This window comes from Balaenoptera physalus, assembly GCF_965194825.1.
Source record: "Balaenoptera physalus genome assembly, chromosome: 2".
NCBI lineage: Eukaryota > Metazoa > Chordata > Mammalia > Artiodactyla > Balaenopteridae > Balaenoptera > Balaenoptera physalus.
The window spans coordinates 76,338,389-76,393,629 of record NC_138883.1 but is presented as its reverse complement, the minus strand read 5'-3'; the positions used below and the strand labels follow the sequence as shown (position 1 = coordinate 76,393,629).

The 55,241-nt window shown below is 38.4% G+C and overlaps 2 protein-coding genes across 13 annotated transcripts; one reads left to right on the top strand and one right to left on the bottom strand.

The window, feature by feature from the left end:
- Positions 1-572: 572 nt before the first annotated feature.
- On the bottom strand, positions 573-33,942 carry CCNB1IP1 (cyclin B1 interacting protein 1). 11 transcript variants are annotated; one of them, XM_082452384.1, is made up of 8 exons: positions 30,775-33,935; positions 27,228-27,403; positions 23,987-24,064; positions 22,595-22,659; positions 21,171-21,277; positions 8,666-8,986; positions 3,382-3,715; positions 573-1,614 (listed from the first exon to the last, which is right to left on the bottom strand). In XM_082452384.1, the coding sequence occupies exons 6-8, from the start codon at positions 8,960-8,962 to the stop codon at positions 1,412-1,414; spliced, it is 834 nt and encodes a 277-aa protein (XP_082308510.1). In that variant the 5' UTR covers positions 8,963-8,986; positions 21,171-21,277; positions 22,595-22,659; positions 23,987-24,064; positions 27,228-27,403; positions 30,775-33,935; the 3' UTR covers positions 573-1,411. The 11 variants fall into 11 exon arrangements, 10 of the variants coding, with proteins under 10 accessions (XP_082308510.1, XP_082308512.1, XP_082308513.1 ...); XR_014261214.1 differs by lacking the exons at positions 573-1,614; positions 8,666-8,986 and having other exon boundaries at positions 3,698-3,715; positions 30,775-31,374; XM_082452386.1 differs by lacking the exons at positions 21,171-21,277; positions 22,595-22,659; positions 23,987-24,064; positions 27,228-27,403; positions 30,775-33,935 and adding exons at positions 10,291-12,529; positions 12,632-12,647.
- A 93-nt stretch (positions 33,943-34,035) lies between these two features.
- Positions 34,036-47,058, top strand: PARP2 (poly(ADP-ribose) polymerase 2). Of its 2 annotated transcripts, none has more exons than XM_082452402.1 (16): positions 34,036-34,178; positions 35,141-35,275; positions 35,620-35,690; positions 36,290-36,340; positions 41,629-41,725; positions 42,152-42,227; positions 42,843-42,945; positions 43,564-43,726; positions 43,983-44,121; positions 44,928-44,991; positions 45,073-45,207; positions 45,467-45,594; positions 45,759-45,858; positions 46,199-46,297; positions 46,544-46,668; positions 46,789-47,058. In XM_082452402.1, the coding sequence occupies exons 1-16, from the start codon at positions 34,133-34,135 to the stop codon at positions 46,946-46,948; spliced, it is 1,692 nt and encodes a 563-aa protein (XP_082308528.1). In that variant the 5' UTR covers positions 34,036-34,132; the 3' UTR covers positions 46,949-47,058. The 2 variants fall into 2 exon arrangements, with proteins under 2 accessions (XP_082308528.1, XP_082308529.1); XM_082452403.1 differs by having other exon boundaries at positions 34,164-34,294.
- Positions 47,059-55,241: the final 8,183 nt, after the last annotated feature.

The window sequence follows — 55,241 nt, the reverse complement described above, 5'->3', positions numbered from 1 at the left end:
ATACTCTTTCTCACACACCATTTTAACTTTGGGGTTCAGTAAAAAATATTTTTGAAGAGATTTTATATTCTATACCCCTAAAGAAGAAAACATTACTTGCTTGCTATTAAATTATGTAAAGCAAGGGCATTCACTTGCCTTTCTGCAATAACTAAATATAAAATATCCTCAAATGATTTCAGTATGACTTTTATCACCTAAAAAACAATGGAATTTGGAATTTAGGGTAATTCCATTGTAGTTCCTCCCAAACCAGTAACAATAAATCATAAAATCTAAGACGTAGAAAAGGCTGTAAGGATAATTTAATTCAATCCCTCACTTTACAGATGTAGAAACAAAGGCCCAGGAAATTTAAACTCAAACTTGCACAACTAACAGATGGAAAAAAAAAAAACTAGAACCTTGATGTTCTGCCTCCCCAACCAGTATACTTTCAAGTCTTGCCTCTAATAGGATGTAAACTTACTGAAAGTGTCCTTCAAATTTCTTTCTTGGCTCTACATTTTAAATAAGTTTCCTGTGATAGTAGTCAGAAATGATCACTATTTAATAAAGAAAAACAAGGAATAAATCATTAAAAGTATTTTAATTAGTATAACCTCTTGAGATCAACACCACCTTGGTAAGTTTTCTGCAGTAGAAGTGCATTCCTAAATAAGTAGACCCAGGGCAACAGCTAGCAAAAGAGTAAAGAAAGTAATTTTACTCTAAAATAAATGCCAAAAAGTCAACTTTACAAAATAATTTTATCAGTGTGAGTTATTTTTAAATAGAAATAGGAACTAAACACACATGCATCAAATTGTACCTTCATTCACTGACATGAGCACACCTCCAAACAAGTTAATACAAGGGCAAATACATTAAATATATACAAATAAATGTACACACCCAAGTAACAAGCTACAGGCTCACTCACTATTTCCTGAAACCAAAATCTTCACATAAACATACTGTCAAATGCAGCAAAAAAACAATGTAAAGGAACATACATATACATGTATGTATAAATACCAGAACCCAAAGTGACATGTAGCCATATAACATAGGTGCTTATATAGTATGTTTAAAAACATGGCCTAGTCAGAAATAGCCCAGACAGAAACAAATGGTGATCTACAAAACACCCAATCATATTGTAAGCTTTTCACTACCAGTGAAAACTCAACAGTTCACCCTAAAATTGAGTTTAATAAAACGCTTACGCCTTAAAGAATAGAAACAGAAAAGGAAACCTGATTCTAAAGCCACCCACCACTGCCACTGAATCTCTTATAAGTTGAAAATGTGAAAACAACTTCGAAGACTCAATACAAACACAGAGAGGTTGGTAACTCTTATCTAAAACAAAGATTATTTACTAAATGAAATCACTGAAAGTAAACAGAGAAACATTCTGTAAGGTGAACTAAATTCTTTTTACTTTAAAGGCCCTGCTAGAGACTTGCTGCTGCTCTAATTCATTACTTGGGGAGGCAAAATTAAAAAAGCTGTTGGTGGGTTCAGGTGCTGTGGGAGAACCCACAAAAAATGGTCTGAACTGAAAATCTCCATCTCCACCACCCCGATTTCGAACTGGTGTACTGTCCAAAGGAAACTTGGAGTTGTTCCCTAGGAGAAAAATAAGGGAAGAACTTAAGCATCTATTTCCTTACAGATCTTTTGGAACAAAAAGACAAAGTCATTCAATAAATATTGTAACAGAACTCAACTCCTATGAGATGGATAAAACATAAACCTTGGATAAAGAAAAGGGCTATGATCGTCCCCTCCCCTGACCATAGTATATATACCATACCTTTTTCTGTGTGCAGTTTCCAATGATAGCCATTATCTCATCACCAAAAGTAATTTAACACAATGAAATACTTTAGTAGAGCTAGAATTTATAGTACCACAATTTCATTCATTATCTATTAATCTACATCAAAGGAATATCATATGTATTCGTGTGTGTGTGTAAACTTTTAAGAACAAATCTTTTTTTATGATTTCCATAAACACTCTGGAAAATATATGACAACCATGAAAACCTGACACATATTTATGACCCGAGATCAATTAGAATAGCCTTAGAAAAACTCTGCAATAGATCTAATAAAATAAGCATTTAACAACTTCCACTGAACGCATCCTTGGCTTTAGTTACATAACTAAAGGATAATGCTGACTATATCTGCTTCAAGCCAACGATGGTAGCAAGAGGTAAAAGTATTAAAAAGGTAAGTGTGCACAAAAAGAGGAACAGGTAAGAACTGGTGAAAATGAAAGAAATCGAAATAAATGTGGATAGTGACAAGGAAAAAATAAGAACACCTATAATGCCCACAAAAAATAATACTTTGATTGACTATATGATTAACTGAAAGTTAAGAAGAAACTTATTTTTGTTTCGATTCTCATATCTGATACTTTTCATCTCATTACTTCATGCCTTTTCTAGGACATCGTCTCCTCCCCCACAATAAAATTCAAAAAATGAGGTTTTATAAAAATCCAGCTCAAGAATTTTTACTTTTTTGTGTGCCAAAATTTATTAATAGCATAGTAAAAACTATTGGATTCTGTTATATCAAGAGTAGTATAAAGGGGAGAACTCAGGAAGAGATATGAGATTCATTGCATCTGACAAGGCATCTAATAAGCAGAAAAGCTAGACTGTACATTTCCATGGGGCAGGAATCCTACCTGGATAATCCTTATATCCTCATTGCCTAAGATTATGCCGAGCAGCCTGGCACATGAATCATGTTTGATAAATATTTGATGAATGTATGAATGAATAAACAGAAGAACAAACAAACCAAACAACCGACAATAACTTAAGAACTGTACAATCAGTATTGTCATGTGAAAGAAACTAAAACATGGCCTTCTCAGAGGATAGCAAATACTTAAGAGTGTGGGCTCTGAAGATAGCTCTGTGACCTTGACCAATTAAACTTTCTGTTCCTCAGTTTTCTCATCTGTAAAGTAGGGATGATGATAATAACACCTACCTCATAAAGTTTTGAAAATAACACAAATACATGTAAAGTTATAATAGTCTCTAGCACTTAGTAAGGAATCATTAAATGGCAGCTAATATTATTATTATTATTGCAACTAAATAGCTTTTCATTTGAAGTGGCAATTTGCAACTTTAATTTTGGAATTATTTACTCTCTGTTCAAATAAATTGAAGATGTAACTTAAATGTAAGCAAATAAAATAGATAAAAGTAATGATGGGCAGGTTGAGATGCAGATGAAGAACTTAGAGCCTACTACCACTCTAAGTCTCTGGAGTCTCCACTAACTGCCTGGAATTATGCAGGGCACAGTGTGAAAAATCACTGATTTAAAGAACAGATATTGGATATTACATGTCATTTCTTACCTAATGGGAAGCCAAAAACACCAGACTGTGCAATCATAGATGGTTCAAGGGTACCATCTTGGTTAGCAATAGTGATATTTCGTAGCCTAAGGCTATCATAGAGGCCTTGGAGCTTTTGATACTGGCGATTTCTCTCCATAAGTTTCTCAGAGATGTCACTGAACTTTTTCTTGTATTCTTCTAGCACTTTCTTCATGGAGGTGACCTCCCCTTTCATAGAGGTCAATTCTATATCCTTGCTCTGTATTTGCTGCATATATATCTTCTCCAACTGTTTCAGATGGCCCTCAGCCTTGCTGAAATTGTATTCTTGATAGAGACGCTCCTGGTGTACCTGTCCCAAGAGAGAAAAGAAAGATTTAAGGTAATAAATGCAAAGTTGTATATTTTAACTTTATACTGATACAAACACAGAAAGAAAAGAAAGACACACATACTGAGATGTTATTAAAGTTTAGAACCAGGTTAAGAAGCAATTAGGATGTACAATAGGATGGTTATTATAGAAAATAATACGCCATGTCACTAAATGCATAGAAAAAAAATTTGGAGGAATATTCTCAAACCACTACCAGACTACCAAAAAGTATTTGTTTAACCTTAACAAGTGACATGTAGCCCAAAGGTTTCTAATATATAATACTATATTTCAAGTAATCCATAGTGTGGATAACAGATTATAAGATAGCCCCCAATTATCCCTGCCTCCTAGTACTTATATCCTCCCCTTGAGTGTGGTTAGGACCTGTGATTAGAATACAGGAAAAATGACAGGATATGGCTTCATCAGTACATTACATAAGAATATAGGGTTTGTCTTACTAGCACACTCTCTCTCTTGCTGGATTTGTGGAAGCAAGAGGCCAAATTGGAAAGGCCAACAGGCAAGTAACTAAGAGCAGCCTCTGGGCAATAGCCAGCAAAATACTGAGGTCACAGTGACTTTAAGCATAGACTTTACAACCTTCACAAAAATTAACTCGAAACTGATTACATATCTAAATGTAAAACACCAAAACTATAAAATTCCTATAAGTTAACATAGGAGAAAATCTAAATGACCTTGGGTTTAGTGGTGACTTTTTAGATAAAATACCAAAGGCACAATCTATGAAAGAAATAACTGACAAGCTAGACTTCATTAAAATTGAAAATTTCTGTTCTGCAAAAGACAATGTCAAGAGAATAAAGACAAGCCACAGACTAAGAGAAGATATTTGCAAAAGACACATGTGATAAGATATGTACAAAATATTTGCAAAAGACACATCTGATTAAGAACTCTTAAAACTCAACAATAAGAAAACAACCCAATTTTAAAAAATGGGCCAAAGACCTTAATAGACACTTCACCAAAGAAGATATACAGATGACAAAAAAGCGTATGAAAAGATGCTCCACATCATATGTAACCAGGGAAATGTAAATTAAAACAATGAGATACGACTACATACCTATTAGAATGACAAATTCAGAACACTAACAACACCAAATGCTGTCAAGATGTAGAGCAAAAGGAACTCTTTCATTGCTGGTAGGAATGCAAAATGTTATCGCCACTTAGGAAGATAGTTTGGCAGTTTCTTACAAAAGTAAACATACTCTTGCCATACAATCCAGCAATTGTGCTCTTTAGTATTTACTCAGAGGAGCTGAAAATGTATGTCCTGCATACAGATATGTATAGCAGCTTTATTCATAATTACCAAAAGATGGAAGCAATCAAGATGTCCTTTAGCAGGTGAATGGATAAATCTAACAATGGAATACAATTCAACACTAAAAAGAAATGAACACCATCAAGCCATAAAAAAACATGGAGGAAACAAATTCATATTAGTAAGTGAAAGAAGCCAATATGAAAAGGCTACAAACTGTATTATTCCAATTATATGACAGTCTGGAAAAGGCAAAACTATGGAGACAGTAAAAATATCAGTGGTTGCCAGGAGTTGGTGGTAAGGAGAGATGAACAGGTGGTGCACAGAGGATTTTTAGGGCAGTGAAACTACTCTGTATGACACTGTCATAGTGCATACACATCATTATATATTTGTCCAAACTCATGGAATGTACAACCCAAAGAGAGAATCCTAATATAAACAATGGACTTTGGTGGGTGATAGTGATGTGTCAATGTAAGTTCATCATTTGTAACAAATGTACCACTCTGGTGGAGTATGTTGATAACGGGGAGGCTATGCATGTGGGGGGACAAGACATATAGGAAAACTCTGCACCTTCCTCTCAAATTTGCTATGACCCTAAAACTGCTTTAAAAATAAAGTCCATTAAAGAGAATAAAAAGGAGGCCCTCAGTCTGATAGTTCATTAGAAAGTGAATGCTGCCAACAACCACATGAGCTTCGAAGTTGATCCTTCTCCAGTCAAGATTCCAATGAAACTGCAGCCCTTGTCAATACCTTGACTGCAGCCTTGTGAGACCCTGAGCAGAATCCATGCGTAGACTCTTGATCCACAGAAACTGAGATAATAAACGTGTGTTGTTTTTAGGCCACTAAATTTGCTGTTTAAGCCACTAAACTTGTTATACATCAATAGACAACTACTACACACAGAAACCAATTTTGGCTTATCTTTGGATTCACTGTCCTTTAAATATTGACAGAAAGTGAAATATGACCACTCTTTTTTTTAACCATTTTTTAATTTGCCCATTCTATATAGTTTGGTGTAACTCTTCCAAGTCTGGGTTACCAGTCCCTATTATGTGGTCCCATAGCACTTTCTACTTCCTTTATCATTATCGGCATGAAAAATGTATTGTAAATGTCTGGGGTTTTTTCTTTATCTTTATCACCACTAAACTGTAGCCTTCTTGAAGCTCCTTATATATTGTTCATTACTGTATACCCAGCACCTAAGATGGTGCATGAGATATAAGTGTTTCCTGGTATTCAAAAAACTATATGTTGAATATATATATATACACATATACATATATACATATATATAGAGAGAGAATGACTAATAGGAAAAAAGTGAATAAATGAAGTAGAGAAAAATCATTACTGGCTACTAATTCATTCACTGGTTTCCACCACATCTGAAAAGATGAGAACAATACCACATGTTCATGTTCAATCAATACTACCCTCCAAATTGGAATCTACTTTAAGACAGAGTGCCTATTCATTCAGTCAATAAGTATTTACTGAGACTTAAGACCAGTAATGATGGTCACTGAGGACCCAGAGAAATACAGGAATCAAAACTTGACCCAAAGAGCTCTCCTAACTAGAGAAGATGAACAAATATATAAATAATTACAATAGAGGATAAATAATACAACAAAGGTAAGCATAAGAAGATACAGGATCATGTAAGAGGAACACCTTACCTAGAAAAATATAATGATAATATTTATTTGACAGATGACAAATAGAACCTTTAAGAAGCATTATTATAAATGCATATACAAGATATAACAATATACTCAAGGACATGATAAAAGTTCTCCACAAGAAAACCTTTCTAAGAAGGAGCCAAAGGCAGAAATCAAAAAGGGAAAGAAATAAGTATGTGAATTTGAAGATAAGAATGCTCATCACAGCATTTTTTAAAATAACTTACAAATTATGATACAATCCAATCATTAAAATTATGATTACATCAAATACACAAAAATTTTAAACTTCTGTATGTCAAAAAAATCAATGAAGACTAATAAAAGGTAAGTGGAAAAAAATTTTCTAGCAACATCTGAGTTAAGTATATGTATAGAAAGAATTCTTTCAAATCAGTAGGGAAAAGACTACAGCAACTAAAAAAACAAACTGAAACAGGCAATTAATAAAAGAAAAATACATTAAAAATACAAGAAAATGTGTTCATCTAAAAGTCATCCAAGAAATGAATATTCAGAGAGCAATAAGATTCTATTTTACCCATATCTAATTGGTGAGTAGAAAGTATGGCGAACAAGCACCCTCCTACACTTCTTAAGGGAGCACAAACTGACATGATCTAACTGGAGGGCAACTTAAAAATACTACAATTATTAAAACTTTGAAATGTTTAAATCCACTTTCAGGAATTTAAATTTAGCAAAAAATTAACAATATGAATTTAATGATAACTGCTCATCACAGCATTTTTTAATAATGGAAATAAATTATGATATATTATGACCATTAAAATTATGATTATAGAATGGCTAATTTTTAAATATTTAATAAAATGCTCATAACAGGCATAATATATTATCAATTTACCTGGCCACAGAAACAGCGTCTGTGGTATTACCCTATTTTTGTACAGACAAAATATATATATTATTTTGTCTATATACAAAATATATAGACTATATATATATATATATATATATATATATACATATATATATATATTTATACGCAGAAAAAGTCTAGTAGGGACTTACCTGGTGGTCCAGCGGTTAAGACTCCACACTCCCAATGCAGGGAGGCCGGGCCCAGGGAATTAGATCCCGCATGCCACAACTTAAAGAGCCAGCATGCCACAACTAAAGACCCCACATGGGGCTCCCCTGGCGGCACAGTGGTTAAGAATCCGCCTGCCAATGCAGGGGACCCGGGTTCGAGCCCTGGTCCAGGAAGATCCCACATGCCATGGAGCAACTAAGCCCGTGTGCCACAACTACTGAGCCTGCGCTCTAGAGCCCGCGAGCCACAACTACTGAGCCCACGTGCCACAACTACTGAAGCCTGCACACCTACAGCCTGTGCTCCGCAACAAGAGAAGCCACTGCAATGAGAAGCCCGCGCATCGCAACAAAGAGTTGCCCCTGCTTGCCACAACTAGAGAAAGCAGCGCGCAGCAAAGACCCAACGCAGCCAAAAATAAATAAATTAAATAAATAAATTTTTTAAAAATAAATAAATAAAAAATAAAGATCCCGCATGCTGCAATGAAGATCCTGAATGCAGGAATGAAGATCCCGAGTGCCGCAACTAAGACCCAGGGTAGCCAAATAAGTAAATAAATAAATATTTTAAAAAGAGAGAGAGAGAGAACAAAAAAAAAAAGAAAAAGTCTAGCAATACACAAACAAAAATATATCAACATTGGTTATCTCTGAGTGATGGAATTATGGATGGTTTTTTATTCCTTTTGGATTTTCAACAATAAACATATTACTTTTGAAAAAAAGAAAATTTATTAAAAAGAAAGTTTTCCATACATTCATTAAAAAATAAATACAAACACAGCGAAGGAAAAACATTAGAAGCTTTCACACGTGCCTCAAATCATACTCTCCAGGGAAACTAGCCTAAGCACTAACCTGATACGTCCAGAAGGCCAGTGCTCGGGAGCTAATGTCCAACACAATCTCTGGTCGAAGTCCCGCCAATACCATGGCTTTATATTCCTCTGATGGACTGAGTTCTGTGCGGACAATATCTAACTTTCCAGAAAGAGTACTGTTGCAGGCAGGGCAGATAGCTGGTGAACGACTAAACTCACCACTGCCATGCTGATCACAGAATATATGAGAGCAGGCAGTGACCCATGCATAACCAGAGAGCTTGATGCGACACTTACGATAGTTACAAAGCAGCATGTCTTCACACAAAGACATAATAGATAATAAGGTTTCCAGATGCTGAAAAGAATCCAAAAAAGGGGTAAATGAAAAAGTCAAATTGCAGTAAAATTAAATAAATAGATAAGTAAATAAAACATGTTTTTATTCTATTAAGACAAAATAATGTACCTTTTATTAGGCTTTTGTATTTATTATAATAAATATATAATATTGATTTCAGTCACCCAACAATACTGGGTTCCTTCTTTGTGCAAACCACTACCAAGGCCATGAAAAAACTTTTTAAGGAAAAAGTTAAAGACACAGGTGGTGCCACATCTTACTTACAAGTCAAAAATAATATGTTCACGGAAAAAAAAGGCTTAGGAACATTTACAAAGTACAAACAAATAAAAATTAAATTACTGCTTTTTGCCATTCCTCAACACCTAAACAAAAATCCAAATTTATTACCCATTCATAGTTCTCTAGAATATTTTAGTATCACTTCTCACACTTGGCAGATATAAAAGTCCAGGCACTGATTTCAGGCATTCTTTAATGCAAAGTATTTTAAGTTATGTTTTTAGGTTTTCATATATGCTGATTCCTCAGATTCTTTACCTGTGCTGCCTTGACTAAAAAAGAGTAGTAATCTGATAGTATTAAATGGAAACTAACCTAATTCATCCAAGTAGTTGACATTATGAAGCCTGAAAATCTATATAAAAGCAGGTTTTAACACCAATTAAACAACTCACCTATTAATATAAATACTATTCAATGCTGCACTTCTATTTCAAACATTTGAAAAACCATATAAATACACAAGTTATTTTTCAATATAGTGTTCACTGTTACTGGAGTTTTACTAATCCAAACTAGGCAGCAGTATTCTGACTATACCGAAGTTAGTCATATATTGTATAAAATAATAGTAACACACCAATTATACACCAAGGGAAAATGGTCACATTTATGAACTGATAAATTCCGTCAAGAATGTTGCCTTGGTCATGGGGTGAACAAGGATGCTCTGACACCTTTACCCCAAATGCCCCAGCTGAGGGTGTCTCCACAGGTACAGGCACCTGGCGGCCGGAGTTAGGAGGCCTATTTTCCCTCCGGCAGGGCAATATGCCGAGGGGAAGCAGAAGAGATGGAAACAGTTTGGAACCTGAGCCCCTTCTCAGGCAGAGCGAGAAGCGCAGCTAATTCCAAATTTTCCGCAAGGTGGGAGAAAGAGCCAATTCAGTGAGCTGTCCAAGTCAGCGAGGACCAAGTTTTGAGGGTTAGACTCACGGAAACTTCAAATTCGCAGCCCGCTTTCCGCGCTCGAAAGAGAAAATACTAACAACACTAATACCAATAAAATATCTAACCGGAGGCGCCCAGAAAAAACGCGGGAAAACGCCGTTGCCTCCTCAACTCCACGACGAGCGAGGACTCGCCGCGGGCGTCGCCACTACGTCTGAGGGCGCATGCGCAGAGTCGCCCGGGAGCCTGCAGGGGGCTGAGCGCCCGGGTCACCGCCGCTCAGGATTCTGGGACCCGCCGGGCTGTGGCACCTGCACTGTGGGCGGTGCACCCCCAGGTACGTGCATCTCAGAGAGCGAATCTGACTGGGCCTGGCCTAGGTTTCCCACTTGGGAGCCCCGTAGATACTGTCATCGTGTGCTCTTTTCAGCCCTCGACTGGCACAAGAGTGACATCCTAGCTGTCATGGGCCTAACATTTGAGGTCAGAGCAGAGTGGGTACAGTTGAGAAGCTAACAGCCTCTGAGTACCCGCAGGTGTTTGTCCTGGGAAAATTTGGGGAGTACCGACTGGGCAACACTTTCTAAGTATTTAAGGGAAAAAGCCCCCAAAATTGTGTGATACCTATAACTTGACGGCTAACACCTCTGTGTTGAGGTAGATTCTGCCATTTTTTAAATCCATCTTGAAATAGACATCTTTCCAGCTTTTCCACATCCTCTATATAATATTAAAGAACTTTTCTTGATTCAGAGTCTGCATTATGAACATTCATTACAGCTCTAGGAACGAAGCGATAGGATCGGGTGTCACAGCTTTTTTGAGGTCATCTGCCTGTGTGCTTTCCTGGACCTGCTTGTAATTGTTTAAATATCTGTACTGGCTTTATCCTAATGCTGTTACTTGTCACTTTTTCTGTTCTGTGCTTACTGTATGACTTTCTGCTCAATCTATGAGTCTATTAGAATTCATATTAGAAATTAAGCCGAGAGCTTGAGGGGTCCTCAGGATACATGCCTTAATGCTGTCTTTTGTCGCCACCTTTCCATATTATATGAAACCAGTATGAATTAGTAACAGAAACAACCCAATAAATCAGTAACACAATGGACACTAAGCCCTGCAAACCCCTTTATGGGTTGTGAATCTGTATACTAAACCTTTCTCCTTCAAACAGAAACCTATCCTGATTAAACAACTTTCTGCTCATTTTTTGTCTATTTGCAACTAGTTCATAGTAATCAGGGTCATCTTGGCCTTTGTATACTTTTCCTAAAACATCTTCTGACAGTTTAGAATAGAAACTCAATTCTAGTGGTACAAAATAGGTTTGAAGAAAATTAGGGGTTCATGTGTAAACCATGTAATCCTTAACATATTCTGGTTATCTGAGCCTTTTGTGCATTTTCTGGTTTTAACTATGCCAAATGTAGAAATATTACTTAAAGTACAATAAAAGGGTATAATCTCATTTCAAGTTATAAACACAAAGCATTCAAATTCTACCAGTACCTAACTTTATGATTCTAGCCAAGTTACCTTTGTGCTGCAGTATGATCCCTTCCTGCTTCTTCATCAATATCGATTCCCCAATGATACTGATTCCCCAGACCTTAGTGTTACCCACACCATTTTCTCTCTAAATCAGTTTCCAATTTCCAACCCATTTAGCTAAAAGCCTGTATGAATTAAAACACACATACACACACACACACACCCCACACACAGATTTTGGGACGGGGGGAGAGAACCTGTTTTGCCAGATAGGAGAAAAGGGGGGTGGCTACAAAGTCTTAATATCCCAGTAGACTGGAACACCAGGAATTGACCTGTTTCTTGGTGGCATGTTGTTGGGAAAACTAGTAAAGTAGTCTTGTTCAGGCTTGAGGCAGAAGCAGGCCTCTGCTTGACCTGTGACCCTGCCTGGACTGCGCGCCTGCTTGCACACCTAACAATTGCTGCTAGCAAGTCAAGCGGCGCTTACAAGAACGAAGGGAGTGGGTCTTGGAACTTCTTGAGTCCTGGGGACCTGGCCAGTCCCCCATGTTCTGGAAAATCTTGTGACTCATATGGTGAAGCCAACAGCATTGTTGTTAAAGTGAATCCAGAGCTGCATTTTTGCACACAAACTGATGATATCAGTTTGCAGCCTGGAATTATAAACGGAAGCCCCCAGAACTCCAATCTGAAGTCTCGCCTGTGGGGTGGATGCACCATCTGGGACCCTTCCCAATTGGGGCTCCAGATTGCTGTCACTCGGGACTTTCCAGCTGCTGTTTGGATCTGGAAGTAGGTGTCGGCCCAATTCGGTGATGTATATCCTGTTATGTTTCTCTAATATTCTTATTCCTTTCCTTCTAATGACTGTATATTAAAATTAAGTTGAATCACCTTTCATTAAAGAATTGATTAAAGCTGTTTACTTATGTGAAACAAGTGGTTATTTTGCCAACGAATCCAACAAACCTTAAAACTGAAAGCAGGCTTTCGGCAAAACACGTGTCCTGTTCTCTCATGACATAGACAAAACCTTCAATGGCTCATTTCTAAGATGCTCCTGGGGATGAGACCACTGAAATCAATCAAGGCTGGGATACAGAGACCCATCCACCAAAATGAGATCTTTAAAATATTGGTTTTTATTATTAAATATCAAGCTTATCAAAAATGTATGGAGAGTGACCACCACTCAGCTTTAATAAACCCAAAGCTTTCTCACATTTGATATTTTTAATGAGGTAACAAATTACAGATACAGTTGAAGCTTCCCCTGTGTACACCTCAATCCACTTTCCTCTTAACCTCTTCAGAGGTAAACAAGCCAGATTTTGGTGTTTATCATTCTCATGCATGCTTTTCTACTTTTAATATATGTATGTACATCAAACTTTGTTGTGCATATTCTTTTTTTCTTTTAGTCAGCTTGTGTATTCAGAGCCCAATGGAGAGTGGCTCTTTCTCACATGGGTAAACTTACATCTCAGAATCTCCAGTGAATACCATAACTGCCTTGTAGACTGAGTATTTATTTCAAGCTGACCAGTCTATTGTCTCCCTATCACATTTTAATAAGAAGCACAGAATTGTGAAAGGTTGTGGGAGGCATGTAGGGAATTATTAAACTGTTCAGTGACAAAAGGCACTGATGATACCCTGATGCCATCACACTAATCATAGGAATAACACAGCTAGTGGATTGATGATACTTAAAATCGAACAGACAAAGTGCCCCACTTGAAGAGTGCCAGACTGGGCACAGGTGCCATTTGCTTGTGACACTCCTTTTCCTGTATTTTCGGGACTGACCCACCCTCTTTATGATGGGCAATTCCCTCTTCACCTCTTTATTATTTTTTTGAATTTTTGAATTTTATTTTATTTTTTATACAGCAGGTTCTTATTAGTCATCCATTTTATACACATCAGTGTACACGTCAATCCAAATGGCCCAATTCATCATACCACCACTCCCACCCCCCACTTTCCCCCCTTGGTGTCCGTACGTTTCTTCTCTGCATCTCTGTCTCTATTTCTGCCCTGCAAACCGGTTCATCTGAACCATTTTTCTAGGTTCCACATATATGCGTTAATATACGATATTTCTTTTTCTCTTTCTGACTTACTTCACTCTGTATGACAGTCTCTAGATCCATCCGCGTCTCTACAAATGACCCAATTTCGTTCCTTTTTACGGCTGAGTAATATTCCATTGTGTATATGTACAACATCTTCTTTCTCCATTCGTCTGTCGATGGGCATTTAGGTTGCTTCCATGAACTGGCTATTATAAATAGTGCTGCAATGAACATTGGGGTGCATGTGTCTTTTTGAATTATGGTTTTCTCTGGGTATATGCCCAGTAGTGGGATTGCTGGGTCATATGGTAATTCTATTTTTAGCTTTTTTTGTTTGTTTGTTTTTTTAAATTTATTTATTTATTTATTTTTGGGTGTGTTGAGTCTTCGTTTCTGCACGAGGACTTTCTCTAGTTGCGGCAAGCAGGGGCCACTCTTCATCGCGGTGCACGGGCCTCTCACTATCGCGGCCTCTTGTTGCGGAGCACAGGCTCCAGATGCGCAGGCTCAGTAGCTGTGGCTCACGGGCTCATTTGCTCCGCGGCATGTGGGATCTTCCCAGACCAGGGCTCGAACCCATGTCCCCTGCATTGGCAGGCAGATTCTCAACCACTGCGCCACCAGGGAAGCCCTACTTCAAATATTTTTTGAGTATCTATTCTGGGCCAGGCGTTACAGATAAGCAAGTTATCCTGCTTTCATGGAGTTTACAATCTAGCAAACAATCAAAGAATAATAGAAGAAAATATTTTACTCATTTTTTTTTGCTGCCTCTTGCATTTTTGAAAGTTGATTCTATAAACCATTTCTATAAACCATTTTAAGGAACCTCCATACTGTTCTCCACAGTGGCTGTATCAATTTACATTCCTATCGACAGTGCAGGAGGGTTCCCTTTCCTCCACACCCTCTCCAGCATTTGTTGTTGGTAGATTTTCTGATGATGCCCATTCTAACTGGTGTCAGGTGATACCTCACTGTAGTTTTGATTTGCATTTCTCTAATAATTAGTGATGTTGAGCAGCTTTTCATGTGCTTCTTGGCCATCTGTATGTCTTCTTTGAGAAATGTCTATTTAGTTCTTCTGCCCATTTTTGCATTGGGTTGTTTGTTTTTTTTAATATTGAGCTGCATGAGCTGTTTATGTATTTTGGAGATTAATCCTTTGTCCGTTGATTCGTTTGCAAATATTTTCTCCCATTCTGAGGGTTGTCTTTTCGTCTTGTTTATGGTTTCCTTTGCTGTGCAAAAGCTTTTAAGTTTCATTACGTCCCATTTGTTTATTTTTGTTTTTATTTCCATTACTCTAGGAGGTGGATCAAAAAAGAACTTGCTGTGATTTATGTCAAGGAGTGTTCTTCCTATGTTTTCCTCTAAGAGTTTTATAGTATCTGGTCTTACATTTAGTTCTCTAATCAATTTTGAGTTTATTTTTGTGTATGGTGTTAGCGAGTGTTCTAATTTCATTCTTTCACATGTAGCTGTCCAGTTTTCCCAGCACCACTTATTGAAGAGACTGTCTTTTCTCCATTGTATATCCATGCCTCCTTTTCATATTAGTTGACCATAGGTGCGTGGGTTTATCTCCGGGCTTTCTGTCTTGTTCCATTGATCTATATTTCTGTTTTTGTGCCAGTACCATATTGTCTTGATTACTGTAGCTTTGCAGTATAGTCTGAAGTCAGGGAGTCTGATTCCTCCAGCTCTGTTTTTTCCCCTCAAGACTGCTTTGGCTATTCGGGGTCTTTTGTGTCTCCATACAAATTTTAAGATTTTTTGTTCTAGTTCCATAAAAAATGCCATTGGTAATTTGATAGGGATTGCATTGAGTCTGTAGACTGCTTTGAGTAGTATACTCATTTTCACAATATTGATTCTTCCAATCCAGGAACATGGTATATCTCTCCATCTGTTGGTATCATCCTTAATTTCTTTCATCAGTGTCTTATAGTTTTCTGCATACAGGTTTTTTGTCTCCCTAGGTAGGTTTATTCCTAGGTATTTTATTCTTTTTGTTGCAGTGGTAAATGGGAGTGTTTCCTTAATTTCTCTTTCAGATTTTTCATCATTAGTGTATAGGGATGCAAGAGATTTCTGTGCATTAATGGTGTACCCTGAAACTTTGCCAAATTCATTGATTAGCTCTAGTAGTTTTCTGGTGGCATCTTTAGGATTCTGTATGTATAGTATCATGTCATCTGCAAACAGTGACTGTTTTACTTCTTCTTTTCCAATTTGTATTCCTTTTGTTTCTTTTTCTTCTCTGATTGCCATGGCTAGGACTTCCAAAACTATGTTGAATAATAGTGGTGAGAGTGGATATCCTTGTCGTGTTCCTGATCTTAGAGGAAATGCTTTCAGTCTTTCACCATTGAGAATGATGTTTGCTGTGGGTTTGTCATATATGGCCTTTAGTATGTTGAGGTAAGTTCCCTCTATGCCCACTTTCTGGAGAGTTTTTATCATAAGTGGGTGTTGAATTTTGTCAAAAGCTTTTTCTGCATCTCTTGAGATGATCATATGGTTTTTATTCTTCAATTGGTTAATATGGTGTATCACATTGATTGATTTGCATATATTGAAGAATCCTTGCATCCCTGGGATAAATCCCACTTGATCATGGTGTATGATCCTTTTAATGTGTTGTTGGATTCTGTTTGCTAGTATTTTGTTGAGGATTCTTGCATCTATATTCATCAGTGATATTGGTCTGTAATTTTCTTTTTTTGTAGTATCTTTGTCTGGTTTTGGTATCAGGGTGATGGTGGCCTCATAGAATGCGTTTGGGAGTGTTCCTTCCTCTGCAATTTTTTGGAAGAGTTTGAGAAGGATGGGTGTTAGCTCTTCTCTAAATGTTTGATAGAATTCACCTGTGAAGCCATCTGGTCCTGGACTTTTGTTTGTTGGAAGATTTTTAATCACAGTTTCAATTTCATTACTTGTGATTGGTCTGTTCATATTTTCTGTTTCTTCCTGGTTCAGTCTTGGAAGGTTATACCTTTCTAAGAATTTGTCCATTTCTTCCAGGTTGTCCATTTTATTGGCATAGCGTTGCTTGTAGTAGTCTCTTAGGATGCTTTGTATTTCTGCAGTGTCCGTTGTAACTTCACCTTTTTCATTTCTAATTTTATTGATTTGAGTCCTCTCCCTCTTTTTCTTGATGAGTCTGGCTAATGGTTTATCAATTTTGTTTATCTTCTCAAAGAACAAGCTTTTAGTTTTATTGATCCTTGCTATTGTTTTCTTTGTTTCTATTTCATTTATTTCTGCTCTGATCTTTATGATTTCTTTCCTTCTGCTAACTTTGGGTTTTGTTTGTTCTTCTTTCTCTAGTTCCCTTAGGGGTAAGGTTAGATTGTTTATTTGAGATTTTTCTTGTTTCTTGAGGTAGGCTTGTATAGCTATAAACTTCCCTCTTAGAACTGCTTTTGCCACATCCGATGGGTTTTGGATTGTCATGTTTTTGTTGTCATTTGTCTCTAGGTATATTTTGATTTCCTCTTTGATTTCTTCAGTGATCTCTTGGTTATTTAGTAACGCATTGCTTAGCCTCCATGTGTTCGTGTTTTTTACGTTTTTTTCCTTGTAATTGATTTCTAATCTCATAGGGTTGTGGCCAGAAAAGATGCCTGATATGATTTCAATTTTCTTAAATTTACTGAGGCTTGATTTGTGACCCAAGATGTGATCTATCGTGGAGAATGTTCCATGCACACTTGAGAAGAAAGTGTAATCTGCTGTGTTTGGATGGAATGTCCTATAAATTTCTATTAAACCTATCTGGTCTATTGTGTCATTTAAAGTTGTGTTTCCTTATTAATTTTCTGTCTGGATGATCTGTCCATTGGTGTAAGTGAGGTGTTAAAGTCCCCCACTATTATTGTGTTACTGTCGATTTCCTCTTTTATAGCTGTTAGCAGTTGCCTTATGTATTGTGGTGCTCCTATGTTGGGTGCATATATATTTATAATTGTTATATCTTCTTCTTGGATTGATCCCTTGATCATTATGTAGTGTTCTTCCTTGTCTATTTTAACATTCTTTATTTTAAAGTCTATTTTATCTGAGATGAGTGTTGCTACTCCAGCTTTCTTATGATTTCCATTTGCATGGAATATCTTTTTCCATCCCATCACTTTCAGTCTGTATGTGTCCCTAGGTCTGAAGTGGGTCTTGTAGACAGCATATATATGGGTCTTGTTTTTGTATCCATTCAGCAAGCCTGTGTCTTTTGGTTGGAGCATTTAATCCATTCATTTTTAAGGTAATTATTGATATGTGTGTTCCTATGACCGTTTTCTTAATTGTTTTGGGTTTGTTTTTGTAGGTCCTTTTCTTCTCTTGTGTTTCCCACTTAGAGAAATTCCTTTAGCATTTGTTGTGGAGCTGGTTTGGTGGTGCTGAATTCTCTTAGCTTTTGCTTGTCTGTAAAGCTTTTGACTTCTCCATCAAATCTGAATGAGATCCTTGCTGGGTAGAGTAATCTTGGTTGTGGGTTCTTCCCTTTTATCACTTTAAGTATATCATGCCACTCCCTTCTGGCTTGTAGAGTTTCTGCTGAGAAATCAGCTGTTAACCTTATGGGAGTTCCCTTGTATGTTATTTGTCATTTTTCCCTTGCTGCTTTCAATAATTTTTCTTTGTCTTTAATTTTTGCCAATTTGATTACTATGTGTCTCGGTGTGTTTCTCCTTGGGTTTATCCTGTATGGGACTCTCTGCGCTTCCTGGACTTGGGTGGCTATTTCCTTTCCCATGTTAAGGAAGTTTTCAACTATAATCTCTTCAAATATTTTCTCTGGTCCTTTCTCTCTCTCTTCTCCTTCTGGGACTCCTATAATGCAAATGTTGTTGCATTTAATGTTGTCCCAGAGGTCTCTTAGGCTGTCTTCATTTCTTTTCATGCTTTTTTCTTTATTCTGTTCCACAGCAGTGAATTCCACCATTCTGTCTTCCAGGTCACTTATCTGTTCTTCTGCCTCAGTTATTCTGCTATTGATTCCTTCTAGTGTATTTTTCATTTCAGTTATTGTGTTGTTCATCTCTGTTTGTTTGTTCTTTAATTCTTCTAGGTCTTTGTTAAACATTTCTTGTATCTTCTCGATCTTTGCCTCCATTCTTTTTCCAAGGTCCTGGATCATCTTCACTAACATTATTCTGAATTCTTTTTCTGGAAGGTTGCCTATCTCCACTTCATTTAGTTGTTTTCCTGGGGTTTTATCTTGTTCCTTCATCTGGTACATAGCCCTCTGCCATTTCATCTTGTCTATCTTTCTGTGAATGTCTTGCATGTTCTAAAACTACTAAATCTTCTCACACAACAAATATCAGTTGGCCATATTTTTAATTCATTGTTTTTGAGATGTAAAGTTAATACACATACCTCGTATTAATTTATTTTAACAGCCAAATGCTACAAACCACAATTTATTCATTCATTCTTCTAACGGATATTAGTTCCTGGCTTTTACAATTAAAAATACGACTGCAATGAACTTTCTGTACATGCCTCCTTGAATACACATGTCAAGAATTCTTATAGAATATAATACTCAAAGACCAGGTATAAGCATCTTCCAATAAACTAGATGTTGCCAAACCATTCTCTAAAGTAGTAACATAAATTTCACTGCCACCAGCAAAGATGAGAGCCCACTACTCCAGCCTCAGCAACACGTTTAAGTGTCGAGGTTGTTTTGTTTTGTTTTGTTTTCATTTTTGCCCGTCTGATGGCAGTGAAATGGTATCTCAGTGTTGTTTTAATGTGGAAATCTTTTATTACTAGTTAGATAAAGCATCTTTTCATGTGAATTACTACTCAGGGATCCTCATCTCTGTATTGTCCATTCATATCCTTTGATCATTTTCTTGATTTAAATGGAGACTTTGTCAGTTACATGATGTGCAAACATAAGTTTGAATTTTAGTGTATACAAATTTATCGATCTTTCCTTTTTGTGCTTTATGTGTACTCCAGTGTCATAGTCTTTGCTTTTCTACAGGTTTAAAGTTTTGCTTTTCATTTATAGATCTTTAATCCATTCTTCCTAAGAAGTCTGGATAAACTCTGAAAGCACAATTTGTGCTTACATATCACTTATACCATTTAACTGCAGGTTACTTCACCTTTCAAAATGGTATTTTTACCATGAAGTTTGATTTTGATCTTATTCAGATATTTTAAGTACATATTGGCTATATTATGAGTATTTATGCACCACGTTTCTCTAAGAGCTTCAGAGATAATAATCTTCCCCCCTTATTATCTTTGAATCTGACTGTCAACATCATCTACTCTAATACTAATTTGATACTTATATTTGTTTTAATAGAAGAATCTAAAGAATAGGTTTCATATTCTAACAGAAGTTATTATAGTTGCATACCATTTGTGTGATTCTGGCATAAGCACAAGTATTAAATTTCATTCCAAAACACAGTGAAGTATACCAAACTTCCAATATTTGGATGTATATTTTGTATCCCTTGCATGTTAAATATACCCTCATGGATGTAAATAAAGAATATAGGGCAAAAAAATCTGTAAAGTATAATTTAGCCAAAACAATTGAGAATATTTCAACATTAAATATAAAGCAAAAAAAAAAAAAGACTTTTTAATCATACCTGAGTGGTATGTGCAATTTAAATCAATGAAAACTTTCCAATGAAATGTACATAATAAAAGATTTCCTACTAAATATTAGTAAGCTTTTATACATTTATTCCTCACATACACAGTTTGTTTTGGCAGCCATTCTTCATTGCCTCTTAAAGGATCAAGCATCATAATCAGATATTAAGTAGACTCATTGGTATCCAGATAGTTTATACATCAGAGTCAAAATTTAAGTCCCAGTTATTCCATGTAATTGTCTTGCTGAAATGCCATTAAAATGGTTGTTATTTTCCAGGGATTAAAAAAAACAAAATTCTATGGAAATTTTAATTAACTTAAAATATTTTTTTATGATGATGAAAGCTTGATGGTATTCACTTTGCTTAATTTGTGTCATGCTTTATTTATTTATTTATTTATTTATTTATGGCTGTGTTGGGTCTTCGTTTCTGTGCGAGGGCTTTCTCTAGTTGTGGCAAGCGGGGGCCACTCTTCATCGCGGTGCGCGGGCCTCTCACTATCGCGGCCTCTCTTGTTGAGGAGCACAGGCTCCAGATGCGCAGGCTCAGTAATTGTGGCTCATGGGCTTAGTTACTCCGCGGCATGTGGGATCTTCCCAGACCAGGGCTCGAACCCATGTCCCCTGCATTGGCAGGCAGATTCTCAACCACTGCGCCACCAGGGAAGCCCAACTTCAAATATTTTTTGAGTATCTATTCTGGGCCAGGCATTACAGATAAGCAAGTTATCCTGCTTTCATGGAGTTTACAATCTAGCAAACAATCAAAGAATAATAGAAGAAAATATTTTACTCATTTTTTTTGCTGCCTCTTGCATTTTTGAAAGTTGATTCTATAAACCATTTCTGGTAAGAAAAGTCAGTGTCCGTCTTTAATTTGAAGAATCATCTACCTTCATGCTGCAAAGAAAAAGATATTTTTAATACTTCCCTGAAATGTGTGAATAACTACTCAATAGAAAACTGAGTAAACCATTTAAAATTTATACATGAATGACTTCAGAGTATAATGTTACAATAACTCCCAGAATTAACTGACTAGAGCTCTTTCTTTCATAACCCTAGATCAGTGCTATTCAAAAGCAATTGCAATCAAAAGGTTCTCTATACATTAGATCCTCATGTTTTAAAATTAGTGGGGTTTTTTTTAATCACAGGTATATTTTCTTAACCTAGAATCACCACCTGCTTTGCAATTGTTTGACTCCGCAAAAATCAGATGGCACTAACGGACAGCCAACCCATCCTCATGGTACCCTGAGTGAAGACAAGTCAGCTTAGATATATGACAGACTAAAATCCCACTACTTAAGGCTCCAAGCAGTGAGAGGAACAGCCGTCAAATATTATCTCTAATCATTTTAATAAACATTTTAATAAATGTTTTAAGAAACATCACTACAATCACTACATCTAACTTTTTAAAAAGTCAGTCAAGAACTAGAACCATTAAGTATCAACTGGACCAGCTAGATAGACAAAAAGAAGAATTAGGTGATAAATAAATTAGTGCCCAAAACAAGATTAATTAAGAAAATGTTATTGGAACAGTTATACAGGGATATACACTATAGACCTTATTACCATACTTTGCCTAATTCTGGAACTAAATTAGGCTTTGTGTGCTAGAGGTAAAGATGATGAGGGATAGACCAACTGGCAGAAAGATGCACATAAGCAATAAAAACAAAGAATTTCTGATAACCTCTTAGGCAGATGTCAGAAATTGCCAGGTAGTACAGTCTAAGATAAATATAAACATGGACTCTGATGATAAAATAGCTAACATCTATTGAGCATTTACCACATGTTAACAATTTTCTAAGCCCCACACATTTATTATCTAATTTAATCTTCCAAATTAAGTATTATTCCTTTGAGTCAGGTACTATAATTATCACCTTCTAAGATAGAAAGACCCTAAGACTCTGAGCTGTTAAGAAACTTGCCAAGGTTACACAGCTGCTTAAGTGATACAGAATGGGTATGAACACAGTCTGACTCCAGAAGCCATGTATAACTACTATGCTAAGCTACCTCTCAACATGTTTAGTTGACTTTTTAAAAATTGAAATTTGTAGCACCTTAGCAGCTAGCCATGAAGTCATTAAGCTGAGTTCTCACAGATTCATATGTATATCAAATTTCTCAATTTCAACATAAGCCTTACCATAAAACAAAAATACTATTATTATCTATTGTATATCCAGGACTTACAGCTCCCAAGAGTTCCAGGCTGGGAAAGAAGTGAGACTCCAATCTAGTCTCCCGAAGTTTCATTTCTGCAAAAGACACAGCCAAAAGCTAAAAAATTATTTCAAGTGCTGATGTTACTTTGAATTATTTGTATTTCCTATATTTCACCCTCATATGTAACCCCATTCTGTGCTGAAACTTGCAGGTACAAGAATATGAGCCTGTCCCACCTGGGTTGCTTTAAATAACTTTAAATTATACATGAATATCATAAAGTCAGAAAGTACTGGTTAACAAGATCACCCATACAACCCAATTCTAAAGACAATAATCCCTTGTATTTGAGGATATCCTTTCAAATGACTTCTCAAGTAAACATAAGCATATAAAAATGTTTAAGCAGAAAAAGGATTATACATATTGCTCTGTAACTTGTTTTTAAATTAATGTATCATGAATACTCTTCCATTTCAAGAAAGACAAACCAGTATCATAACTTTTAGTGATTGTATAGTATTGCATTTTATTATCTTGATTTTAAAATTGATTTAACCAACTCTGGGGTTCTCTTAATCTTATATATAGACTAACAAAATAGTGATTAGTTTAATACTGTCAAGTTAAGTAGTTAATAGAATTATACCAGTTATCAGTGTTTTTTCTGTACTGTTTGAATTATTAGATTAAGGATTCTAGACCCAAGTTCTGTCTATCTCAAAGAGATATCACAAAAGATCAAAGCACAACAAAATGTTGTAGTAGCAAATTCATAATTCAAAGATTTAAGAATTACCTAACATCACAGGCTAGATTCCAGTAAAAATTTCAAGATGCAGAATTCAATTCCAGGTGTTTACCCTAGGTTTAGTCTGCTCAGAGCATGTGTTTAATCAGGGCGATCAGCTGAAACATGAACTTAACATGCGTTTCACCATGGCAAACTGCAAATGACTGACTGGTAAAGGACAAACCACTACCAGCTCCTCATCCCTAAACCAGGGAAACTCTGTTAAGGTTAGAACTAAGGCCCCTTCAACTACCACTAATTTCAGCCACTAAGAAAATTGAGCCCCCGGGGACTTCCCTGGTGGTCCAGTGGTTAAGAATCTGCCTTCCAATGCAGGGGATGCAGGTTCTAATCCCGGGTGGGGGACCTAAGATCCCACATGCCGCGGGGCAACTAAGCCCGTGTGCAGTAACTACAGAGCCCACGTACTCTGGAACCCGTGCACCACAACTAGAGATAAGTCGCGCACCACAGTGAAAGATCCCACATGCCACAACTAAGACCTGATGCAGCCCAAAAAATAAATAAATACTAAAAAAAAAAAGAAAGAAAAGTGAGCCCCCCCAAATTGCTAGGTGATTAGAAATTCAAATGAGGTAAAAATGAAGGTTTTCTTTTATACTTACCTGTGGTATCAAATGAATCCAGCTTGTATCTAGGAATCAAGTTGAGCTATAGGATTTACCAACTATCTGGCATCATCTCTGGAAAATAAAAAATTAATAAATTTTAAAATATGCAGGGGCTTCCCTGGTTAAGAAAGTGGCATAGTGGTTAAGAATCTGCCTGCCAATGCAGGGGACACAGGTTTGAGCCCTGGTCCAGGAAGATGCCACATGCCACGGAGCAACTAAGCCTGTGCGCCACAACTACTGAGCTTGCGCTCTAGAGCCTGCGAGCCACAACTACTGAGCCCACGTGCCGCAACTACTGAAGCCTGCGTGCCTAGAGCCCATGCTCCGCAACAAGAGAAGCCACTGCAATGAGAAGCCTGTGCACCTCAACGAAGAGTAGCCCCCACTTGCCGTAACTAGAGAAAGCCTGTGCACAGCAACAAAGACCCAACGCAGCCAAAAATAAATAAATTAAATAAATAAATCTTTAAAAAAATATGCAAATGCTCTGACTATAAGACTTGAATGCACACCGGCCTACTCCACAGCAAGTCACACCCATATAACCTCAAGGAAAATTAACCTCAAAGAAAACTGTTCATTCTTTATTTGAATCTCCATTCAGCAGTATAAATTGACTCATCTACTTGGAGGATGTCATCAAATGCCCAAACTCAGTATCAGACTAGGGCAGGACTTCTGTACAAGCTCCGCTATTTGTATAAATTTAAAAGTTTGGGTAAAACTGTACGATAAATCTAACCAACCTCTGAAAGGTTATAAAAGTCAACAGTCTAACAAAAGAATAGGTATGCAAAAAGAAGGAGCCGTGTGCTGGCTGCAGACAGAGCTTGGCAGCCATGGGATAAATGGCATGGGTTACTGCCAGTCTCTCCAAGTTCACAGGGTATGTGATCGCAGAAAACACTCGTAACCACCACAGGATAACCACAGTCATTAAATTCACAAAATCCTTTAAAAAAAAAAAAAAAGGAAGGAGCTAAGAACTCCTAAGAGTCAAATAAATGAGAAGTCAACGTAAAATAGCTTTTTTTTCAAAGCATGTTTCAATTTCATTTGAGCCAGTGTCAATTATATTTAACCTCTACTTCTGTTAAGGTTTTATCACAATAAACTTAAGAAAACCTTCCCTTGACATAGCAAATTTGAATGAGCATTCTTTGGAGCACAAATCGGCCACAAGATGGCACTGTAAGAAAGAGGCTTTAATATGTTCTTCCAGAGCTTGAGTGTATTCTGAACTTTTAGGTGAAACAGACTGGACACAAAGCTCATCACCTAAAATGATGAGTGAAACAGACTAGACACAAAGCTCATCACCGTAAGCAACCTTCATACTATTCCCTACTCTTCACCTAATTACTAACTAGAAAATTCTATTACATTTAATGATCATTTAAAATTATTAACTACACGTTACAGTTATATTTTTATCATGTTCCTTTTCATGCAGCAATGGGGAAATTTAAAACTCCGCAATCTCAAATACAATCTAGCTAGAAAGACAACACTCATGAAAATTAATGTCTATGGTAAGTACAAAATAAGTGGGAGAGAGAACCAAGTAATGTTAAGAAGAATCATTGGTCAAGGAAGGCTTCATGAAAAAAAAAGGTAGGTCTTGAATGAGCCTCAAAATTGCACTTAGAATAATATTTATTATATATATGAGAGTTGCTAAGAGAGTAATCTCAAAAGTTCTCAACACAAGAAGAAAAAATGTGTAACTAGGTGTGGTGATGGATCTTAACTAGAATTATTGTGGTAATCATTTTATAGTATATACAAATACTGAATTATTATGTTGAACACCTGAAACTAATATAATGTAATACATCAATTATATCTCAATAAAAGAAAAATTGCACTCTCCAATAGGTTAACACCACATACAGCCTAAATTTAAATTAAACTAAAAATTAAATTCTTCAGTCACATTTTGATTGCTCAATAGCCTCATGTGGCTGATCGCTACCAAACTGGATAGTACACATATAGAATATTTCCATCATCACAGAAAGTTGTGTTGGACAGCAGTGCCTTAAAGGGTGGGTAAGACTAAAATAAGCTGACAGAAAGGAAGTAGTAGCTATCGTTCTTAAATATTCCTACAATCTGTCAAGAACTATTGAAACCATTTCAAACTTTACAACAAAAGTTTTTCTCATATTTACAAGGAAATTTGAGGCTCAGCGAAGTTAAATAAATTTCAAAAGTCCATCTAGCTATTAAGAGCTAGGATTTAAACCCAATTCTGTCACAACTCCATATTTTCACTTCACCATGCCACTTCCTACGTGAAATAAGAAGCAGAGCTACAAAAGATGGTTTGCTTTAGAACGTATTAAGAATGGCATACTGGCTCAATAGGTCAGAAAGAAAATGAGGTGTTTTAAGTAACTCAGAGATATAATCAAATTGTTATTTTACTCCTTCTTGTCCTATACTTGAATGGTGCTTTAATTATTCAAAATGTATTGGAGATCAGCAGCATGAGAAATTAACTAAGGGAACATAGGAAGCAAAACTTATTGCGAGATTTCACCATTTCTTATTGTGAGAGTTTCAACATTGTCTAACCTCAAAAGTCCATGTCCAAGTACTTCTTACACAAAAATAATTATAGATTTAAAAGTGTAACTTCTCTATTTGTCTCATCTCACAAACAAAACCCAGATTGCAAAGGGCCTGGTCTTTGTGTCCTTGGCACATAGCACAAAGCCTAGCACATAAATCCTGATGATATATGATGCCTTTCCCAATGTGATGCTCCCTGCAGGATTCTAGTCACGCTTCAGCAAGTGTTATTCTACCACCTGAAGGCCATTGTATATTTACTGAGTTGTTTAGGGAGCTAAAGTAAACATTCTGTAAATACCCCATTAACAATCAATGACCTGCTCATTTTGTTTCCTGTGGCAATAAGTTCTTCAAAGGACTGGTGCTCACGGGCAAAAGGTACATTTTACATGTGAACAGATGCTTCATGAGGCCTGATACCAACCACAAATTGCTAATACTGAATCAGCTGATGCTTCTATTTTAAGGTTATGTTATCACTCAATTTTACTCAGTTCCATTCCAATTTACTCAGTGCCTACTGTGTATCTCACACTATGGGATACAACGGTAACTCGATGAACCTATCTTTTTTAGATAGAAAAGGCACATACACATGTGAAACAGAGAACACTTTAAGGCATCATATCTTGGTCAAAGTTCAAGTACTTACGTTTATGATCCCATCAGCGCTTAACCATTCCTACTGAGGATGTCCAAATCCAACCCCCCCTGATTTTTAGGGGTCTACAGCAGATGTTGCAGAGGCTTTCACACTGCTGCTTCTGGGCTGGCACACACGGTGCTGAAGACCTAGGCCTTCCTTCCTCAGTGGATTCCATCTTCAACCTGAAGCAGAAGGAAAACAACACAAAACTTTGTATAGGAAGTAAAAGCTAAATTGGTTGCTTGCCACCGTCCTCTTCTAGAGACAGCTCTGTAAGGCTGTACTATCAGAACAGACACCCACATTTTATTTCCCATTCACTGTCAGTTATTTTAGCCAAGAATACCGATTGTTTTAACCTCTCAGTGCAGGAGGAATCCACTCAGGGCACATATGAAATGAAAGTGGTGAGATCAGAAACACCGACTGATCATACAGCTCACCCCAAGAGACCACCATTTCACCCAATCCCAGTCCCACTGCTGGTGGAGCAAAATAAAAATGAAATAAAAATATAGTACCTGAGGGCTTTGGGTCAAAACAGCAATAAGGAATGATTTAAAATCAATATGAAAAGGCAATAAAACCTACTCTGTTCACTTCATATTTTATCTATTTCATAATACTTTGCCTATCTTAGAATTTATAAAGCACTGTCCATATATGTCCACATAGTACTTCATTTTGCAAGTACTACATCATCTCCATTTTATAGGTATACAAGCAAGGTTTAAATAAATGGCAGGCAACTTAGCTTAGTGTTTAAGATAAGGGATTTTGAAGTTGGACAGAAGTGGATTTGAGTCCTAGCTCCCCCATATATTTGCTGTGACCTGGGGCAAGTTACGCAACTTCTCTAAGTCTCAGATTCCCTTTCCATAAAATAAGGACAAATACCACCTACCTCTTAGAACTGTTGTGAAGATTAAATGACATAAAATAAATATAAAATACTTTGCACAGTAGCTGGCATGTAGTTAAATATTTAGTATGCTGTTTCTATTAAGTGTCCAAGATCAACCAGCTAATAAGAATGCAAATATTCTGCCTAAAATTTCACACTTTCACAATAATCTTGAAGCCAGGAAAGTCACTCATGTACTCATAAATGCCCTTCCAAATCCAAGATTCGTGTCTTTTAAGGAAAAAAAAAAGTTTGCTTTCCCCTTCCTCTCATTCTTTACTTAGCAATGAAGGCTCCAATGTATTCTAAATAAAATTACTCCATAACAACAAAAGCATACTTCCATTGAAAACTAATTTTTCTCCCAATCAGCAAAACCTCCTAACTGGAAAACTAGATGTTTCACAAGACATGATCTGGGCCTTTTAAGACTTTTAAAATAGCCTTGGAGGAATTCACGAAGGCTTCCTCTTTTATTTTGCATATTTACAGCCCCCAAAACATTTCTGTTTTTCCTAACTTAATGCTAAAATATGAGTTTACTCACTCAACACCATAATTTCAGAAAGATATCCAGCCCGTATTTTGCCAAGTAAACATGGCAAGCATGCTCCTTCTGCCCTTGCGAATATGAAGACCATGTGGCTTCTCTGATTCACACTGTCATTCCTTCTCAACATTAAATATGTGTTCACAACAAAATAAACCATCCCTTACTTAAACTGAAATGGGCAAGGATATATTCACATAAAGGCCATCAGCATGGTTTTGGTTTTGATAGAAAATACTTTATTGTTCAATCAAGATATTTAGGGTGTTGGTTTCTAGTCATCACTATGTGCACAAAATAAGAGGAAGTACTGCGTATTTAGAGTCCTTATAAACAAGAATATATCAAAACCCAACTGAAATGTCATATGTTGACAAATGACTTATGTACAAGGTTTTTCATTTTGAAGGGAATAACAAGATTGTAAATCACCTAAATGTACACCAACAAAGGTTAAATAAACTATGGTATGTACATACATAGATTTCTATGTAACCATGTTAAAGAATGTGGATCTTCTATATTTTCTCACTTGGAAATCCTAAGTGGGAAAAGTAAGATACATGGTAGAGCATATATAGAAGAGGGGTAAGTACATATATTTGCTTATATACACATAAAATATCTCAGGAAGGATACACAAGAAATTATTAACACTTACTGAGGAGGGGAATCAGGCTTAGGAGACTTCATTATGTACAATATGATCCCTTTTGAATTTTGAACAATGTGAATGTATTACCTATTCAAATAACATAAATTTAACAATAAAGCTTGAGAATTATAAGGATTATGGGGGATCTACGCCTGGCTATTACCACATTCCATGCACTAGTTTATGTCTCTCTCACACCTTCTACCTGTAAGGATAACACATACATTATATTCAGACTAATGTATGTCACTCAAAGTCACTAGGCAAACTTTTTATGAGAAAAATAATATCCACAATAAATTTATTGCCTACTTCTAGAAGGTATGTCACATGGACTAGTGTTTGGACTTTGTATACTTTGATCTTCAAAAGCTAAGCCTGGGACTTCCCTGGTGGCGCAGTGGTTAAGAACCCGCCTGCCAATGCAAGTGATATGGGTTCGAGCTCTGGTCCGGGAAGGTCCCGCATGCCGCGGAGCAAGTAAGCCCGCACGCCACAACTACTGAGCCTGTGCTCTAGAGCCTGCAAGCCACAACTACTGAGCCTGCGTGCCACAACTACTGAAGCCCGCACGCCTAGAGCCCGTGCCGCAACAAGAGAAGCCACCGCAATGAGAAGCCCGCGCGCCGCAACGAAGAGTAGCCCTTGCTCACCACAACTACAGAAAGACCATGCACAGCAACGAAGATCCAACACAGTCAAAAATTAATTAATTAATTTTTTTTTTAAAAAAAAGCTAAGTTCAATGACTCACCCAAGATCACTGGAGGAGTAAATTGTGGTGCTGGAATTTGATTTAGGCTTGCACTACGCTAAGGCCCCTCATCTTTTTCAGTATATCCTAAGCTTTTTAGGGCACAGTGCCGACATTAAAATTGGGAGCTCCTTTTAGAGCTCATTAAAATCATCTGACTTCAGAGTTTACAGCCTAGTCCCACTGAGAAAGCCAAACTGCTCTGAGCAAAGACCAGGGCAAAGACAACATCCACTGCAGCTCCCACAAACCCAGTAAGAACCTGGACCCTGCAGATACAGGAGAATTAAAACTGACTAGTCTGAACTCCTCCTCCCAAGATCTACCCTCTCACTAAGGGAGACAGAAGTCAAAACAGCATTGAGACAATAACAGTACATTTTCCTCCAAGCAAAATGAATCCAGGCATTTTGCAGAAACACTATGTACATGAAGCAGAATCTACTGTTCCTAGGTCACCCTGTCTCGGAGAAGGAAGGCAGATCCAGTCCAGCAGAGGCCCACGTGGAAACAAGCCAGGCAGATCATTTCACTTCCTTCCTCCAATCTCCACGCAGCCAAAATTAATCACCTTGTAGCTCACCCACACTCCAAGGCTGGCTTGAAATAAAGGCCTGCCACCAGGATACAATGGCTCAAATTGAAGAGAAATTCAAAACAATTAGGAAGCAAAATTAAGTGCACACTCACCTGCCCACCACCAAAAGGAAAGAGAGAAGGTGGAGAGACAGGAAGTAGCTTTGAGAAGTGGCCTCAGAGCCTGATTGGCTAATGATGATTCCCTCCTCCTTTACCTTAAAAGGTGCTGAAATGATGCAACCCCCCCCCCCCTTCACCTACTTGTCTCTTTAAGGACCAATGATGCTACTTGCACTGTTTTTAGATTAAACTTTTTAAATCAAGTTTCCTTTTAATATACTTCGCACAAGCAAACATGGGCTAATTCGAGCTATTTACACACATTCTTGTTTAGTTGGACCTACTGCAAAGAATTTTCATTCCTTTGGGATAATTTCGTATCCTTTGTGACCTTAACATGGTTAATTTATGCAAGGTGACAGGTTTCATTATAAACAGTCTAGATCTACTCAAGTTAGAACTTACCGTCAGGGTAATATTCAAGTTAACAGGCTTAGCAGGAAAGATACTGGAAGAAGACATCCACCTGCAATCCAGGAGAAAGGATTTATAAGAAAGCCACACTGGGGTTTCCCTGCTGGCGCAGTGGTTGAGAATCCGCCTGCCAATGCAGAGGACATGGGTGAAGATCCTAAATGCCGGGGAGCAACAAAGCCCGTGCACCACTACTGAGCTCTGCACTCTAGAGCCCGCGAGCCACAACTACTGAAGCCCACGCGCCTAGAGCCCGTGCTCCGCAACAAGAGAAAGCACCGCCCGCGCACCACAACGGAGGGTACCCCCCACTCGCCACAACTAGAGAAAAGCCCGCGCGCAGCAACGAAGACCCAACGCAGCCAATAATTAATTAATTAATTAATTTTAAGAAAGAAAGAAACCCACACTGCCGACACCTCTATCTTGGACTTACAGCCTTCAGAATTTTGAGAAAATAAATTTTTGCTGCTTGAGCAACCCAGTCTGTACTTCTTAGTTATGGCAGCCCTAGCAAACCAATACACCGTGTGACCTTGAATAAATTACTTACATTTTTCTAAAGTTCAATTTCCTCAACTGTAAAATGGAGATGGTAATAATACCTACCCTGTAGGGTTGTTGTGAGAATTAAATAATATATGTAAAGCTCATAGCATAGTAAGCACTAAATAAATTCTAGCTATTATCATTATAAAGATTAAATGAGGTTATGCATGTAGAGAGCACTTAGCTCAATGTCTAGTACACAAAGAAAGCTCTACTCAGTATTAACTATTTTTAATAAACTTTGATTTTTATTGTCTTCCTATTTCCAAATTAATGCCTTTTAGACCAGTCTAGCTTGTTTGTGCCATAATTAAGTCAGATGCAACAGGCTTTGACGTATCTTGGAAACAGATTAACCAATCCCATCCAATCCAACAAACATTTGTTGAACACTTACATTTTGTTAGATTTATTCCTAAGTACTTGATATGCTTTTATGTTATTATAAGTGGTATCTTTCCTAAAAATTCTGTTTCTCCTTGTTTGAAGCTCTTTCATAAAGATAAAATTTACTCTTACATGTTACTTTCTAGCAGCCTTGCTAAGCTTCCTTATTGAGTTAAAAAATGTATCCCCCAGTTTCTTCTGGATTTTTTATCCGTAATCAAACCACATGCAAATAATGAGAAAAATTTATTTTCTTCTTTCTAAACTTTACATGTTTTGGTGACCAAAATTTCTCAATTTTAATATAATCAAATTTATCAATATTTTCTCATACTCAACGACGTTTGTGTCTTTAGAAGCCTGTCCCTTCCCTCAAGGTCTAAAAGATATTTATGTGTATTTTCTTTAAATTTTACTGAGGTATAGCTGATTTACAATGTTGTGTTAATTTCTGCTGTACAGCAAAGTGACTCAGTTATAGATACATATTTTTTCATGTTCTTTTCCATTATGGTTTATCACAGCATATTGAATATAATGTTCCCTGTGCTATATACCATAGGACCTTGTTGTTTATCCGTCCTATATGTATTAGTTTGCATCTGCTAATGGCAAACTCCCAATCCTTCCCTCCCCCACCTCTCTTCCCCTTGGCAACCACAAGTCTGTTCTCTGTCTTTTACGTGTATTTTCTACCTAAGAGTTTTCAAGTTTTATTTCTGAATGTCAGTCCTTAATCCATCTGTAGTTCACACACACACACACACACACACACACACACACACATCCGTATTAGAACAAACACAATTCTAGCCTTGACCTGGAAAGCCTGGCTTGCTGTGGGCTCTGGCGGCCTCTCCAGCTCATCTCACACCACACTTCCCGCTTTCATTGCTCCAGCCACTCCGTGTCTCTCCTCTTTACTTACTGATTCTTCTGATACAGCTCAACTCCTGTCATTTCCCTAGTGATGAGTTCCCCAGTTTGTTCTCCCATTAGAACTTCCCTTAGTACTGTATATTTCTTATAGCGCTTGTTGCTGCTGTACTTTTGCTTGTGTAATTGCTTGATTAATGTCTGTCCCCAACTAGACTCTAAGGTCCATGAAGACATGAACCATGTCTATTTTGGCTAAACTACCATATCCCCAGAACCCACCAAGGTGTCCAATAAATGTGCTGAAGTAATGAATAAATATCTATAATCTACATGAAAATCACCAATGCACTGGTTGTTCTTGTTAAAAATGCAGACTCCCAGTTTTTAATTCAGAGGGTCTGAGACAAGGCTTCAGGGCTATGCTCCCAGCGGGGTGGTGGTACCCAACCCAACTTTTCTAAGGTTCACTTGACCAGGTCTTCCGAGTTCATTAGCATTCTCTGTAGCTTCCACGCCCGTTGCATCCCTAAACGTCTGCTTACTCAGACCTTCCACAGCCTAAAAGAGGACGGGGGGGAGAGTAGTCTGAATTGGGTTATGAGGCCCCCATACGAGGTACCTCACCTCAGCCATTGAACTCACTTCGCTGGCCGTGAGTCTGTTCCAAGCTCCGGCTAAGGAGGCATCCGCCAGGCCCCTCCGCAAGGGCGGGGTCGATGGCATCTCCTGCCCAGTCTGCCCTCGCGCGGAGCCCCGTTCTCTGGGAACTCACCTCCCCGAAGCTCAGGGAGAGCCCTGTTAGGGCCGCTTTTGGCCCTAGTCTCAGACCTTCCCAAGGGACATGCGACGGAGTGACTAAACGCACTCAGCTCGTGGCCCCATCGATGAGCTTCCCTCCGCCCTATGCCGAAAGTTTAGCTCAAGCATTTATAAGGCTCCCACACCTAAAGACATTTGTCGGTTATGGTGACTTCCCGAAACATATTGCGACATGCAAATACTGCGGAGTGCACCTCCCCTGGCAACTCCTCGCTGGGACGCACGCGCGCTGCGTGCTCCCGCCTTTTGACTGCGCCGGCGATACTTGGGAGAGGGTTGATGACGTCAGCGTTCTGGCTCCATGGCAGCTCGGCGGCGGCGGGGGACAGGCGGCGGCCGGGCGCGAGGTTAGGAGTGTATTGTTGGGGGCAGAAGGCTGGAGGGCGGGAAGTCGGAAAAGGAACGGTGCCCTCTGCTATAGCCCTTCCTACTTCCATCGCCGCCTGAACCAGCCCTTGTCTTGGTACCAAACTTTGAAATTTTCTGTTCTCAGAGCTTTTGGGATTACAGAACTGTGTATGACAGCTTGTTGGCCTGTAACAACTAACTTAGTGACGGCACTATCTTAAATACCTAATGTCATCCAGTTAAAAAAAATTAATTGTAAGGTGCATCATTGTTTTATGTACCACTAAGCAAGGAGAAACGCTTCCAATTAAAACATGATTCACTACTTATAAGTCATCCATGGTAAAATGCATCCCAGTTTCAGAGATAATAAAATGCAACTCTTAGAACTGACTTATGATGAGATATCATACTCTGTGTATTGTGTTCTTACGTGCATAGGTCCACCCCACAAATTCGGTACTGTGTTGTCTTCCTCTGGATTTATCAGTTGGGGCAACCGAGGTACAAAGAGATGAAATAACTTCTACACGATTCCACAGCTGGAAGAGACAGGGCTGGGCTCTAAGTTAGGCACAGACTCCAGAGCACTCTAGTAACCATTATCTCATAGCACCTTAGGTAGTTTGAGGATAGATATTTGGGTGGTATTGGGGCACAAGTAAACAGAAGAGATAAGCAGGCTATGAGACTCATGCCTCAGGCCATGAGCTCACAAGGACCTCAAGGCTCCATTTTGCTTTGTTTAGTTTTATGTGGCTAGAATAGCAATTCAGGAACTCACACTGTTTTCAAGAACAGTGGTGTGGCAGTTATTATTTCTTTGTAAATTTACAAAACCATCTCAATCTATTTCTTTAAAAAGATGTTTTTTCAAAGTAGCATCATATTCAGTGTGTACTCATTCTTTCTTTTGCTTCTTTGCCCATGCTTCTTGCCCATTCTGTATCACTGAATGAAGCTGAAAGAGTTAATAATGGCAAAACAGCTACAGAAAACCCTCCACCTGCGAAGAAAATTCGAAAATGCCAGAAGATGAAAAAGGAGCCTGTGGCTGGAGGAAAGGCTGATAATGACAGGACGGAAGACAAGCAAGGTCAGCTCCCCGACATACATAGGCCAGGGAGCACCTGAGCCAGCAAGGGCGTCTCTGGGAGGGGTGAGGGTCGGCCGGGGTGGTGGGGGGGGGTATCCTGTTTTTTCAACTCTTATTTCTTCCTTTCTTGAAGGTATAATTAACTTTCTATCTTTTGGGCATACCACAGGACTAACCTACTTTCTCAAAATCTTCAGTTTCCTGTATTTGAGATGAATTGAGACCTGGACAGATCAGGAGTGCTTGGGAAGGGCAAAGTTAATTATGACAGGTTTCTGTCTAACCATGACAGATATTTTTGATTCCCATACAAGTAGATGTGGTACATATCTGTCTTTCCTCAGAGTCTGTGAAGACCTTGCTGTTAAAGGGCAAAGCTCCAGTGGACCCAGAGTGCACAGCCAAGGTGGGGAAGGTGAGAGACTCCCATTGATTTCTCAGGGAGCAGTTGTTCGTTTGTTATTGGGATTCCTGTCTGGAACATTGCTAGTATCCATTTTAGGAATGCTTTCCAAAATATTACTAGTGATTAACTCTCTCCAAGGCTGAGTGATGGCAGGGGTGGGGTTTGGGGGTAATCATCAGGGTGTTTTTTAGCATGGTTAACTTATGGAGTCGTCATCAGCTTTCCACACCTCATTCTCTTTCTCAGTTAGAAAATTGTATCATTATCAATGTTCTAATGAGAAACTGCCCTGGTATGTATGGCATGAGTTACTGATGAAGGGGAAAATGATTTGAAGAATACAGAAGAAAGGCTTCCTCTGGAACAGGTTTCCTTTAACTGAGTTAGACTGATTTGTATTTCTGTAATTACAAAAAGGCAACATGTTTTCATCATAGGAATGACAGTTTATGTGTAGAAGAACGTACTTTTGCATTTCTTTCCCTGGAAGGTGCATGTTGGTAGAGTGGGAGAATACTATCTCGAGGCATAAGAAAATTTAGAGCCTCGCTTAGGATCTCATCAGGGCTGTGACTGTACAAATGTCAATTTTTTTCTTTTCTCTCTAGGCCCATGTATACTGTGAAGGAAATGATGTCTATGATGTCATGCTAAATCAGGTAAGGGAAGAAACTATTTTATTTATGAGAATTTCTTCTTGATAATTATTGTTGACAGTGTCCCAGTGCCCAAATCTTTAATTCTGAAGTCCCTTATATTAGCCCCTAGGGGTTCATACTCCCAAGTACTCAGCCCTAGTGCACTCTACCTGATAGTGGAATCCTCTATGAAAAGCAGATCTTTTAGCAGATTTTATGTCTTTTATTGAACCTATGAACCCTCTGTTCATATCATTTTGCACATTTTCTGATAGGTTGTTGGTCTTTTTTCTTATGGGCTTTGAGGAACTTTATATAATGTGGAGGATAGTCCTTTGTCTATAATATAAATTGCTTATATATTTTCCAAATTTGTCATTTGCCTTTTGATTTTCCTTATGGTATACTTTTTGCCCTTACTGAAGTTTTACATTTTTATGTAGTTAAATTTCTTTCTTTCTTTTTTTAAATTTACTTTTTATTGAGGTAACATTGGTTTATAACATTATATAAGTTTCACATGTACAACATTAGATTTCTACTTCTGTGTGCACTACAGGGGGCTCACCACCGAAAATTTAGTTCCCATCTGTCACCATACAGTTCTCTATGCTCATCAGAGACATGGGCCTCTAATTTTCTTTTTTGTGTTGTCCTTGTCCGGTTTTGGTATCAGGGTAATGTTTTGCTTTGGGGGAGGTTTTTTAATTACTATTTCAATCTCTTTACTAGAGTTTGGTCTATTCACATTTTCTATTTCTTTATGATTTAGTCTTGGAAGGTTGTTATGATTCTAAGATTTGTCCATTTCTTCTAGGTTGTCCAGTTGTTGGCATATAGCTAGTCATAATATTCTTTTATAATCCTTTGTATTTCTGTGGTACTCATTGTTATTTCCCCTCTTTTGTTTCTGATTTTATTTATCAGAGCCTTATCTCTTTTTTTTCTGAGTCTAGCTAAAAGTTTGTCAATTTTGTTTATCTTTTCAAAGAACCAGCTGTTAGTTTCATTGATCTTTACTATTGTCTTTTTTAGTCTCTATTTCATTTATTCCTACTCTGATCTTTGTTATTTCCTTCCTTCTGCTGACTTCGGGCTTCATTTGCTCTTTTTCTGGTTCCCTTAGGTGTGAGGTTAGATTGTTTATTCAGGATTTTTCTTGTTTCTTGAGGTAGGCCTGTATTGCTTTAAATTTCCCTTTTAATACCACTTTTGCTGCATCCCATAGATTTTGGTATGTCTTATTTTCATTTCATCTTTAGTATTTTTAATTTCTCCTTTGATTTCTTTGTTGACCCAATAGTTGTTCAGTAGCATGTTGTTTAGTAGCATGTTGTTCAGTCTCCACATATTTGTGATTTTTCCAGCTTTCTTCTTGTAGTTGATTTCTACATTGTTGTAGTAGTTTCATGCCATGTGATCAGAAAAGATTTTTGATACGATTTCAATCTTCTTATATTTATTGAGACCTGTTTTGTACCTCAACATATCAATATGATCTATTTTTGAGAAAGTCCCTTGTGCACTTGAGAAGAATGTGTATTCTGCTGCACTTAGATGCAATGTTCTGTACAAATCTGTCTGATCTAATGTTTCATTTAAGGCTGCTGTTCCCTTGTTAACTTTCTATCTGGATGATCTATCCATTGATGTAATTTGGGTGTTAAAAGTCCCCAACTATTATTATGTTGCTGTCAATTTCTTCCTTTAGTTCTGTTAATAATTGCTTTATATATTTTGGTGCTCCTGAATTAGGTGTACATATATTGAAAAACTTGTCTTCTTAATGAATTGTCCCCTTTATCATTATGTAATGTCCATCTTTGTCTCTTGTTAACTTTTCTTCTTGAAGTCTATTTTGCCTGATATGAGTATTAATTATACCCGCTTTCTTTTGGCTGCCATTTGCTTGGAGTATCATCTTCCATCCCTTCACTTTGAGCCTGTTTGTCTCTAGAGCTGAGCTGAGTCTCCTGGAGGCAGCATATAGGTGGATCTTATTTTTTAATCCATCCAGCCACTGTGTCTTTTGTGGGGTTTTTTTGTGTGTTTTTAAATTTATTTATTTTATTTTTTGGCTGCCTTGGGTCTTCGTTGCTGCGTGCGGGCTTTCTCTAGTTGCGGCGAGTGGGGGCTACTCTTCGTTGCGGTGCGCAGGCTTCTCATTGTGGTGGCTTCTCTTGTGGAGCATGGGCTCTAGGCGTGTGGGCTTCAGTAGTTGTGGCATGTGGGCTCAGTAGTTGTGGCTCGCGGGCTTAGTTGCTCCGCAGCATGTGGGATCTTCCCGGACCAGGGCTCGAACTTGTATCCCCTGCAGGCGAATTCTTAACCACTGCGCCACCAGGGAAGCCCCACTCTGTGTCTTCTGATTGGTGAATTCAATACATTTACATTTAGGATGATTATTGATAGACGAAGACTTAGTATTGCCATTTCATCTTTTGTTTTCTGGTTGTTCTATATCTCCATTGTTTCTTTTTCCTTGTGTTTCTGTTTGCCAGTTTGGTTTGGTGGTTTTCTATGATGTTTTTCTCAGTTTCCTTTTTTTTAATGTTTAGTGCCTCTGCTCTAGATTTATGTTCTGTGGTTATCATGAGGTTTGTATAAACGTCTCTTAGATAAAATAGTCCTTTTTCTGCTGATAGCATCTTCATTTGACTATATGCCTTCCATCCTCTTCCTCTTCCCCTTTTATGTATTTGTTGTCTCAAATTATCCCTTTTTATGTTGTTTGTTACCAAATTGAAGTAGCTATAGTTGTTTTTTCTGCTTTTTTTCCCTTTAACCTTTATGCTGTTTAAACCTATTCTGATAGAGTTGCAATTTTCTGATTCTGTTTATCACCTTACTCAAAGTTTTGTGTACCTTTGCCTTTTTCTTTCAAGTAGAAGAGCCCCTTTCAACATTTCTTGTAAAGTAGGTGTAGTGGTGATGAACTCTCTCAACTTTTGTTTGTTTGGGAAAGCCTTTTTTCTCCTTCATATCTGAATGATAACTTTGCTAGGTAGAGTATTCTTGGCTAACAGTTTTTATCTTTCAGTATTTTGAGAATGTCATTCCACTCCTCTAGAGTTTCTTCTGAAAAATCTGCTGATAGCCTAATGGGCATTCCTTTATAGGTGATCATACTTTTTTCACTGGCTGCCTTTAAAACTCTTCTTTTATCATTGACTTTTGACAGTCTTAATGTGTCCTGGAGAAAATCTTTTTGTGTTGAGGGAATTAGATGCTCTCTTAGCTTCATGGAGTGGTCTATCAATTTTCTTCCCCAGGTTTGGGAAGTTCTCAGCTATTATTTCTTTCTGCTTGGTTCTTTTATAGTTTTAATCTCTTCAGAAAAGTGTTCCTTCTGTTCATTAATTTTATTCCTGAGCTCATTGAACTGCCTTTCTGAGTTTTCTTTTAGCTCATTGAGCTTCTTCATGACAGCTATTTTGTATTCTCTATCAGTTAGATCACAATATTCCGTGACTGTAAGTTTGGTTTCTAGAAAATTGTCATTTTATTTTCATGATACACTGTAACTGTGGTTCTTCACGGTGTTTGATGAGTTGCTTCTCTGCCAGTATGTCTGAAGTAGCAAACACCGCTCTTCTTTAGGTAAAGCTTTTTTTAAAATCTTGATTCTGAGGATTCAACAGGTTAGAAATTAGAGGCCTTTCTTTTGTTTTCCAGTAGGTGGCGCGGTAACACAAGTTTTTGGTTTCTCTTATCGGACCTGTCTCTAGTTATATTTGAGAGCACTTTCCACCCTCCACCACCTCTGTCAGGGGTCACCCGGTGCCCTCCTTATCACTGTTGTGCCTCTAAGGTCACTGGTGCTTTGCTGCTGCTGCTGTCACTGGCGTCACCACCTGGGGCACCAGGATGGCAGGAGCCTCCGTTCATCTGGGATCTCCTAAGTCACAGGAAAAGGCGTGGGGAGCCAGGTCGCCAGTGCCTCTGCGTTGTCTGGTATTGTTGTGTTCAGCCGGGAGCTGGCACTGAGGGTGAAGGTGCAAGGGCCAGAGTCATGGGCCCTCCATGGCTCCCCTGTCACTGCTGCCCAGTTACCTGTGGCTGCCGGCACCACTGCGGCCGGGACGTCAGAGTCCTGTGCACCGCCTCACCTGCTGCCGCCAGGTTCTCTGGGGGCGCGGAATCGCAGGCACCGCCTCCACTGCTGCCCCGGTTCCACCTCCTCTATGTGTCCCAGTCCGCCCACCTTTAGATGTACAGATGTGTGGAATTCTCTGGCATCCTGGAGTGTAAGACAGAGGCACCTTTGCTGAGTTGTGGATTTTTTTACTGGTTGTAGATTGAAGGGGAGAGATGAAGGGAGCATCTTTTCTCCACCATGATGCTGATATCCAATTTTTTTCTTTTTAATCTTTTTTCTCTCTGTTTATTTTTGTTGTTTTGGATAGATACTACACATGCCTGGTTAATGTATTTCCTGAATATGTCTTCATATTTGAATTGATTGATCTATCGTATATACTTTTAACAGCTACCTAGTATTCTTTTATTACCACTTTTTTCAGTTAAAATATCATGAGCAGATAGAAAAGATCCTAAGGCCCCTTTTTGTTCTACCATCTGCGACTTTATAATGTGAGCAGACAGGAGGTAGGAACAGGAAACACACTTAACAAAGAAGACTGCCGTGATGACCAGGGCTTGGCCTTACAGCACAAGCTGCTGTTCCTTATCGTGGACTGCTCACTCTCTTCACTCAGAGCAAGTTACTCACAGGACACCGCTTTTTAGATACTAGTCACATTTTCTCTGAATGTCTCCAGCTCAGGTCACATTAGGTACGGGACACATGTGGCAGTGGTTTCTGCCTATCCTCCCTCCCCTCCTAACGTCCCGCTCTCAGCTCATTGTCAGATTGCTGCAGCTGACAAACCAGAGCTGTAAGTGGAACTGCTGAAGAATAAGTTGTCTAAACAAACAAGCATAATAGTTACAGATCTTTGGGGCATCACAATTGTTTTCATTTGGAAAATAATTATTGGGAATGGATTGGGAGCTGGAAAATACATATGGCCTCGGAAAGATCTATGGAGGGAAGTGATGATATTTGACGTTGGTTAGAGGTTTTAGGAAGCTTCCAGCCTTTAATTCCTAGGAACTCAAAGTTTAATATAGAAACCCTTTTCCTCCTTTCTTATATCCTTACTCTTACATGAACCTGATTTTCTTGTCCCTTGCTGTCCTTTCCTCATGGCAATTACTGGTACCTGTGACCAAGGAAGAGTCATTGGTTTATGTGGCTTCCCTTTGCAAACTTCTGTCCTTTTATGTTCATATTTCTATCATCGTAGACCAATCTCCAGTTCAACAACAACAAGTATTATCTGATCCAGCTGTTAGAAGATGATGCCCAGAGGAACTTCAGTGTTTGGATGAGATGGGGCCGAGGTAATGACTTTTATTGTGGATTTGATGAATTATTATTCAGAAAGCCAGTAGCAACTAAGTGAGTAGCCAAAGGATCCTCTGGGTTTAAATTGGTGAAGTGGAGTTTCTATAACCTGTCAGAGGCTTAGGAATCAAACTGTGCTGCTTGAAATTGGGGAGTGGCCAGCATCCTCATTTGCAAGTTCCCATCGGAAAAACTACTAGCAGCCTGTTGAGGCTGAGAACTCTCCTGCAATTGGGCTGCTAGTGCTGTTCAGAGGCAACAGGATCGGTTCCCTAAGCCCTTCCACCTTTTCCTTCTTCCCTTCCTGCCCATTTGTCAGATGCTAAGCGGAGAGACCTTAGAGAGCTGGCTTGTTGCTATCAGAGAACTGTTCTTGGGTTGCGGGGCAGAGAACCATCTTACATGTGGCATTTACTTTGCAGTTGGGAAAATGGGGCAGCACAGCTTGGTGGCTTGTTCTGGGGACCTCAACAAGGCCAAGGAAATCTTTCAAAAGAAGTGAGTGCTAAGAAATGAGTACAAAAAATATCCTTCTTCTTCTTGGATATCTCTTCTCTAAGAATTTTATAGTAAGTGTGATTTGGCCTAAATGATAATGTCTTTCCACTGTGACACTGTATGATTGGAACACCAAATTGCATCCTTAGTTAGTGATTAAGTCACCTGGAACCGTAAAATTGACTAAAAACAGAAGAAGCTAATATATTCAGCACATGACCAACAATTTAGGAAATTTGGGAAAAATGAGATGAGACTATTCAGCTACAGTTTGAAAAATTGTTTTACTATGATATGAAAAACTTTCTGGAGTCTCTGGAAATGTTTCTTTCAGAGAAAAGGATTGGATAGGGATCTTTTGTCTTAAGTCTCAATGACTTTTGTGATGTTTGGGGCCTTTGGGAAGCTCAAGGGTCCTTTTTTCCCATTTTTTTTGTTCCCTTTGTCTCTAGAGCTTTTCTGTCCATTCAGGGTCCTAATTCAGAATCCAGATTTATGGAAAATTGATGTCGCAGGAAATAAAAGTTTGGAGATGTTCTTAGGAAATAATTATAAGCCCATCCCTAGTAGTAGACCCTTGTTTGTAAGATTTTCTCACCACCTTGAACTTTACAGATTCCTTGACAAAACAAAAAATAATTGGGAGGATCGTGAGAAGTTTGAGAAGGTGCCTGGAAAATATGATATGCTACAAATGGACTATACCACCAATACTCAGGTAAACTCTGACTATACGTTTAGGGAAGAACTGTTTGCTCTTAACCAGGGTGAAGTCTAGCAGAGTGACTTAGATGAGGTCCTAGTCTCTGTTATTTACTAAGGTTCTTATAAAATCTTAGGTCCTGTTTCCAGAAGTTTAATATTATGAATCAAGAGAGGAGTAATAAATAGTCAAACTGATAAAACTACATTTAAAGTTGCCTTCACTTCTAGTTATATACCACAGTTTAAAAAAGAAAAAAAAAATTTAATTTTGAATGCTGAGTTATAACCAGGATGCTAAAAGGATCTGTCCTGAAAACTGTCACATATCTGAAAAATGGAAAACCAGTCTTTTTAAGGTGAGAAGATTTGAGATACAATAGCTTCTTTACATACTTAATGATATCGTATTTGGAGGGCCTTTTAGACTTACTCTGAGTGTTTAACTATGGGAAGCAGAAGTAGGACCAGAAGGTGGAAGCCACACTGAGTACTCTAACTAGGTTAATAATGGAGTGGGCCTGTGTTCAAGCAGAGACTGATGTTGCCCTGCCAGGAATATTGTAGAGCCAGTCCTTGCAGGGAGCGTAAAATAGATCCTTTCAGATTTTATGACTTTTTTTTTTTGCTGTAGAGTGAAGAGGAAACAAATAAAGGTGAATCTCTCAAATCCCCCTTGAAACCAGAGTCACAGCTAGATCTTCGTGTACAGGAGCTGATAAAGTTGATCTGTAATGTCCAGGCCATGGAAGAGATGATGGTAGAAATGAAATATGATACCAAGAAAGCCCCACTTGGTAGGACTTCAGATTCTATCCTACATTCTCACTTCATATTTTAGTTCCTTTAGCAGGATACTTTATCACCATCATGATTTAAAGCTTGCTGATATTACTGAATAAAGAAAGAGAGATTTGGGGTGAGAGGTTGTGTGAGGGGAGGAAGAACAATTTTGAAAGTTGAAAGGTGAGAGTCTTTGTTGGGCTGGGACACAAATACAGTTTACAGGCTGGGACCCTAGTTGTGGAGTCTGATCTCTGGCTGGGTCTGCAGGGAAGCTGACAGTGGCACAAATCAAGGCAGGTTACCAGTCTCTTAAGAAGATTGAGGATTGTATTCGGGCTGGCCAGCATGGACGAGCTCTCGTGGAAGCATGCAATGAATTCTACACCAGAATCCCACATGACTTTGGGTAAGGCCTGTGCTGTTACTTCACTTTGGTCTTCTGCCCAACCATATCCCCTACATCACTCAGCAGCAACTATAATCTTTTTAATTTTTCATTTCTAAGGAAATGATCATCTTGAATAGCTGTAGGGCCAAAATGATTTATAGATAGCCTATTTAATCAGCTTATGAGTATGGGATGTGATCTCCTGGCCTGATTACAACCATATTCTCTGACAAAGTGGAAGTTACCAACTCAAGAGAGAGTGAGTGGGTCTAGCTATCCAACCAACATGTAAAACACCTTCAGGCATATCACCCTGTTTCCTATTCTTTAAGGTGACAATAACACACACCATTTCTGTGAACTCAAATGATGTTAGGTATATAAAATACATTTTATCTTTGTTGATTCTGCATTCTGGTGCTTACTTTATTTTTATTCCTCTATTGCTTTATAGAAGCCTGTGACCTAGAAATAACCCCGAGTGGTCAATAGGTATATTTCTGCTTCTAGATAGGACTTCATCCAAACTATTCCTTATTGATGTCAATACATCTTATTTTTAAAAAGTTCCCATAAAAAGGAATTTTAACTCTAGTCCCAAATGTCAAAATCTATATAGTTTGTTCATTTTATCCTACTCAGAGTATATGCATAATATCTCTATATTTTTGGAATTTAATATCTCTTACAGACCTCTATCAAATGGGAAACCCCAGTTTCTTATACCTATTTTCTAAAGGACCTATCTTTAGTCTGTTATTTTTAGTCATGTGCCTTTTGGCCACACATCAGAGAACTAATTATTGGTTATATCTCTGTCCTAGACTCCGTACCCCTCCATTAATCCGGACAGAGAAAGAACTGTCAGACAAAGTACAGCTACTAGAGGTGAGATATGTGTGGATTGGGAAGTATTACATCTCTTGTCTCAGGTTTCTCCCACACTGATTTTCTGTCTCATCTTGTCAGGCTTTGGGAGACATTGAAATTGCCATTAAACTGGTGAAGACAGAACTGCAAAGCCCAGAACACCCACTGGACCAACACTATAGAAAACTACATTGTGCTTTGCACCCTTTAGACCATGAGAGTTATGAGTTCAAAGTAAGAAAAATGATCATTTATTTTCATAACAAAATAAATGATCCACCCTTCCCCATCCCCCTGTTCTCTGACTACTTCTGGTTAAGAGAAAACTTTAGGGCAGAACTTCTATTTACTAGGAATTGGGAAGGTAGGGCTCTTTCTAGCTGCCCTTGTGAGACCATTTAGGCCAATTTATACCAGAAGCCCTGAGGTTCTTCAGCTCACCGTGGTCTCTTATAGAGTCCGCATCAGCCATTTCTTTCATTCTTCTTCACAGGTGATTTCCCAGTACCTACAGTCTACGCATGCTCCCACACACAGTGACTATACCATGACCTTGCTGGATCTTTTTGAAGTAGAGAAGGAGGGTGAGAAAGAAGCCTTCAGAGAGGACCTTCATAACAGGTCTCCATTTAGCTTTGGGTTTGGGAAGACATTCCCTTGCCTGAAGTGCAGTTATGGAACTTATAGAGAAGGATAGCGGAGACAGCTGTTGGTGTTTTTTTATGCTTATGGCCTATGTTTGCAGGAGAGCAAGAGAGAGTACAATAATATTGGCTTTTCCTTAGGATGCTGCTATGGCATGGTTCCAGGCTGAGTAACTGGGTGGGAATCCTGAGCCACGGGCTTCGAATTGCCCCACCTGAGGCTCCCATCACAGGTTACATGGTGAGTAGAAATTGAACCCTGGAGGTAGGTACAAGGGAAAAGAATACAATTTTCTCAGTCCTTCCCCCCCCCCCTTTTTTTTTCCTAGATTAGGATTAGGTGGTGACCTGGCATTGACTATGACCTTCCTTTCTTAAATTCCTAAGGATATCCCTCCTTTCTCCCCAGAAAGCAGAGATTCATTGATGCTTCTGCCATCTCTTGGAACAGAATTGTGAGGGGAAATGGAGAAGGGTCTATATTGTGTTTAAGATAATAGAACACAGGGTCAGTGGTATGAGCCTCCCTTCTAACACAATGGCTTTGGCAGTTGACCTTGTTTTTTATTTATATGTTTCAGTTTGGAAAAGGAATCTACTTTGCTGACATGTCTTCCAAGAGTGCCAATTACTGCTTTGCCACTCGCCTAAAGGATACTGGACTGCTGCTCCTGTCAGAGGTAAGGCAGGAACACATCCGTGATTTCTAGTTTATTATTAGTTCCTATTTTTCCAAAGAGAAAAGTTCAGCCACAGAACCAAGAGGTTCACCTGGGAGAACCTGAGAGGGAAGCCAAGTGCAATTTCCACTGCATTCGATTCTTCTGCTGGAGTAGGAGAAGAAAGTACTGATGGAGTTTTCTGTTTGGCTTTAAAGCCATTCATTTCAGTAGGATGTGGTCATTTAAAGATCCTTTTCTTTGCAGGTAGCTCTAGGTCAGTGTAATGAGCTACTAGGGGCCAATCCAGAGGCAGAAGGATTACTTCAGGGCAAACACAGCACCAAGGGGCTAGGCAAGATGGCTCCCAGTCCTACGTGCGCCATCACCTTGTAAGTACTCAGAGCCTGGAGGGTCAGAAAACTCCTTTTGGCCAGATAAGACTCTCTACTTTCTCTATACAAACTTCTGAACCAGAGGCAGATGTTGACACACATTCTTCCATTTGGCAGGAATGGGAGTACGGTGCCCTTAGGACCAGCAAGTGACACAGGAATTCTGAATCCAGAGGGTTATACCCTCAACTACAACGAATTTATCGTCTATAACCCCAACCAGGTCCATATGCGATACCTTCTAAAGGTTCGATTTAATTTCCTGCAGCTGTGGTGAATGTTGATATTAAACAAACCAGAGAAAATATGATCTTCAAGCAAGAAAACAGGCAACGTTGTACTTTAGATTTTCTCATATTTTCTGTAATAAAGACAGTACAAATCTTCCACTGGCTTCTTCGGGCTTTACTTCTGCAAGCACATATTTCTTCTGATGTTAGTGTATCTTTATTTCCAGGACAGAAAATATAGCTTCTCTGCGTATGCCACAGCTAGCTGCAGGTTACTCAGGATCCTGTTCTGTTCTTTCACAGCAGAATAGCCTCTGTGCATTGAGGGAGACTAATGGAGGTTAATGTTTTTCCCCATTTAATACAGTTTTTCTGCAAACTGGAGTTTTTTGGGTAGTATTATAGGAAGGGTAGATGCAGCAAAGACTGAATTGTTTCCCATACAAATCTTCTCACTTGCCTTTTTCCCCTGTTTACCACCTGCAGACCAGGTCTCCCACCACTTAGCATCCTAGGTCTCAGCAGATCTCCAAAATTTTGGGAAGCACTTGGAGGACTGTCACTAAGCCTAAATATATCTCAGGGAGGAAGAGAGAGAAGAAGAATGATTTTGATGTACCCCACTCCATCTAAGAAGTACCAAAGTCTAAAACAGATCCAGAGTCTTCTTGACTATTTGTAAACACATGCAACACAGATAAACACACACATACAACATACTTCCTTAGTAACAATGAAGGTTATTTAAATGAAAACAATAGCTTTAACTTTTTAGAGACCAGATTACCAATATCTATCAAAAATTTTAAATGTATACACCCTTTGACCTAAAAATTACAGATATACATGTTTACATAGATGATGTCACTGCAGAATTGTTATATGCAAAAAAACCCATAAATAAGGAACTAGTTAAATATATTCTCTCATTGAAATACTATGCTGCTGTTAAAACTAGACTATACACTTCAAAAAAATGTAAGAAAAGGGAATACTTCCCAACTCATTCTATAAGGCCGTATAAAACTAAACCCAGATAAAGATATCACAAGAAAATTATAGACCAGTATCCTGTAAGAATGTAGATACAGGTGCAGTGGTTAATAATCTGCCTGCCAATGCAGGGGTCACAGGTTCAAGCCCTGGTCCAGGAAGATCCCACATGCCGCAGAGCAACTAAGCCCATAAGCCACAACTGCTGAGCCCGTGTGCCACAACTACTGAAGCCCACGCGCCTAGAGCCCGTGCTCCGCAACGAGAAGCCACCGCAATGAGAAGCCTGCGCACTACAACGAAGAGTAGCCCCTGCTCACCACAACTAGAGAAAGCCCGCGTGCAGCAATGAAGGCCCAACACAGCCAAAAATAAATAAATACATTTATTAAAAAAAAAAAAGAAGAATGTAGATACAGGGACTTCCCTGGTGATCGAGTAGTCAAGAATCCACCTTCCAATGCAGGGGACATGGGTTCGATCCCTGCGTGAGGAACTAAGATCCCACATGCCGCAGGGCAACTAAACCTGCGTGCCACGACTAAAGAGCCTGCATGCTGCAACTACTGAGCCCGTGCACTCTGGAGCTCGTGCGCCACAACTAGAGAAGCCTGCATGCTGCAACTAGAGAGAGAAGCCCACAATGAAGAGCCCACGTGCTGCAATGAAGACCCAGCTCAGCTAAAAAAAAAAAAAAAGAATGTAGATACAAAAATAAAATACTATCAAGCCTAAACCAGCAAACCATAAAAAAGGATTATACAGCATGACCAAATGAGATTTACTGCAGAAATGTAAGTTTGGTTCAACATACAAAAATCAACCAAAATTGATGGTTGTGACTTTTGCCAAATGTAGGGCAAACGTCACATGACCATCTCATTAGATGCAGAAAAAGCACTTGGCAAAATTCAACACCCTTTCACGATAAACATTCAACAAACTAAGAATGGAAAGGATCTTCTTCAACCTAATAAAGGATGTCTATGAAAAACCACAAAATGACTGAAAGTTTTTCCCCAAAGATCAGGAATAAGACCAGGATATCTGCTCTTACCACTCCATTCAGCATTGTACTGGATTCTGGGCACAGTAATTAGATAAGGAATAGAGGGGAAAAGGCATCCATATTGAAAAGGAAGAGGAAAAACTATATTGGCAGATTACATGATCTAACATATATATAGATTAGATTACATGATCTAATGTGTATCTATATATTAGATTACATGATCTAATATATATATAAAGCCCTAAACAATACATGCAAAAAGAAATTAGAGATAATAAGTTCAACAACGTTGCGGGATACAAGATCAATACACAAAAATCAATTGTATTTCTATACACTAGCAATGAATAATCTGAAAAGGAAATTAAAATCCCTTTATAATAGCATCAAAAAAATAATTAGGAGTAGATTTAAATCACAAAACTTGTACACTGAAAATGACAATACATTATTGAAAGAAATGTAAGAAGACCCAAATAGGTGGAAATACACTCCGTGTTCATGGATTGGAAAATTTAATTTATCTAAGATGGCAATACTCCCCAAAGTGATCTACAGATTGAGCACAATTCTGGTCAAAATTCCAACAGCCTTTTTGCACAAATGAACAAGACAAACCTAAAATTCATATGAGATTGCAAAGTGATCTTGAATAGCCAAAACAATCTTGAAAAAGAAAAGGTTGGAGGACTCACTTTCTGATTTCAAAACTTACTACAAAGCTGTAGTAATCAAGAAAGTGTGCTACTGGCATAAAGATGATATATAGATCAATAAAATTGGAGAGTTGTGAAATAAATACATGTATCTATGGTCAACTGATTTTCAACGAGGATGCCAGGGCTACTAAAAGGGGGAAAGAATAGTTTTTTCAATAAATGGTGCCAAGACAACTTGGATATCCACATGCAAAGTAATCAATTTGGAATACTACCTCACACTATATGTAAAAATTAACTCAAAGTGTGTCAAAGACTTAAATGTAAGAGCTAAAACTATAAAACTCTTAGAAAACACAGATGGAAATCTTGTGACCTTGGATTAGGCAATAGTTTCTGAGATATGACACCAACAGCACAATCAACCAAAGAAAATAATAGTGTTCATCAAAATTTGAAACGTTTGTTAATCAAAGGACACTATCGGGACTTCCCTGGTGGTCCAATGGTAAAGAATCCACCTTCCAATGCAGGGGACACGCATTCGAACCTTGGTCGGGGAACTAAGATCCCACACGGTGCAGGGCAACTAAGCCCGCGTGCCACAACTACTGAGCCCATGCTCCTCAACTAGAGAGCCCACATGCCACAAACTACAGAGCCCATGCACTCTGGAACCAGTGTGCCACAACTAGAGAGAGAAAACCTGCACACCACAACTAGAGAGAAGCCCGCACGCTGAAACAAAGAGGCCACATGATGCAACAAAATATTCCACATGCCGCAACAAAGACCCAATGCAGCCAAAAAACTTACTAATTATAAATAAATAAATAGATATACTAGGGGAAGAAAAAAAAGGACACTATCAAGAAAGTGAAAAGACAACCTATAGAATGGGAGAAAATATTTGCAAATCATAACATGATGAGGATCTAGTATCCAGAATATATAAAGAACTCTTACAATTCAACAATAAAAAGATAAATAGGGGCTTCCCTGATGGCACAGTGGTTAAGAATCTGCCTGCCAATGCAGGGGACACGGGTTCGAGCCCCGGTCCGGGAAGATCCCACATGCCATGGAGCAACTAAGCCTGTGCGCCACAAGTACAGAGCCTGTGCTCTAGAGCCCACAAGCCACAACTAATGAGCCCATGTGCCACAACTACTGAAGCCTGCATGCCTAGAGCCCGTGCTCCGCAACAAGAGAAGCCACCGCAATGAGAAGCCCGCGCACCGCAACAAAGAGTAGCCCCCGCTCGCCGCAACTAGAGAAAGCCCACACGCAGCAACAAAGACCCAACACAGCCAAAAAAATAAATAAAAAATAAATTTATTTTAAAAAAGATAAATAACCCAGTTAAAAACCAACCAAAGAATCTGAATAAAAATTTCTCCAAAGAAATACAAATGCCCAATAACAAGCACGTGAAAAGATGCTCAACATCATTAAATATTAAGGAAACAAATCAAAATCACAAGATACCACTTGACAAACACTAGCAGGGCTGCAATTAAAAAGACCAAGAATAACAAGTATTGGTGAAAATGAGGACGAATTAGAAACCTCACGTTACTGGTGAGAATGTAAAATGGCTCAGCTTCTTTGGAGAATAGTTTGGCAGTTCCTCAAATAGTTAAAACATACAGTTACCATGTGATCTACTAATCCTGATCTTAGGTATGTAAAGAGAATTGAAAAGAAATGTTTACACAAAAACTTGTACGTGGCTGATGATAGCAACATAATAATAGCCAAAAAGTGGAAACAACCAGAATTTCTATCAATTGATGAATGGATGAACACAATATGGTGTATCTATACAATGGAATATTATTGTATTATTTATTGTTATATTGTATTATTATTGTATTGTTTATTATTATAAAATGGAATAAAGTATTGATACATGCTACCAAATGAACCTTGAAAACATGCTAAGTGAAAGAAGCCACACAAAAGGGCACATATTATATGATTCCATTTATATAAAATGTCTTGAATAGGCAAATCCATAGAGATGAAAAGTAGATTAGCAATTGCCAGTGGCTGGAGGAAGGGGTGAGAGGGGAGTGATTCGGTACGATGTTTCTTTTGGAGGTAATAAAAATGTTCTGGAATTAATGGTGATAGTTGCAGTGTTGGAATATACTAAAAACCACTGAATTACAGGGTGAAAAACAGGACTCCCCTAACACCACTAGTCCAGTGCTTAAGGCTCCAGGGAAGGGGGAACAAGTTTGATCCCTGGTCAGGGAACTAAGATGCCGCATACTGTGCAGTGTAGCCAGAAAAAAAAAAAAAGGTGAAAATGAATTATATCTCAATTAAAAATGCTATACTGAATTTTTGTGATATATATTTTTCCTTTATAAATAGTGGCCAAAAAAAGTTGCATTGAAATATACATACTATGAAGTTTAAGTAATAAAATGCAACAGGCTCCCAAACAGTAAAATAGATATTCATGAGTCCATACTGATATGTGAATGACTCAATATATAAATAAGTGGGGAAGAGGGGATAAACATTCCTTTTAGAAGAATTTCAATTAATATAGAAGGGCTGAGGGAAATAGAAAATCATCATTAGAAAATCACAGTAATAATTGCTCAGGCAAGATTGATGGATGAATATTAAAAAGTCAGTGAAAACAGAATATTTGCATAGTCTAAAAAAACTTACCTCAAAATTTATTGATTTTGTGGTGATTACCACAAATTCTTTGATATATCTCCCTCTTAGAGGTTTAATCCCCTTCCCCTTGAGTGTGAGGTAGACTTAATGACTTGCTTCTAACAAACAATATGGAGAAGGTACAGTAAGAAAAACCTGGCAAACATCACCTCAACCTTACAAGTGATCAAGGTTAACACCACTAGTAGTAAGTCATGTTGATATCATTGCTTTTGATATGATGTAGCAAGAAGGGCACATCATCTCTTGTATTCTTCCTTTAAATTCATAATTTCAGTCTGTTCATGAGAAGACAGCAGACAAAGCCAAACTGAGGGATATTCTACAAAACACCTGACCAGAAATCTCCAAGAATGTCAAGACTATGGAAAGTCTGAGAAAGTGTCACAGTTGAAGGACTAGACTAAGGAGCCATGATGCCTAAATGCAATGTGGTATTCTGGATTGGACCCTGGAACAAAATGAAGATATTAGTGGGAAAACTGAGGAAATCGAATCACATATGTAGTTAATAATATTGTACCAATGTTAATTTTTTGGTTATGTAAGATGGTAACACTAGAGGAAGCTGGGTGAAGAAGGGTATGTGGGAATATTCTGTGTACATCTTAACTGATCTTTTTTAAAAAAGGACTAAGAGCCATTCTACTGGAAAAGCATCAACACAGGTTCTTTGAGGGTATAACTGTGTATCTGGTTCCTAGTTCTTCCAGATACATGGTAGGATGACACTTCCCTCCCCTTTGACAGTAGGCAGAGCCATGTGACTTGCTTTGCTCACGTATATAAAATATGAGTGGAAGTGATATGTTTTATTTCCAGGTAGATTTACAGCCAACAAGTGGGGTTTTTTTTTTCTTTTTTAAAAATTCTATCAGTTCCCCATATATATATATTTTTTAACTGAACAATTGAGTCCAGATTTCATCTGACTGATTAAATATATACCAATAACCAAGACATTTTTGAGAAAGAATAACAAGGTGATACTTGCACTAGTGGATAAGGAAAAGAACAGTCGAGCACTTCCTGAACATTTACCATGTAAGTGTCAACTACTGTTCTAAGTGTTTCACATGTTTTAACTCATTTAATCCTCACAACATCCCTAAAAAATAGGCAATATTATTCTGCCTATTTTACAGATGGGGAAAGGGAAGCAGTCTTGTTAAAACAAATTTCTGACCTGCAATGGAACAATACTTTCGTAAAATATAATAAAAATGAAGTACCAGGAAAATGAACCATCAAGAATCTGTGGAATAGCACTGGTCCACAAACCAAACTTTGAATAGATATGTTCTAGATTTCAAAAACAAATTGTGGTGAGAGTTCCCCGATGGCCTAGTGGTTAGGATTCTGGGCTTTCACTGCTGTGGCCCAGGTTCAGTCCCTGGTCGGGGAACTGAGATCCCACAAGCCGCATGGCATGGCCAAAACAAACAAACAAACAAAAAAACCCAAACTGTGCATAGATGTGTAAAAACAGATGTTAAAAACTGACACATGAAAAAGGTGCTTTTGTGGGTTGAAGAAGAAAAGACTGCTCCAATGTCCTATGATCCTATAATCCAGTGACTATAATTGAACTCATCCAGGCACTGGGAGACACTGAAACTGTTTAATGATAAGAACTCAGAAAATATTTAACGTAAAACCTAAATTGATTTTCCCTTCAACTCCCTTGGGGACATATTTACCGTCACCTAGAACCTGTTCTTCGCTCAGAAGATTATACTTCTGAGCGAAGATTATACAGAAGATTATACAGCAATTATACTTTGGCCTCGCTGTGTATCTCCAAGATAAGAAAGATCACTCCCTTCAGGTGGACCTGGTAAACAAAGCTGAGTCTACTGAGCAAGGTAGGCTTTACTTTCTCCAGCCCCACTCCTCCAGCCTCAGCTGGGGTGCCTTTGTAGAATTTTTAGAGCATGGAAGACAGACATCTAGGGCTTCCTCCTGTCCTTGGCCCATGCTTTCAGGGGAACAAAAGGCAAAAGATTGAAACCAGTGACTTCCAGGATGACGCTGTGCCATGGTTCTCTGTAGCATTTCTGGGTAGTATTATGAATTGTAAGTTTCAAATTACCTTAACTTGGACTTCTAGTCACAAGGTTCATGTAGAGCAGGTAGTCTAGAAGGTATACTTAGAGCCCTTGCATGAGGCATGTGAGAAAAGATAGAAGCATGACCTATGATTAAAACTTATTAGCTGATGGCATTCCTTATGTCTTTATCCTCAGGCTGAGAGAGAATATGAGGCATTGGTAGAAATAAGATAAAGTCCTTCAGGTGATTTCTCCACGTAAAATCTGGAATCAGGGCAAAGTAAGAATAAAACTGAGTACCCCTCAACTCCCTAAATCCAGAAAACTCTAGACCAGAGTGCAGTGATATGTCTCTGAGAGGACGCTACCAACCCAGGATAAAATCCTGTAATAGCTCTGGCTTATCAGACACAAGTCCTTGACTTCTTGGACACCGAAGACCCTTAACTCTTCCTTAACCCTTAGAAAGAAAGGGCCTCAGGGAACTTCCTCTCCCATAAAATAGAATTATAGGAAAATAAGACGGTCACAGTCCACAGCAAGTCCCTGTGTAGGCATTGTTCCACTCTTCAACTCATTTTATCTTTATGAACTTCAATTTGAGAGGGATACCCTTTTGTGATCTCCTCCAAGAATGCAAATTACTATACCGACTAATGCTTCCAAGTCAAGTGGCTGCCGCTGCCCTGCCAGAGGCTGTGAAAGCCAGAAGACACGTTCTGCTCTCAGTGCCCTGGCTTCTCACCTCTCACCTGGGCAGTTGGCTCTGAGTAGATGGGGCTGTTTCTGTGACAGGAACCTAGTGTTGTCCTGGTTCTATCCCAGTTCTTTGCAAATACCCTGACCAGGGCACAAGTGACTCATTCTTCCTTCTCTTGCTCTTCCTTGAACAAGTGAGAGGTCTTCAGATTTCTGTTCAAACTAA

Excerpts from the sequence above, each read along its gene's own strand:
- CCNB1IP1 (XM_082452383.1), bottom strand. The coding sequence starts at position 17,346 with ATGAGATTAGAAATCAATTACAAGGAAAAAAACGTAAAAAACACGAAC.
- PARP2 (XM_082452402.1), top strand. The coding sequence starts at position 34,133 with ATGGCAGCTCGGCGGCGGCGGGGGACAGGCGGCGGCCGGGCGCGAG. Across the intron at positions 43,727-43,982 it reads TACCAAGAAAGCCCCACTTG|GGAAGCTGACAGTGGCACAA; the intron begins GTAGGACTTCAG and ends CTGGGTCTGCAG. Across the intron at positions 44,992-45,072 it reads ACAAAGTACAGCTACTAGAG|GCTTTGGGAGACATTGAAAT; the intron begins GTGAGATATGTG and ends TCATCTTGTCAG.